General features: G+C 42.0%; 1 protein-coding gene across 1 annotated transcript; it reads left to right on the top strand.

The window, feature by feature from the left end:
• The first annotated feature begins 12,801 nt into the window (after window positions 1-12,801).
• On the top strand, window positions 12,802-41,607 carry LOC121277011 (stanniocalcin-like). Its single transcript, XM_041185905.1, has 4 exons — window positions 12,802-12,991; window positions 13,872-14,014; window positions 26,578-26,789; window positions 41,206-41,607. Exons 1-4 carry the CDS (start codon window positions 12,832-12,834, stop codon window positions 41,501-41,503), a joined length of 813 nt encoding a protein of 270 aa, XP_041041839.1. The 5' UTR covers window positions 12,802-12,831; the 3' UTR covers window positions 41,504-41,607.
• The last annotated feature ends 30,482 nt before the right edge of the window (window positions 41,608-72,089 follow it).

Raw genomic sequence — 72,089 nt, 5'->3', positions numbered from 1 at the left:
CTGCCACCAAGCAGCCAATACCAGGACCTCCAGGAGCTACCCCTGACATTGGAGGACTACCATGCTCCAGAAGCACCTGTGTCACACCCACTCTCTGAACCAGAACCAGCGCAGATACCAGCGCATTGGTGGGCATTAGAGTGGCAGTTAGTATCTCAGTGCACATTAGTGAGGGCTCTTCACACTCACTTGAGGGGCAGGCAGAGGCGGAGAGTGCTCAGGGCGCCTGCAATTGGAGGGCTGCTAGAGACCAGGACGATGCTGAGTTGAAGGCAGATGATGAGCCTCTGGAGTTGTCCCTTTGGCAGCAGATGCTGGATGTTCAGCGGGGTGTGCGGGAGGATCTGACAGAGTTCCATGAGCGTATGCGTGCCAAGGTCTCTCTTGTGGAGAAGTCCCTGTGGAGTGTGAGCACTGCATTGACCCTCACGGCCGAGCCCACTGCCTCCTCCATGGAGAGAGTGGCGACTCTCATGGAGATGCTGCTCCAGGAACAGAATCAGGGGTTCCTGGTGTTGTGCTCGGACCTGCAAACCCTCATACAAGCATTGACCTCAGGTGGTTGGTGCCAGTGTGCGAAATGGATGAGGCACCCAGTATCCCACTTAAGTGTCCATCCATCAATGGTGAGCAGGGAGATCCACAGTGACCTCACGTTGGCGCAGGAGCTGTCTGACATCTCTGTGGGCTCTTCTCAGGGTGCTCTGGATGAAGGCAGTAGCTCCTCCGCCTCTCTGCCAGTGACTGTGGCATCTGATGAGGCTGTGGCAACTCGGGAGATGCCAACTGTGGCACTGGCCACTCCCTCCCAGGGGGCCAGCACAGACTTCACTGGCCAGAAGATGACCACCAAGGTCATCAAGGCCAACAAGATAGCAGAGTGAGCAGACTGTCTCCAATGTCGGTGCCAGAGAGGGGGGAGCACCTAGACATAGCACCCGCAAACTTAAGTTTAAAGCACCTTAAGCACAAGAGGGACTGGTCACAGGTGATCCTTTGTTCCCCCATTTTTTTCCTTTTTTTAATGGTTTGACCATCAACACCTGATATTAAAACAAAAAATGCTGGAAAAACTCAGCAGATCTGACAGCATCTGTGGAGAGAAAGACAGAGTTAATGTTTCGGGTCCATACGGACTCTGTCTTTCTCTCTACAAATGCTGTCAGACCTGCTGAGTTTTTCAAGCATTTTTTGTTTTTGTTTCAGATTTCCAGCATCTGCAGCATTTAGCCTTTAACACCTGATATTGTTCTTTTCATAATCTGTGAGTGCCAACATTATATTACATTTGCTTTTGTGTTATTGACCTGAGTGCGCTTCATTTATTTTGTAGGTGCAGGATAGGCTATTATGTAATGCTGGACGTGGGTGACTCCAAACTTTATTGCACAGGCACTTAGTATACCTTGGGGACAAAGGAAAGGATAATTTCTGAGATCAAGGATGGAGGAGGCAGCCCTGGCATGAAGTGGTAACGCTTATTTGGCAGCTTAGCTGAAGGGGCGTTGGATCAAGGTGCCCCTGCCTCCCTGGTTGTTACCGAGGTCTGGCTCCATGCCCTCAGCATTCTCCTCACCGCGCTCCTCTTCTGACTCACTACTGGGTTCATCATCTGGGGCCTGTGCAGCTGCATCAAGATCTTCTTTCTCCAGTGGATCCCTCCTTGCCAGTGCCAGATTGTGGACAGTGCAACATGCAACCACTATCAGAAAGACACAGTCCGTACGGACCCGAAACATTAACTCTGTCTTTCTCTCCACAGATGCTGTCAGACCTGCTGAGTTTTTCCAGCATTTTTTGTTTTAATATCAGGTGTTGATGGTCAAACCATTAAAAAAAGGAAAAAAATGGGGGAACAAAGGATCACCTGTGACCAGTCCCTCTTATGCTTAAGGGGGGTACTGGAGTACGCCCCCTGAGCAGTCCAGGCATCTGAAGCGCATCTTGAGAAGGCCTATGGCTCTCTCTATCATCGCCCTTGTGGAGGTGTGGCTCCTATTGTACCACTGCTCAGCTTCTGTTCTTGGATGGCGGAGAGGCGCCATGAGCCATCTTTTTAGTCCTTGTCACCCAGCAGCCAATTGGGCTGGAGCACTGAAGAGCCCCGGCACCTGGGAGTGTCTGAGGATGTAGGCATTGTGGGAGCTGCCTGGTTACCTTGCACAGACTCTGCATCTGCATCCTGTGGTCACACACTATCTGCACGTTCACAGAGTGGAAGCCCTTCCTGTTGATGAAGGCACCGGGCTCACCTGCTTGTGACTTGATGGCCACATGTGTACAGCCTATTGCACCCTGGACGCGGGGGAAGCCAGCAATGGCTGCAAAGCCTCTGGCTCGCTCCGCCTGACTGGCCTCATCCGTATATAAATGAAGGAAAGTCAATACCCGCCTGAACAGAGCTTCTGTCACCAGCTTGATGCACTGTGGACAGCTGATTGGGAGGCTCCACATAGATCCCTCACTGGCCCCTGGAAAGAGCTGGAGACATAGAAGGTGAGGGCGACTGTGACCTTCAAAGCCACTGGCATGGGGTGTCTACCCACACAGTCGAAGCTGATCTCAGGCCCAATCATCTGGCAAATGGAAGTCACTGTCTCCCTGGAGAGGCGGAGCCTCGTTTGGTATTGCACGTCAGACATATTCAGGTAGCTGCATCGCCACCTGTAAACCCTGAGAGCAGGTTAGTGGCGTCTCCTGTGGCCCCTTCAGCCTTGGACTACTGTTGGCCCTGCGCCCCTTGTGCCTGCACCTGTCTTCCCACAGATCCTTCCCCTGAAATCTGCACAGAGACACCTGGCCTCCTCTCCCTTCTGCTCCTTTTCTTCCTCAGAGGAGGTGCCTCCAGTGGAGACCACAATCCCCATTACCAGGGTAAGGGAATGCTGTCTGATTCCTGGAAAGGTCCACACAGTCCGAGTCCTCAGGGGGCCTTGGAAACACCAATGAGTCCTGAAATGACGCAAGGAAATACTAAGAATGAAGCTCAGAACAGAGATGAATCTGCCAAGTACCAAGAAGCAACCAGCAGCAAACTATTGCCAAAACTCATCACTACTCACACTGGCAATGCTGCTGACCCTATTTATCCTGCCCATGGATTGACGTTTTACAAATTGTGGGCTGCCTGCCTGCCCATTTTGCCCATGTGATGAGCAAAAAATCGTACGGACAACGTTAAATCGCCATCAATTGGGGTGTCAAGGGCCTTAACTGGCCTCTTAATTAATGGTGGGCACAGCTCCGACTCCCACGCATGCCCCTCAACCGAAATATCGCACGAGTGCAGGATGACGTTGGAACGCTCGCCCGACGTCATCGCGCGTCATTTTACACTCATCTGGGTCGAGCACGCACCCGCCCAACGAGCGGAAAATTCTGCATCTTGATGTAGCAGAGAAATGGCAGATGGTGTGCTACACAGCACCACCAATGGTGGGAAGGCTGTAACTACATGCTGAACAGAAGTATTGTGGTTTGTGACATGAGAAGCAGTTAATTGACTGGTGCCAGGAGAAAGGATATCTTGATGCAGTTGGAAAGGATTTGGAAAGAGAGGGAGAAGATCCAGTTGTTGTGGTTCATATCAGGACCAATGACACAGGGAAGAAATGGGAGGAGGTTCTGCTGACAGAGTACCAGGAGTTAGGAGCTAAATTAAAATTCAGGGTCTCAATGTTAGTAGTTTCAGGATTATTACCTGAGCCACATGTTAATTAGCGTTGGAACTTCAAATCAGAAAGATAAACATGTGACCAAAAGGAGTGGCGTGAGAATGAGGGTTTCCATTTTATGGATAGGTGGGAGCTGTACCATTGGGACATGCTGCATGTGCACTGGGCTGGGACCAAGGTTCTAACAGAAAGGATAAATAAGAGTGACAAATAAAAGGTTAAACTAAGAAATCAGAGAGGGCTTGGTTGGAAACAACAGTAAAAATTATAGTTTGAGGATTTGAAAAAATGGACAAAAACAGAGTTCAGATCACAAACAATAATATAGATGTTCCAGGTGAAGCGAATACTAAAATAACTAAGATATTTACAGCAGGAGTGACAAATAAGTTACATGTTAAGTTAAATGATATGAGCAAGACAACATCAGTACAGAAGGATAGATGAGAGTTTCTGACCCAAATAAAGGTTTCTACACACTAACACATGGAGTATAAGAAATAATTTGAGTAAATAAGAGGCTCAAATTCAGCTTAGAGGGTATCTCATGATGTCATAACAAAGACATGACTGCAAACTGGTCATGATTGGGTGTTAGATATTCCATGTTATAAAATCTTACAAAAAAAATTAAGGAAACTGGAAGAGGAGGAAGGGAACCTGAGTGAGGAAAGGTGCCATTACAAAATGAGTAAAGGAACACAGAGCATGGAAAGTAATCAGCAGAGAGCCCACAGATAGAATTGAGGAATAAGAGAAAATAAAGCAGTAATACAGTTATCTACGGGCCTCCTGATAGCAGCAATGATGTGGCTGCATGTATTAATTTAAAGATTAGAGAGACCTGTAGCAAAAGAAAAGCTGCTTTAATGGGAGATGTTAATTTTGATAAAGATTCAGAAGAGCAGAATATCTCTATTCAGAAAGGTAGTGAATTGCTTGAGCGGAATCAAGGTCATTTTCTGCAGCAATATGTTTTAGAAAGGGGGCTGATAGGCTCATTTGGCTAGATGACTAGCACACGGTTCCAAACAATGCCAACAACACGGGTTTGATTCCCATTCTGGCTGAGGTAGATTTTAGGTTTGCCTCCTGCCCCTTCCCTGAGAGTGGAAGGCAATGGCAAACCACCACTAACCAAAATCTGCCAAGAAAACGGCTCAGGACGAAGCATCAGCAGACAATGAGTCAACAACCTGCCTTTGGGCAGAGCACATATAACTTGCTCTGGAACCAACCAGAGAACAGGCCAAAATAAAGGCAAAATACTGCGGATGCTGGAAATCTGAAACAAAAACAAAAAATCCTGGAAAAACTCAACAGGTCTGACAGCATCTGTGGAGAGAAAGACAGAATTAATATTTCAAATCCATATGACTCTTCTTCAACAACAATCATAATATGGTTAAATTCAATGTTAGATTTGAAAAGGGGGAACTTAACAGTTACTTAGCTTCCATATTTTAGTAAGATTACTTTGATAGAATGGAAGAGAGGCTGGCAGCAGTAAACTGGTCAAAATAATTATCAGATAAATGACAGATGAACAATAGGAGATTTAAAAAATGACCTGAAACTAATAAATTACCAAACAAAACACTCAAGTTCAACAAAGAAGGTGAGATTTAAAAAACCTAAAGGAAAGAGGATCTCAAAGTGCAAAGGATTAGATCCAGGGGACTGGGGGAGGTACGAAGAACAGCCAATGAAGATAAAAATTATACAGTTGTAAAAGGAAGATGAAAAGAAACTTCAAGGGATATCACAGTTAGCAGTAGGAATTTTTAAAATATATTCAAAGGAAAGAGTAGTCAAAGATAATGTGGGCCCTTCAAAAAATGAGTAATATTGCACTTAAAAATAAAGAAAAGGCATGCATTGTTGAATAATTACTTTGTGTCATTTTTCACATTAGAGGAAGAAGATAATAAACCTGACATCCCAGGGAAACTAATTATAAAGCAAGAATTGGAACTCACTAAAATTAATGTAATCAAGGAAATGGTATTAGAAAAATAATAATGACTGATAAATCCCCAGCACCTGATGATTTCCACCCCAGGGTTTTAAAAGAAGTAGGTGAGGAAACTGCAGATGCTGTAGCCATAATCTTTCAAAGTTCTCTCCATTCCAGGATTATCTCTTTAGAGTGGAGAATTGCAAATATAACTCTATTCTTTAAAAATGTGAGATAGAGAAAGCAGGAATTAAAGACCTTTTAGTCTAACATCTGCTGTGGGAAATAATTGGAGTCTATAATCAAGGTCAGAATGACTGAGCATTTAGAGAGTTTAAGCTGATTATAGAGAACCAACATGGATTTATAAAGGGAAGGTCATGTTGAACAAAATTAATTGAGTTTTTGAGGAAGTAATTAAAGTAGTAGGTGGGGAATGGATGGAGATTATATGAACTTCCAGAAAACATTCAATAAGGTTACAATTAAAGCTCATGAAATTAAATGCAAATTATTGACCTATTTAGGAGATTGGTTAGGTGATAGAAGACAGAGAATAGGAATAATTGGTATGATGTCAAACTGTAAGGAAGTAACTAGTTGTGTCCCACGATGATCTATGCTGAAGCCTAAAATGTTCACTATTTTTATTCATGACACTGATAGTACAATAGAAAGCCATATATCCAAGTTTGCCAATGACACAAAGTTTAATGGTTTTTCAGGTAGTATAGAGGGGGCATAAAATTACAGAGACGTTGTTAGATTAAGTGAATAGGTAAAATTTGTGCAGACGGATTTCAAGCAGGTGATTGTGAGACCATCTATTTTGATCAGGCTATTATTTAAGTGTTAAAAAGCTATGAACAATGGTGGTCCAAAATGATTTAGGAGTCCATATATGCAGGTCACAAAATTTACAAACATCCATACAAACATATGAATTAGGAGCAGAGGTAGGCCATTCAGTCCTTCAAGCCTGCTCCACCATTCAATAAGATCATGGCTGATATGATTATAACCTGCCTACCCCCAATAAACTTTCATCCCCTTATTAATCAAGAATCTATCTACCTCTGCCTTAAAAATATTCAAAGACTCTGCCTCCACCATCTTTTGAAGAAGAGAATTCCAAAGACCCCCGACCCTCAGGGAAATATTTTTTCCTTGTTTCTGTCTTAAATGGGCAACACCTTATTTTAAATACTGACCCCTAGTTCTAGATTCTACCACAAGAGGAAACACCCTTTGCACGTCCACCCTGTCAATTCCCCTTAGGATCTTATATGTTTCAATCAAGTCGTCTCTTACTCTTTGAAATTCCAGCAGATACAAGGCTAATCTATCCAACCTTTCCTCGTAAGACAAGCCACCCCTTCCAGGTATTAGTCTAGTAAACCAACCAGCTTCAGCTGCTTCATCAATGGCTTTCTTTCCATTATAGTCAGAAGTGGGGATGTTCACTGATGATTGTACAATGTTCAGCACCATTCACAATTCCTCAGATACTGAAGCAGTCCATGTCCAAATGCAGCAAGACCTGGACACTATCTAGGCTTGGGTTGATAAGTGGCAAGCAACATTCGATTCCACATAAGTGTCAGGCAATGACTATCTCCAAGAAGTACGAATCTAACCATCACACCTTGGCATTCAATGGCATCGCCATCACTGAATTCCCCCACTATCAACATCCTGGGGGTTACCATTTACCAAAAACTGAACTGGACTAGCCATACTGTGGTAAAAGAGCAGGTCAGAGGCTAGGAATCGTGCAGCAAGTAACTCACCTCCTGACTCCCTAGAACCTGTCCACCATCTACAAGGCACAAGTCAGGAGTATGATGGAATACTCCCCACTTGCCTGGATGAGTGCAGCTCCAACAACACCCAAGACAACGATATCCAGGACAAAGCAGCCCACTTGATTGGCACCCCACCCACAAACATTCACTCCCTCCACCACTGATGCACAGTGGCAGCAGTCTATACCACCTACAAGATGCACTGCAGGAGCTCACCAAGCCCCCTTAGGCAGCACCTACCAAACACACGACCACTACCATCTAGAAGGACAAAGGCAGCAGGTAGATGGGAACACCACCACCTGGAAGTTCCTCTCTAAGTCACTCAACATCCTGACTTGGAAATATATCACCATTCCTTCACTGTTGCTGGGTCAAAATCCTGGAACTTCCTCCCTGACAGCACTGTGGTTGTAACTACACCATATGGACTACAGCAGTTCAAGAAGGCAGCTCACCATCACCTTCTCAAGGGCAGTTAAGGATGGGGAATAAATGCTGGCCTAGCCAGTGACACCCACATCTTAAGCATGAATGAAAAAGAAACCTCTGAACTGCTTCTAACATATTTACATCCTTCCTTAAATAAGGAGACCAAGACCGTACATAGTACTCCAGATTTTGTCTCACATGTGCCCTGTACACTTGATGTATAACTCCCTACTCTTGTATTCAATTCTCCTTGCAATAAATAATAACATTCTATTTGCTTTGCTAATTATTTTGCTGTACTTGCATGCTAACCTTTTGTGATTCATGCACTAGGACTCCCAGGTCCCTCTGCCTCTCAGAGCTCTGCAATCTCTCACCATTTAGATAATATACTTCTTTTTATTCTTCCTGCCAAAGATGTGTTATTCAACAAAAAAAATCAGAAAGTTTATTGAGATGCTAGTCTTTTTAACTAGATGGATGAACTATAAAGGGGAGGAGGTTTTCTCTGCAGCTATACAAAGCCATGGAACACAGTTTACTGTTTTGCCACTGCAAAAGGAGAAATTAGTCTTGGAAGAAAAGCTGTGCACATTAGCCAGAATAATACCAGGGCTCCAAGATCTAGGTTATGAGGGGAGATTGCATTAACTAGGCTTGTTCTCTCTGGAATATGGAAGGCTAAGGGGTGACTTGATTGTGACGTTTAGGATTTTGAAAGGAATGAATAAGGTAGACAGCGAAAAACTTCTTCAGCTCATGTGAGAGTCTAGGACAAGGGGGCATGATCTTGAATTCAGAGCCAAGTCATTCAGGAGAGAAGTTAGGAAATATTTCTTCATGGAAAGGGTGACAGCAGTGGGGAACTCTCCCCCACAAATATCAATTGATGCCGACTTAATTAATAATTTAAAATCTAAGAGAAATTGATTTTCTTCTCAACAAGGATATAAAACTATGTTTAGCTAAGCAGATGGATGAAGCTAAGATACAGATCAGCCATGATATTACTGAATGGAGAAACAGGCTTGATGGGCTAAATGACTTACTCCTGTTACTATGTTCCAATACAGGCCAACGTTCAGAAATTCTGTTAAACCAACATCTACTGGTGATACAAGGAACATCAGGGAAAGCATCATCACTACCTCCAGAAATTTTTACATGGAAAGCACTACAGGAATGTTTACACAGCATTTTTCACTAGGGTACACAATATTTGCACCAATTTTAATATTTTATAATCTCTATAAATTTTATCAGAATATAAATGTTTTGAAATGTGCCCTGTGTCTTCTGTTCAAATATGTAATTTTAAAAACCAGCCAAACAGATTTTGTTCGAGACTGAGAGACAAGTATTCTATCATTTAGCTAGGCTAAAATTCTACTAATGTATCCTGGGAAATTGTGCACACTGCACATGCTCAAGACAGCAGAAGCTGCCTTGAGCTCACAAGCAAAAATATCAAATTCAAGCTGTGCTTTGGGGAGAGGCAGAAGCCTTCAAATAGAAACTTTAATGAAGGTAGTAAGCGAGACAAAAATAAGTTAAATGATGTTGTGAATAAGTATTTTTGTTTGTAACCTTAACACCGAATATTAAAAATGTCAATTGATGAAAAAATACAGTTGAAAACTTTGATTCCATTGATTCAACACATCATGATGGCAACAGATTCACATATTGTTTCCCAATTATAAAGTCTTTGCATAAACATTCCATTGTAATTATTTATATTTTAAGTTTGTATAATAAATCTTAAAGTGTGACAAAGTGCCACTTGTGGACATGAAATGCATGCGCTGGACAAGATTATTCAAGATTATTAGTGGTACAGTTTCATTTTCAGTATTTATTTTTTAAAAAATCAATTTCTATAGCACCTTAGACCATTCTCAGAACATCCTAACGTGTTTCACAACCACGGCATTCTATCAAAATAGTGCATACAACCGAACACCATGTTGGTTGCTGGTCTGCCCTCAAATTATTGTAACTCTTTTAGGAGTCAACCAATTAAACAAAATGAACAAAATGAGGTATAAAATAAACACAGCCCCTAAGTCAGGTCAGCTGTAAAACCAAGGACAAAGTTTAAAGGAAACTTACCAACTTTAGATCAAAATGTGATGTCAATAAAACACCCCAGTCTCCGCGGCGCCCACCGAGCACGGAAGGCCTTGAGATTGCCGGCAGACACCATGTGCTCCCTCTCCAGGGACACCCGGCCGCGAACGTAGTCATGGAAGAGGGACAAACAATCAGGCGAGACTCCCCCCTCGATCTCCCCCCCGCTGCCTGGACCTGTTAATGGCCAACTTGGCCAAGCCCAGGAGCAGGTTCACGAGGAGGTCCTCCTCCTTCCCGACCCCCTTCCGCACCGGGTGCCCGTAGATCAGGAGCGTGGGACTGAAGTGCAAACAAAACATTAATAAAAGATTTTTTAAATAACTGAAAAGGGAGTGCAGCCAATCACACCCTATATAAGCATGGTCCACGGACTCCACAAGACCACAAAAAGGGCAGGTGACCTGGGAGTCTGTGAACCTGTGCATTCTACGATTATAAGGGACTGCTGCATGCAACACCCTCCAACCCAGGTCCCTGATAGAAAGGGGGAGGACACCTCCATAGAGGGCATCAAATTATTGTAACTCTTTTTTTTTGGAGTTAAAACAATTAAACTAAATTAACAAAATAAAGGATAAATCAAGCACAGCACCCAAGTCAGGTCAGCTGTAAAACCAAGGACAAAGTTTAAAGGAAACTTACAAACTTTAAATCAAAATGTGATTAAGAGGGTCAATAAAACACCCCAGTCCCCACGGTGCCCACCGAGCACGGAAGGCCTCAAGAGTGCCGGCAGACACCACGTGCTCCCCCTCCAGGGATACCCAGCCGCGAACGTAGCCGCGGAAGAGGGACAAACAATCGGGCGGGACTCCCCCCTCGATCGCCCGCTGCCTGGACCTGTTAATGGCCAACTTGGCCAGACCCAGGAGCAGGTTCACAAGGAGGTCCTCCTCCTTCCCGACCCCCTTCCGCACCGGGTGTCCATAGATCAGGAGCATGGGACTGAAGTGCAAACAAAACATTAATAAAAGATTTTTAAATAACTAAAAAGAGAGTGCAGCCAACCACACCCTATATAAGCATGGTCCACGGACTCCACAAGACCACAAAAAGGGCATGTGTCCTGGGAGTCTGTGAACCTGTGCATTCTACGATTAGAAGGGACTGCTGCATGCAACACCCTCCAACCCAGGTCCCCGATAAAAAGTGGGAGGGTGTCTCCGTAGATGGCCTCAAATTATTGTGCCTGAGCGCACTATTTTAAGGTTGGGATTTGTTATCAATTAGCTTAGCATGATAACTAGATTGTCCAGCTTGTAACTCTTATAGAGTTAAAACAATTAAACCAAATTAACAAAATTGGGATAAATCAGGCACAGCCCCTAATTCAGGTCAGCTGTAAAACCAATAACATAGTTTAAAGGAAACTTACAAACTTTAAATTAAAATGTGATTAAAGGGGTCGATAAAGCACCCCAGTCCCCGCGGTGCCCACCGAGCATGGAAGGCCTTGAGAGTGCCAACAGACACCGCGTGCTCCCTCTCCAGGGACATCCGGCCGCGAACGTAGCCGCGGAAGAGGGACAAACAATCGGGCGGGACTCCCCCGTTGATCGCCCGCTGCCTGGACCTGTTAATAGCCAACTTGGCCAGGCCCAGGAGCAGGTTCACGAGGAGGTCCTCCTCCTTCCCGACCCCCTTCCGCAATGGGTGTCCATAGATCAGGAGCATGGGACTGAAGTGCAAACAACATTAATAAAAGGTTTTTCAAATAACTAAAAAGGGAGTGCAGCCTACCACACCCTATATATATGCATGGTCTACGGACTCCAAGACCGCAAAAAGGGCAGGTGTCCTGGGAGGCCGTGAACCTATGCATTCTACGATTATACGGAACTGCTGCATGCAACACCCTCCAACCCAGGTCCCCGATAGAAAGTGGGAGCGTGTCTCCGTAGATGGCCTCAAATTATTGTGCCTGAGCGCGCTATTTTAAGGTTGGGATTTGTTATTAATTAGCTTAGCGTGATAACTAGACTGTCCATCTTGTATATTCAGACTTTTCCAAAGTGAGGGTAATAAGGTGAGAGTTGTCCACAATTTCATTAAGCTGGGGGGCGGGGGGAAATGTTCCAAAGCGTTACACAGAGGGGAGTGATCAAAAATATGGAATCGGCTGGGGATCTGGGGATTTTAACCCCTAAGTCTGTACCAAAATCTTCATTTTTGCAGTTTTATTCAAATTGTGTCGGTAAAGTATGCGCTGGATGTACATTGACAGACAGGCTGTTTAGTCATATGCAGTAAAGCTAAAATATCTGAACTAAATGTGAGAACAGGCCAAAGTTGGGCGGGGGAAAACACACCACATCGTTGTTACACCCCACAAAATTCCTGAGTGAGCAGCGGGGGGACTGGAGTGCACAGTCGACCGAGAAAAGAACATTAATATGATAAGTTTATATTTTATGTTGATTTGGTTGGGAACTAGTTCTGCCCTCTGCCAATGGGCCACTGTTTTTGCTGATGACACTATCAACCCAGTGTCTCCTTCAATTAAAAGAGGCATAACATTCCTGAAACGGCATGCAAGCCTTAAGGATCACTTTTTAAAAAGATGTAAAATTGCTGGGGAGCACGTGCAAATGTATTTTTTTTTTCTCTTGATGACACGGGTATTTTTAAGATATAAAATACCTCACCTTGTCAGTCTGAGCTTCAGCAGTTCCTGTGTGAGATTTGGTGCAAGTGTCTCTAGCGGTGATTCTCTTCCTCGCTCTATTTCAAGTCCCCCTCCCACCTTTCCCCACGTGATTTAAAAAAAAAATCCCAATCTTAACCTGCTGCCGCTTCAAGGAATTCAGAGGTTGCTAGTCTCGCCGTGGGGATGGAGGGTTATCTGTCGATGTTGCTCTTACTTCTCCGATTTCAGGTCGCTGCCGGGCAGCGCTTAGATGTGAGTGAGCTGCTCGGCGAGAAGCAGTCCAGCGGCGGCAGCGGCGGCGCTGCAGCACAAGAGAAGGTGCGAGGGTACGCGCAGCGTGCAGGTGAGCTCCTGGAGAGGCACAGCTGGAGGGTCGGGGAGGGGGTTGGGGCACTAGAAGGTGGGAGAAAGCTGAAGATGTTGGAGAAGTGGGCAAGGAGGGTGAGAGGACTGTGGGTGAGTTAGATAATCTGCTGTACCACTTTTGCGTTAACGTTTCTGTGTTTCTGCAGGTTTAGGGGAAAGCCTAGATGACTTCTCGTCCTGTCTCGCCTTCTGTCCTTTGTATCTCTGCCCGCCCTTCGTTTTACTATTCAGCTTTAATTATCATGTGGCTATTACTGTATTTATTGCGCGTTTCCTTAACTTTAAATAAACTGCTTTACATTCCATTTTAAAAGAAATTTATGAACACAGACTTGTTGCATACAATGGCGTGGTAATCACATTCCTATACCCGCATGATGGGTGTTATCTGATTTGAGGTTAAATCGACCTGATCGGTATCACTCGTTTATGGCAAAAATAGCTTTCTATGTTCAATTCCTATGTTTACTTGTTTCTATATGCGCCACTTCTATTGCTGATTCTAAAGTCCCTATGCTTCCTATTTGTATGACCCAACAAAATGACAGTCTAGATATATATAACTACATATCTTGGACTGTGTATCTCCCTCTCCTCTTCCACCATATTATAGAATGAATTCAAGTATTTGGGAGATGATGGAAAAGACTCTAAGAAAAGACAACATAACAATAACATCTCTATAGTTCAAGCCATTGTATAAGTTGCTTGAGCTTCCCTTTGTATCATAGTGCCAATCTAAGTAATGCATCTTTTTGTCATCCTGCCATTGAGAATTGTCCTTAGGCTATTTTTGCTGCTCAAACATAGTGTAATAATTAGGAAACTTATTGTATGTTACTTTCTATTTCCAACAGTTGAAATCAATAACTGTTTGCAAAATGCTCCAGATGTGGGATGTGATGTTTTTGAATGTTTGGAAGACAGCACCTGTGAGCTAGATAATCTGTATGATATCTGCAGACTTCTTCTCCAGAATGCAGGAAGTTTTAATATACAGGTAATAGCTATTTTTTTAAATTCAAGTTTTAAAGCTTGTGGACATTTTCTTAAAGTACCCAGCAGATAGCATGATTAAAATTTCCCATTGTGCTTTCTCTAACTGTTAGGACAGGGTCAAGTGGAATGAAGTTATTCCTGGTTGTTTTGATTTGGGTGTTTAGGAGAAATGCTACAGCCAGCTGATTCTTGAAGTACTTGCTCCTGTATTTAGATTTATGGAGCAAAAACAACTACTTTAGTGGGCTTAATGTAATAAAATGCCCCAAGGTGCTTTACATGAACATTATAAAAACAAAGTCACACTGAGCTGCATAGGTAAGTATGAGGTCAGATGACCAAAATCTTGGCCAAAGGGGTAGGTTTTAAGGAGGAAAGATGGATAGAGGGGTAGGGAAGGATTTCCAGAATCTAGGGCTGAGGGCACAGCCACCAATGGTAGAGCGATTAAAATCGAGGATGTTCAAGAGGCCAGAATTAGATGAGTGCAGATATCTTGGTGGATTGTGAGGATGAAGGAGGTTAGAAAAGGGAGGGCTGAGGCCATGGAGAGATTTGAGAACCAAGATGAGAATTTTAAAATCTAGGCATTGATTGACCAGAAGCCACTGTAGGTCAGAGCACATGGATAGTAGATGAATGAGACTTATTGCAAGTTAAGACATGAACAGCAGAATTTTGGATAACCTCATTGAGGGTAGGATGTATGAGGCCAATAGGAATGTATTGGAATAGTGTTATGATCCTGGATCAGACCCTCAATGTTTAGTATGATCCAGTAAGGGACCAATAACATTTTGTTTAAAGTAGACAGTTTGATGTTCAAGACACTTGCAAAGTGAATAAAGCCACCAGATTCTACAGGTTTTGAACAAGCAAAAAAAAAACAACTTACAATATCTATCTTGGGTAGCCTAACATTCAGGCTTAATGAAGTACATGTGAATTAACAGGTAAACGTGTGGTCGAATACACAGTACTGCCCATGGGAGATGCAACAAAGACAGATTCCACAGATTTCTCACAACCCACCCTGACATCAGGAGCACTGAGTCAACTAATCTTGTTGGAACTCTGTCTCTCATGAGGGATTCCAGTCTCCACCATTGAAGATATAACCTTGGAGTGACTTTTGGAGAGAATTCCAACTAATTCAGCATCAGTAACAGCCCACCTTTCAGGGTTTCAACTTTGTCTCCTGAGACTCCATTCCCCTGAATTCCTAAGTGTACACTCAAGCACCAACTTGCTTCAGCTCTTCAGCTGTGCCAGGCAGAACACTTCTGCTCCAAAGGGGTACCAACAGCCCACAGCATGCAGTCACCAACCTTTTACTGCCGCCTTAGATCTTCAGTGCTTCTTCTGAGCCGCCTTTTGATGGTGAGGCCTTCTCCTGAGCCCTCAGCACTTAAAGTTTGCCAGCTTCAGCCCTTCTGCTTGGAGCCTCTTTCTCAGTTCCTTTCTTCTTAACTGGGTCTTCTCCATGTCCCCAGCCAGGGACTCTTCTCTGCAATGGCACTCTGCTCCCAGTCTCCCAGTCACATGACCTGGGTTTTTGCACCCTTTTTCCTTTTATGCAGGTGCACTGGTGTCAGGATGGCTAAGTCTTTTAACAGCCAGAGGGGAAACCCAGAACACAGCATACATGGCCGGGCACACTGCTGCCCACTGCGGATGTGATGAAACTCATGGCCTGCTGGGGATCATAGTCCTCTGTTCAAAGTACTTAATCTTGAATTGCTCATATGTGGAAACTCCAAGGTCTGTTGGGACTTTGAGTTCCCGATCTCTGCTCTCAACGAGGAAGGTAAGTTGGCTTTCAGAACAATAGCTAGTCTAGAGGTAACAAAGACAAATGAGGGTTTCAGCAGCAGATGAACAGAGATGAGGTGGAAATAGATAGGTTTGATTTAATGGTGTGAATTTGTGGTCAGGAGCTCATCTCAGGGCCACATATAACACTGAGGATGCAAACAAACAGGCTTAGTTTTAGACTGTTACCAAGGAGAGGGATGGAGTTGGTAGCTAGGGAACAGAATTTGGAGTGGGAACTGAAGACAATGGTTTCAGTCTTCAAAGCATTTAATTGGAGAAAATTTCTGCTCATCTAGTGCTGAATATTGGATAAGTAGTCTGATAATTTAGTGGTTATTCTGGAGTTGAGAGAGGCTGGGTGTCATCAGGTTACATTTGAAAACTAATGCAGTGTTTATGGATGATATCACTGAGGGGCAGCATGCTAATGAGAAATAGGAAGGGGCTGAGGATAGATCTTTGGGGCACATCAGAGGTGATGGTGTGGGAGCAGGGAAGAAGAGCACAAACAGCAGTAGTTTCAATGCTCATGCTAATTTCAAATTTCAGATATTGAGTCTGGCGAATTTAATGGAAAATAAGGAAATGACTGATGATTTGAACAGATAGTTAGTGTCTGTCTTCACTGTAGAGGACACAAATAACATTCCAGAAATAATTATAAATTGAGGTGAAAGGGAGAGAGGAACTTAAAACAATTACAATCACAAGGAAAAGGGTAATGAGAAAAAATTATTAAAACTGAAAACTGGCAAGTTCCTGATCCTAAAGGACTTCATCCTATGGTCCTAAAATCAGTGGCTGCTGAGATAGATGCATTGGTTTTAATTTTCCAAAATTCCCTAGATTCTGGAAAGATCCCATTAGATTGGAAAATAGCAAATGTAGCTCCTCTATTCAAGAAAGGAGGGAGACAGGAATCTAGAAACCACAAGCCCATTAGCTTAACGTGTATATGGAAAATGTTGGAATCTATTATTGAGGAGGTTCTAGCAGGTCACCTTAGAAAATGCTAATGCAATCAGGCAGAGTCAACATGGTTTTGTGAAATGGAAATTGTTTGACTAATTCACTGAAGTTCTTTTGAGGAAGTAATGAGCAATGTGGATAAAGCTGATGTGGTGTACTTGGATTTCCAGAAGGCATTTGACAATGTAAAACATCAAAGGTTCTTACACAAAATAAGAGCTTGTGGTGTAGAGGGTAACATATTAGTATGGGTAGAGAATTAGTTGGCTAACAGACAAAAGAGAATAGGCATAAATGGGTCATTTTTGGGATGGCAGGATGTAATAAGTGGAATGTCACAGGGATGAATGCTGGGGCCTCAGCTATTATCTATATCAAAGACTTGGATGATGGGACTGAAAGGTAGGAATGTAAGTTGAGGGGCACATAGTCTGCAAAAGAATATAGATAGGTTAAGTGAGTGCAAAAAAAAAAAAAAATGGCAAGAGGAGTATAATGTGGGGAAAATGCAAACTCTTCCATTTTGGCAGGAAGAATAGAAAAGCAGCATATTTATTTAAGTGGGGAGAGATTGACTGACAAAAGGAATATTATGAGAAGGGATGGAGCATAGGTTGGGAAATATGCCCCTTGTGTGTGTTGAGCCCTCCCCAGAAGGGGCTGAGGATGGAGTGTGAGCAACATGATAGATGGAACGGTGGTGATGTGAAAGTTTCTGACAATCCGTGGTGGTGTCCCCTACTAATGGAGATCATTCATCATCTTCCTGCACTGGATGGTGTTTCAGATGTGGTTGCCAGCTGTGATGTGCTGACCTCCTTTGCATTGGCCTCCCAGGCTAGGGAGGTGAGGTTGGTATGCTTGGGATAAAGAACATCCCTAAGCTGCTACACTCCTCAGATCAAGACCTTGAGGGCATTGGGACAGAAGTGGGGTGCTGCTGTCTTACGGCTTGCAGCCTTCAAGTTCCCAGACATTTGTGGGTCTCTTGGCACCCGGACCTTTGACCCCGCCAGATAACGGCAGGGCGGATGAATCGGCTCCCAACTTGCCAGGTGATTCGGAGAGATACTTGCCTCTATGTAGTTAATGAGCTTCCAAGTGTGGAATCGGGCACAAATACCTGCCATTCCCACCAGCAGGAAATGCAGCATGGAACCAGCCCACTATAACATGAAGCTATACTAAGCTGGTGGTTGCATAAACATAATGCTGTTTGTGGGAAATACTTCAAACTCCCTCATGAGTATTCGTGCAAATACTGGTTCAGCTTAAGACAATACATTGGCCATTTGAAAGAGGGTCTAGCAGGTGACCCTAATCGCCTTTCCCAAAATCTGAATTTTTCACAAGATATTGCCAGATAACTTTGGGAAAGTTTCTCCATGGAGTGGAGATTGAAGTTCCATCTTCTCTGACTTAGCCAGGTGGTGGATTTGCCTCCTGGAGCATTGGAGAGCATATCTTTGAAAGATATATTAGGCAAGTAAGTGGAATTAAAACTACAATCAGATCAGCCATGATATTATTGAATGACAGCAGGCCTGAAGGGCCTACTCCTCTTATTTATGTTCGAATATTAAGAAGTGCAAATAGTTGATTTAAAAATCTATTGCATCTATGCATTAGAGAGCCAAGCTACATGAAGACCAACAACTGTTCATGCTGGGTTGGGTATTTTACAATTCTGTGCACAATGCAGCAAACAATATGTTAATGTCAAAAAAGGTTGATTCTTTGACTGAGATTTAATTCAAGATGCAGATTATTACTTTCATTTTTAGTTAGTTTATATAATTGCCATTTTTTAAAATTCCTTGCTAGTAGGGACCAAGATTAGAATAATGTTTCCACCTAAAGAGGCCTTTAATTTATTCCTACACCTTTTTTTCTACAGATTACTTTCAGAGACAGATCTTTTCCCCCTTTCCACATGACAGAAGAAACAGGGCCTTGTATATAAAATCGCAGCGATCCACCAAACAGACTTGATTTTGATGCATTAGCAAAATATTGTGGACTCTAGTAATCAAAATTAAAAATAGAAAATGCTGGAAACACTTAGTAGGTCAGGCAGAATCTGTAAAGAGAGTTAATGGCAGGAATTTTCTGCCACTCCTGCAGCAGGTTCCCTTGTGGTGGGATCGGCGAGCCATTGAAATCTCCATTCTCACTGGTGGGACCAGATGATCCCACTGGCATGAATGGCTGGAAAATTCCAGCCAAGGTTTCTGGTTGACAGCTTTCATTAGAACTTGACTTGAATTTGACTTGGTTTTGAGTCTTGGGACTTCACCACTACGTGGCATAGGTTAGTTCGGCCAGTCATTTTCTGGTGTTTCAATCCAGCATCATGTCAACAGATGGATGAACTTTAATACAGTTTAAGTACTTCGTAGCACCTCAGAAATCTCACAACTCTTGCATATGAAGGTAGATCAAATAGCAGGTCTATTTTTTCTGTTTTCTGTGCAAATTTGTTTCTTCAACCCTTCTCCAATAACTGAAAAGCAGTGAAGTTTCCCACTGTCTTGTAAAATTTTATGATCCCTCTCCAGCTTGTCCTCTTTGGATTATTGTAACTCTGTTTCTGAAGTAAATCACTATGCTACATAAACTTTGGCTAATAACTGCCTCTTGAAGCTTGTTTATATGGATTTGTCTTTGCTCCCACAGGAATGAGGTCCAGCTGCAATATTTGACACTATCATCACAGTCAATGTTTTAGTATTGAAATTTTTAGATTGATAATATAAACTAAAGCAATAATCCACACCTTGAATTAAATTTCAAGAATCCAGCTTGTTAGATATAAACATATGTAATTTGCTGCGTTGTGCACAGAATTGTAATCTACCTGTTCCCAGCATGAGCTGCGGCTAGTCTTCATGTAGGGCATCTCTTCAATATACAGACCCAGTAGATTTATTTTTTAAATTATTCAAATATTTGCACTTCCTTTTATCTGCACATAACATATAGGAACAGGAGTAAGACATTTGGCCTCTTGAGCCTGTTCCACCATTCAGTAATATCATGACTGATCTGATTGTAGCTTTAATTCTACTTTCCACCCCGCTCCACATAACTCTTCTATCCTTTGTAGATCAAGAATCTGCCTAACTCTGCCTTGAATATATTCAATGATCCTACCTCCACTACTTTTATGGGGTAGGGAATTCAAAAAATTAATAACCCACTGAGGGAAGAAATTCTTTCTCATCGCCATCTTAAATGGGAGACCCTTTATTTGAAACTGACCCCTAATTCTAGATTCCCCATGAGGGGAAATATCTTCTCAGCATCTATCCTTATCAAGCCCCCCTTAGAATCTTATCTTTCAATAAGATCACATCTCATTCTTCCAAGCTCCAATGAGTTTAGGCCCAACCTGCTCAACCTTTCCTCATAAAACAACCCCCTTCATCCCAGGAATCAACCTAGTGAATCTCCTCTGAACTGCCTCCAATGCAAGTACATCTTTCCTTAAATAAGGAGACAAAATGTACACAGTACTCCAGGTGTGGTCTCGCCAATGCCTTGTACAGTTAGGAACATAGGAAATAGGAGCAGCTGTAGGCCATTCAGCCCTTCAAGCTTGTTCCACTGTAACAGGACATCACTACTTCCATGCTCCATCACTGCTTCCATGCTCCATCCCCCTTGTAATGAAAGCCGCAGTCCATTTGCGTTCCTAATTACTTGATGTACCTGCAAGCTGACTTTTTGTCGTTTACATACGAGGACACCCAGAACCTGCTGCACCACAGCATCTCTCCAGCTAAAGGATACTCTGCTTTCCTATTCTTCACGACAAATATAAGTAGGCTCACATTTTTCCACGTTTTACTCCACCTGCCAAATTTTTGGCCACTCATTTAACCTGTCTATATCCCTTTGTAGATTCTGTGTCCTCCTCAAAACTTGCTTTCCTAGCTGTCTTTATATTGTCAGCAAATGTGACTATAATACACTCCATCCCTTCACCCAAGTCATTTGAGTATAGATTTAGAATCAAGGCTGGTTCGGTTAATTCTTTAGGTTTTTGTGTAACTCTTTACCAGGTTTTCATCAGTTCTGAAAACCTTATATTCTGTATTTATAAAGCACTCACTGGAACATCTTTACATAGAGCAAAGTTGGACAGTGAGTCAGCAAAAATTTGGGCTGGGGAAAGAGGAGGTTAATGCTGTAATTAAGTTAGGAGGGTGGGAGTGAAGTGAGGGTGGGAGTGAAGTGAATGTTTGGATACAGGAAATGTGCCTCTGGGTAGAGTAAATTAGGGCATGGGAGGATTAGTCACTGCTTGACATTCAGTACTGGATGAACAGGAATTGCCTTGAACTTAATGATTAGGAAGATTGAAGCAATTGCCTTTTGTCCCTGCCTCAGATTTCAATGGCTACAGTATGAGGCTGAGCCAGGCAGTTTGCAACCTTGGTGTTATGGTGGGCCAAGATGTGCTGCCAACCACATCCCTACTTTGATCTCCATAATATTGCCCAATTCCACTGCTACCTCAGATTATCTGCTGATGAGGCCACTTTCATGTCTTTGTTTCCTCTAGACTTGACTATTGCAATGCTCTCTTGGCTCGCCTCCATCTAATCTAACCGATATAAACTTGAGCTCATCCAAAACTCTGCTGCCCAAATCCTAACTTAAACCAAGTAAACCTCACCCGTCATTGACCTACATTGCCTCCCACTCCAGCAACATCTGCATTTTAAAATTCATGTTTTCAAATCCCAGGGCAGAATTTCCATGCCCACTGCCATCGAGCATGTTCAGTGGCGTGAGCAAACAATACAGCAAGAAGACCAGAAACCACAACATCATGAAAACAGTTTCTAATTGTGCACTCAGTCACTCGATGGCAGCCACGTTCCCCATTACTGGATGTCAGAAACCTCATTCTAATGCATTTGCATGTCTAAGGTCTGATGCCTTGGAGAAGGGGTTACTGGAGTGAGGTTGGGTTGCCCCACTTCCCTCACATAAACACTATTGGAGGCCAACTATGGCATTGGCAATGGAGTTCAGCTCATGCAGCAGTGCAGGAGTGACATCCTGGGCCAAGGTCTCCATGGCGGCCACCATCTTACTAGTGTTAATCTCAGTGCATTGCCATGCCCATGCTGTCACCTCCGCCTAAAGGCAGATGGACTCCTCCATCATGCCTTGCAATCTGAGGAGTGCAGCAGACATCCCTTCCTGATGTTCCCGAGCTTGCCTTTGCAGCTCCAGCGACTGTGATATGACAGAGTCCAGAAGCTCGTCAACCGACCCAGACTCAGAAAATCTCTGAGAACAGTCCTGAGTGCCAGACACCTGGGAAGTCCCTGCCCCCACCTGCTGTGGATCAGTGCAATGTGATCACCAAATTGTGATCCTGAGTCTATTCCTAAAGGTAGGTCCCACCAAGGTGTGTCTCTCTGTGCTGGTGGAGGGGTGTGGGTGAACGCTGTGATGGGTCTTCAGGGAGAGTTTCTATGGATTCCTCTTCTGAGTTTCCCTTGGGGCTTGATTGGAGGCCCTGGGTAATGCATTTTCTTGGCTATTTGGCAGATGTGCCTGTGAAAGCAAGGAGAGATAATTAGCACATGGCAGTGGCCTGTGAAACAGGACACATCACTCACAGCATGGTTATCTGATGGATGTTGCATTGCTGGATCGTCACTTGGTAGAGCACTGCTGACCTCACCATCAGCACAGGAACGGTCCAGATCCTCACTGGCCAGCTGGATGGTTGTATTTTTGAAGCCTGTGAGGACCTTGATTTTAGACATTCCTCCACCAGTCTGTGACCTCTCCTGTTTTTGCGCCAGCTTTCCTGCAAGAATAGAGATGGAGAGGGTGTAAGCAGGAGCCTGCCAGGTCAGATAAGTATGCCTGGCACATATGGGTGGTCCCATGGATGGGATGAGGACCATGGAAGTGAGACAGTGAATGGTGATGTCCCTTGAACTGGCAGTGAGTGAGATCCCTGTGGGCATGTGATGGGTTTGAGTGTGAGTTGAGTGATGAGAAGAGTGACTTACCTGGGTGGAATGGAGATCATTCAACCTTCTGTGGCACTGGGTGGCTGTCCTCTTTTTTGCAGGGTGTTGGTACTGGCCACTGCTGCCTCCCAAGCTGGATTGGTGAGGTTGCTGCCCCTCCTGTGGCCAGAGTGTGGGAAGAGGACATCACAGTGGACCTCCATGGCATCTAAAAGGCACTCTAGGGACGTGTCACTGAACTGAGGGGCGACAGTCTTTTTGCCTTATGGGGCCATACTGTTTTTTTTGTGCAGCAGTCATGGGCTGGGAGCACAGGTGTGTGTGCAGCTGCACTTTAAATATGGTGCCCAGTGTGATGGAGCAGTGAGATGATGGCTTGGCAGGTAAATTGGAGGCTGCCTGCCATGGAAACGGCACATTTCCCAGGAATGCATAATTAATGCAGCAAGTCTGGAACGATGTGGTGTGAGAGGCCTCCATTGCAGATGAAGGGTAAAAAGTCACTTTCCTTGCCCACTACTGCGTTTTGTGTAAATCTGGGACAATTCCACCCCTGTGTGCTTTCCCTCACCCCAAATCTTACCACCACCCCCCAATAGTTTTCATTGTTCCACCATTGGCAGCTGTGCCTTCAGTTGCCTGGGCCCTAAACAGAAATTCTAATCCTAATTTTTTTACCCTCCTCTTTCAGACTCTCCTTTAGAACCTAACTCTATGACCAAACATTCAGTCATTTGTCCCAATACCTCCTTGTGTGGCTCATTGTTGAATTTTGTTAATGTCCCTTTGAAATGTGTTGGGACCTTTCTACTATGGTAAAGGTGCTATATCAATGGTTCATATGGAAGGTCACAGACTTGAAATATTAACTGTTTCTCTCCACACATGCTGCCGGACCTGCTGTGTATTTCCTGCACTTTGTGCTTTTTTTCATACTGCAGATGCTGGAAATCTGAAATATTTGCTTTTCTACATAAATGGTGTTGACTCTAAATGAGTTGATCTCAGATCCAGCACAGACACCAATGGGCTAAATGGCCTCCTTCTGTCCTGCAACCATTCTATGATTTTAGCAACAATGAGTAGCTTGTTACTAGGAGCTGTGTAGCTGGGTGTAATCAAGGTTGATTGTGTGAAAGAAGACTTTCTCCAGAATACAGGAGAGCTGGGAACACCTACAGGAGATTGTCTGTCAAATGAATTCTGTTTGAAATGTGACTGAAGCAGTGGGATAACCCTCAAGGAGATTTTTGCATTTCCTGCCTTTTCACCTGTCTCCAGCCTAGGAATATTAGGCAGAGGAACCTAGCCAGAGTTGCAGGAACATAACAAAAACAGAATTACCTGGAAAAACTCAGCAGGTCTGGCAGCATCGGCGGAGAAGAAAAGAGTTGACGTTTCGAGTCCTCATGATCCTTGGTGTCATGTTTCAAATTCTTTCTTTTCCCCCATATGGGAAAGTGATTAGGGCCTGAGGGCCTGCTCATCTATGGTGAGGTGATTGGAATCATCAACATGCTGCCTGGAGACTCATGGGTGAGTTTCTCATTCTTAATTTTTCTTCATCTCTCCTACATTACAAATTAAAATACACTTCCTTTTTCCTCCTCTTCCCCTATTTAGCAAGACAACTGGCCCTCAAAAATATAAGATTTGTTTTTCTGTAGGGGGAATGTAATTATTTTTAAATGGGGCCAGTGTTTATTTTCTATCTCGTGCCGGTTGTCTCAAAGTTTAGACTTAATTTGGCAAATTTAGTTTCAAGAATTTACACTCTAGATTCTGTTCAAACGCACTTGTATATCAACAACACACTCATGAAACACAGCGCAATCAGGCAGTGCTTTAGAACTCCCTTTTTAAGCAAGATTTGATCAAATAACCTGTTTGCAATTATTAATACAGCTGAAAATGGGTTTCACAAAATAAGCATTTTGAATCAGTGTCTTCTCCAAGGCCTCTCCACTGTTGGCTAGCTGGGTGGGACTGTCACCTGCTTCCATTTTTATCTTTCTCATTTTAGCCGGAATCCATTGCAATGGCTTCTCTTCCTGCTCCCACACGCTTCCTTCTGTCTACCAGGGATCTATCCTTGGCCCCCTCCTATTTCCCATTTACATGCTTCCCACCAATGACATTATCCCAAAAATCACTGCATAAGTATTCACATGTATGTTGACAGCACCCAGCTGGACCTCTCCACCATACCTCTCGACAATTCTACCTGTTGCTAAGCTATCAGACTGCTTATCTGACATCCAATACTGGAGCTGCAGAACTTTCCTCCAGTTAATTATTGGGAAGTCTGTTAAGCTATTGTTGCCAGTCCTGGCTCCAAATTCAGCTCCCAATCTACCGACTCCATCCCCCTCCCAAAATAAAAGCAAAATGCTGTGGATGTTGGAGGTCTGAAATGAAAAGATGGTGCTGGAAAAACTCAGCAGGTCTGGTATCATGTGTAGAGAGAAACAGTTCACGTTTTGAGTTCAGTATGATGGCTCTTTCGATTCTGAAAATGAGTCATATTAGACTTGAAACTTGAACATTGTTTCTCTCTCCACAGATGCTGCCAGACCGATTTGAGATTAAGCTAGTCTGTTTGGAACCTTGGTATCACATTTATCCTGCGATGAGCTTCCAACCTCATGTTCACACCATCATTAAGACTCTTTTCATCGCTGTAACACTTCCTGACTTTGTTGCTGTCTCAGCCCATCTGCTAAAACTCTTATTCGCATCTTTGTTCCCTCTGGCCTTGATTATTCCAACAGACTCCTGGCTGGTGCCTCATATTCTACCATCTGTAAACTTGGTCATCCAAAACTCTGCCCATGTCTTAATCCATAGCAAGTCTCATCCCCTTATTAACCCTTTGCTCAATGACCTACATTGGCTTCTAGTCAAGCAACATCTTGATTTTAAAAATTCTCATCCTTGTTTTCAAATCTCTTCCCCACCCACCCCCCATGGCCTTTCCCCTCTCTATCTCCATCTCCTCCGGCCATAACTTTTCTATGGATCTATGGTGTTATGATGTAGAAAGAGGCCATTCAGCCCATCGTGTCTACCCAACAACCCTCCAAGTTATCTGCGCTTTGGTCATCTGATCTATACCTCATGAGGCTGAGTGTCATACTTTGTGTACAATACTCCTGTGAAGCTCATTGGGATGTTTCATTACAATGAAGGTGCTATATAAACAAAAGTTGTTTAGTTCACCAACTGAATAGCCTGATTTGAATAACTAAAATTGGATTGATAAACTATAGAATCATTTGCTAGTTAGTGATGTACAATAGTCAGTTTTTTTAATTTTTAAAAGGTGCCTATTGATGTTCTTGAGCCAAAGGAATTCCCTCAGGAAATTGAGGGATATGGGCATCGAATGGGGAAATGGAGTTGAAGCCCAAGACTGCCATGGGCTGTGAGGCCTCTGCCTGCTCTTAAGCTGAGTTTTTTTTAACATTAGAATTAATTAAGAAGCAAATTTGTAATGGTGGCTAATTCAATCTGTGGTGTGGTTTCTTTTTTGTGGGTGAGACCAACTTCCAGCATTGTTTTTAAACTAGTGCAAATATTGCAGAAATGCAATTTGCACCTGAAATTCCCCTCTTGTGCTGGTTTAGCTGATCCCTGGTGAATTGCACTGAAGAAATAGCACAACCTAACAGAAACTCCTGCTTATGAAATGGTGACTCTCAAAACAGTGAAAAGTGCATTAGTTTCTTTTGATATGATCTGGTACACTTGTTTTATCTGTATTTCTGTCCCCTTCCAGGGAAAACAATTTATCAAAGATTTCCTGAAGTGTAATGCTATTGGGATTAAGTCCAGATTCAGCTGTAGTATTCGAAGATGTCCTGCAATACAGGAGATCCTTTCTGAACTGCAGGTGGTTTGTTACCAGAAGTATGACATCTGTGCTGTGGCAAATGATAATGCTGATGCTTTTGCAGAAATGATTGATCTACACACTATGCTATTAAATGGGTAAGTGTATACTGGGTTGTCTGGCTTGGATTTTTAAATTTTTGTTCCATGTAGTATGGATAAGATAGGCAATAAAGCTGTAAACATTACCAGGACACAGGAACCTACTTTGGCTTGTTGGATTATGTAAGATTATTTATTTATTCATGGGATGTGGGCTTTACTGGCTGGACCAGCATTTATTGCCCATCCCTTGTTGCACTTGAAGGTGGTGGTGAGCTGCCTTCTTGAACCACTGCAGTCCATGTGGTGTAGGTACACCCACAGTGCTGTTAGGGAGTTCCAGGATTTTGACCCAGTGACACTGAAGGAATGGCAGTATATTTCCAAGTCAGGATAGTGAGTGACTTGGAGGAGAAATTCCAGGTGCTAGTGTTCCCATTTATCTGCTGCCCCTGTCCTTCTAGATGGTAGTGGTCATGGGACAAGGGCAGCAGATAGATGGGAATACTGCCAGCTGAAAGTTATATTGATTATCTTGCAGTTACTTTTTCATCTGGCATTGTTCGAGCAGCTCGCACTTCAAGTCTTTTTGTTGTTGATAGTAATGCTTGTTTTTCTTTGTCCAGTACTTTTCACCATTGATTTTAACAGGTTTATTTTGTATTTGCAAGAAACATTTTACTGGTCAGGCATACTGTCTGAAGGCATTGACAAGAGTAGAAAATGGATAAGTGTAAAGTCCGCTGCTCTCATTCCATTTGAAATTTCAGATATCGGAAAAGGAAGCCTTCATTAAAAGGATTCACCACTGATTCCACCCTCTGCCCCACCAGCCCCCAACAAGTCAGTTCTGTAAAGTGGTCTACACTGATTACCAGGGGCATAGTGCCAAATTTTGAGGTGCAGGAGCTCTTAAGAAAATGTGTTGACGATATTTCTAAATCTACAATTATGTTGTTTTCCTATGTATTAATCATTTGAGTCACCAAGCATCAGTAAAACTATGGTTATTAAGTGAAAAATATTGGTGCCAGTAGACATTTTATTTCAAACCATATGATATTTTGATTCATTAGCATAGTTAGAATTTCACTATGCAGCTGTTTAATTATTTAATTCAAGCCTATTTAAAAACATGAATTACAGAACTTTATTTAATTGACTGGGGAATGGTATATAGAGGGACCATTGCTTTTCTTGATTTATATTAATAACTAGACCTGGGAGTACAGGGAATAATTTCAAAATTTGCAGATGATGGAAGACTTGGAAGTATTGTGAACTGAGGAGAATAGTGATAGACTTAAAGAGGATATAGACAGGCTGATGGAAAGGGCAGACATGTGACAGATTAAATTTTAATGTAGAGAAGTGTGACATGATGCATTTTGGTCAGAAGAATGAGGAGAGGTGGCATAAAATAAAGGATACAATTCTAAAGAGAACGCAGGAGCTGAGGAACCTGGGACTATATGTGCATAATTATTGAAGGTGACAGGGCAGGTTGAGAAAGTTAATAAATTATACTGAATCCTGGGTTTTATGAATAGGGGCAGAGTACAAAAGCAAGCAAGTTATGAACTTTTGTAAGACACTGGTTCAGCCTCAATAGGAAGGATGTGAAGGTTTTAGTAAGTGTGCAGAAAAGATTTACAATAATGGTGCCAAGAATGAGAGATTTCAGTTATGTGGATGGATTGGCTGGGGCTCTTTTTGGAGAAGAGAAGGTTGAGAGGAGATTTGTAAGATGTGCTCAAAATCGTAAGGGACCTGGAGACCATGAATTGGGAGAAATTGCTCCTATCAGCAGAAGGTCGAGAACCTTAAGGTGATTAACAAAAGAACCAGAGGCAACATGAGGAAAAACTTATTTATGCAACAAGTAGTTTGGATCTGGAATGCACTGCCTAGGCATGTGATGGTGACAGATTCAATTGTGGTTTTCAAAGGGGGACTGGATAATTATCTAAAGACAGAAGATTTTACAGGGAAAAGGCAGAGGAGTGGGACCTGCTGAGTTGCTGTTGCTGAGAACTGACAATGTGCTGAATGGCCACCTGTGATCTAAACATTCTGATTCTATTATAGATACATTCAAGGAACTTGCTAAACATGTGGGGTGAGATTCTCCAGCTCTGCTGTGGCAGAACCTGCTGTGGGTTAAAGTTCAGTAGGCAAACACAAGGTGTTTAAGGATATTGCTGCTGCTTAAGATCCCGGGAACCTTGAGCTTCAAAGACCCTGAAATGCCTGTTTATGGGAGAGCTGTGTGAAGGGAGCTGTAAGGTCTGTTTTTCTTCAGTCTGAGCTGTACAAGAGGATTACTGCTGTTGCTGCTGCTGCTGCTTCACATTGACTCAGACATGCAGCAGCAGCATGAGGCTCAGGGCCCTGGGCCCAGCCTTCCCTCCTTAACCTTTCCACACTCCAGATTCACAGCCACACTGAGCTCCAGGCATTCCAGTCAACTCTTACCACCCAGCCTGAAATCAAACTCCAGGAACTTGTGGCCAAACTTGCCATTATGCCCCATACAATACCACAGGTAGAATTCACTCAGCCTGCACTGGCCAACTCTGCGTCACACATCACACAGTCCCACGTGGTTGCAAGAGGATTTCCCTCCAGTTCTGATACCATCAATAAGCCAAATCCCCCTGCATGTGTTACTTCCAGAAACAAGTAATTTCAATATTGGAGGCAGCGAGGATTAAAATCCAGTTAGATAGTTAATGGAGTGGATTCCACTTAGATCAGTGGAAAGAAAAATGAGGTGGGGCATTTAACGGATGGCCAATCAACAAAGGACTTTGCCATCCAGCAGTGAATATTAAATAGAAGGTGCCAGACTGGTGCTCTGATGCACTCCAGTATCACTACATGCCTGGTTACTCTCATCTTGTTTGAGATGCAACAGGAGTAGGCCATTTAGCCTTTCAAGCCTGTTCTGCCCCTCGATGAGATTGTGGCTGATGTGTGTAGACCAGTCAGTTTAATCTCAGTGGTGGGGAAACTTATAGAAACAATAATTCAGATCAAAATTAATAGCCATGAGGACAACTGAGTTAATTTAGAAATTCATCATGGATTCCTTTAAGGGAAAATCATGGCCAACTAACTTACTGGATTTTTTTTTTTTTTTGAAGAGGTAATGGGGAGGTTGCTGAGGGCAATGCTGTTGATGTGGGTACATTGACTTCTTAAAGGCATTTGATACAGTGCTGCACAACAGATCTGAGAGCAAAGTTATAGCTCATGTAGTGAAAGGGGCAGTAGCAATGTGGATATGAAATTAGCTGAGTGTCAGGGAATAGAAGCAGTTAATGGATGTTTTTCAGGCTGGAGGAAGCCTTGTAGTTCAGTTCCTCAGGGGTCAGTGTCCCTTGATTTTCTTGATATGCATTAATGTCCTAGATCTTGGTGTACAGGACACATTTTTAAAATTGGTACAAAACTTGGAAGAATTGTGAACTGAAGGATAGTATAGAACTTCTAAAGGAAAGACAATTGGATGGAATGGGCGGACAAGTGGCAGGTAAAATTCAATGAGGTGAAGTGATTCATTTTGGTAGGAAGGACATGGAGATACAATATAAGATAAAGGGTACAGCTTTAAAGAGGTGCAGAAGGACCTGAAGTGTAATGTACATAACTTTGAAGGTGGCAGGGCATGTTGAGTGTGGTTAATAAAATATACAGCATCCTACACTTTATTTATTTTTAGGGAATGGAGTACAAAGAGCAAGGAGGTTATGTTGAATTTGTATTAGACACTAGTTCAGCCTCAGCAGGAGTATTGTGTCCAGTTCTGGGCACTGCAGCTTAGGAAAGATGTGAATGCATAAGAGTGCAGAAAAGATTCACAAGAATGGATCCAGGGATGTGGAACTTCAGTTCTGAAGATAGGTTGGAGAAATTGGAACTGTTTTCCTTGGAGAAAAAGCTGAAAGAAGATTCGATAGAGGAATTCAAAATCATGAGGGGTCTGGACAGTGTAGATAGGGAGAGGAGCTGTTCTCACTCATGAAAGGATCAAGAACAAGAGAACACAGATGAAAAGTAATTGGCAAAAGGAGCAAAAGTGACATGAGAGAATGTCTTCATTCAGTGGTTAAGGTCTGGAGTGCACTGCCTGGGTGGCAGCGGTAGGTTCAATCAAAGCATTCAAAAGGGAATTAGAGCAAAATCTGAAAAGGATGAATGTGCAGCATTATATGGGGAAGAAGGAATAATGGTACTAAGGAAATTGTTCATTCAGAGAGCCTGTGCAGAGACAATGGGCTGAATGGCCTGTTGTAACAAGTCTGTGATCCTGTGATCTAACTCTATCCACCTTTGCTCCATACCCATTAATACCTTTGGATAAGTTAAAATTGACAATTGACCCAGCACCAGCTGTCACTATTGGGACTTCTACCTGTGCATGTAGTTGTTTCTAACTCCACTCCTGAAAGATTTCCCTTTAATTTTTATACTATGTGCCCAGTACTACATTCTGACTTGTCAGAAATAGTGTCACTCTTTCTACCCTCAGTTCCCTGGGAATACAGCCCTAGATGTTGTGAAGTTCTTGGGAAGAAACAAGATATTCATTAAGAAGCATTCAGAATCGGAACTGCACATGCTGTTAAAACATGGGTCGAAATTTTACAGCCCCTCCTGCTGGTGGGATTTTCCAGTCCTGCTGAAGTCAATGGGCTTTTGAATGGCTTGTTGCATTTTACAACCCCGCCCCACCATGACAGGGCTGTAAATGTCTTCCATGGATTCCTTTTTATTTCTCCTAGACTCTACTGGTATAATTGTGTATGGTGGCCTTAAGTGGGGAAAAATGCACAATACAATTGCCAATACACTACATTTGGGTAATTTCTCCTTGTAATTCAAGCATTTGAGCCCAGAAATCATTTTGGTAAACCTCCAAGGCCAATATATCCTTCCTAAGGTGGAATCTAACCAGAGTTTGTATAGCTGTATTGTGACCTCTAGTTCTCCTAGACAGACATAAAGGCCAGCATTCCACTGGCTTTTACAATTATTTCTCTGTGCCTGTCCATGACATTTTAATCTATAGGAATGGGGAAATCCTCACAAACATTTGCTTGTTAAGTCAGTGCAGATAGTTTTTTTTAATTAACTTTGTCAAAATTGTGATCAAGACCACTTTACCCCTCTTGTGAAGATCAAATCCAGCTAAACTATATCAATGCTGAAAGACAAAGAATGCTGTATACAAATGATTGGATTATTACTCATGGTTGACATTAGTATCCAGTCTGATTTGGAAGAAATTTGACGTAATGTTATTCTAATGGTGCCATTCATGAATTGGTAACCTCAATGTTGCTGATGCAAATAAAGCAACTTTTAAATATAAATCATTTAACTTTGCAACTATAACACTTTTTTTCTTCTCTAACCAGTTCACACAAATATAAACTAAATGCTGGAAATGCCCAGCAAGTCAAAGCATCTGGAGAAAAAGTTAACTTTGCATGTCTGACTTTTTCAGAACAGAAATATTAGATGTAACATGCTGTGGGGAAGGGAAGATTGGATAGTGTGGTTCAATTGAGGGATGAAAGTGAAAGGCAGAAGGAGATTAGTAGAACAAGTAAATAAATAAAAGATGGGAGGTGTAAATGAAACAGCAAAATTATTACCTGCATGTAGTTTCAAAAAACAATGGTTATGATCTGAAATTGTCAAACCCCAATCCAGAAGGCGCAACAGCAATTTTAGTTTTATTTTCAATTTAATACCCTGTACTCACTGTGCAGTCCCCCACATTGGAGAGACCAAACACAGATTGGGTGTTCACTTTGCTGAACATCTCCATTTAGTCAGCAAGCATGACCCTAAGCTTGCAGACGCTTGTCATTGTAATTCTTTGCCCCACTCTGACCTTTCTATCCTCAGCTGACTGTTCCAGTGAAGCTTAGAATGTCAGCTAATATTTCAGTTCAGCACTTAAAAGCTTCCTGGACATCAGCTCATACCACTGTTCTCTTATACAAAAGGTGCTGGGATTGATTCTGCTGCTACCATTTACAGCTCCTCTAGACCTATCTTTTTCCCAGTTACAACCCTGTTTTGCCTTGAACATTGATCCCTTTTGTTATTAAGTCACTGCTGCCTTCCCTTTTTGTTCTTTCCTTTCCTCATTGCTGCTTACTTAAAACTGTTACAAAGTAATTTCCAGTTCTGACAAAGACACAGACCTGAGATCTTAACTGTTTCTCTCCACAGATTATGCCTGACCTGAGAATTTCTAGCATTTTCTGTTTACTTCAGATTTCCAGTATCTGCAGTGTTTTACCTTTCCTACAAGGCTGTTTTTGTGCCACAACACTAGGAGTACATTTTGCACATGCGCAGATGGTGTCATGGCCAACAACATCCCAGGCAGTTACCTGCATCAAACAGTGGGCTGAGTCTGCCTCTAGGTTTGGAGAAAACCCAAACTGGGCACTTCTGTGGCTTACAAGCTGTATGCCCAACCCATGACTTCACATGACATTTTTGTCTTTTCACACTGGGGTCAGGTTCACAGTGCAATTGGCAAGCCGTGAGCTGGTGCAGGAGTGTGGGTGCAAAGGCAGATACTTAGAAAGCCTGTCTCAGTTCTCCAAGTATCCCAGCTCCTAACAGTGTTTAAGAGCTCCCTAAACCTCACCCCTCACCCCCCACCTGCCTCCATGCCTCCCATCTATCCTCCATAGCCACTACCTATTATACACTACATGCACTCCTGAGATTCCATGTAATGTCAATAGAAAATATTTTACATTCCTTTGGGGGGAATAAACCTCACCATCTAATAAAAGCCTCCGTATCATTAATTCTGAAGAAAAAAATTGTTCTGCAATATGAAAAATTATAATATTTGTAATTCTATTAATTGTCAACAAACCAGAAATCACATCAAAGGGATAATCTGCTTCTTGAAGCTGTCATTCATTCTCAGATGAATGGAGCACCTACTGACCTGAAACCCATTAGGACCTGAAACTCAGCCAAGCATTGATAATGGCCACAGCTGTCCAAACAATAGACTGCCCTCTAGGAAGAAAAAAACAGAAGGTGCTCATTTCTGTTTCAAAACAGAGTTCCTGTTATGCAGGAACTTTCCAAGTTACGCAGCACTTTGTTATATTTTTTCAAATATCAAAATCAGTTTTTTTAGCCAACCCTATTTAAATCACAGGCTAACAGGGCTTTTTGTAACCTTTTTCACTGCATTATGGTGCTTTCTCCATTGGAAAAGCACAGTAATGCAAGTGAACAAACACTAGGCTTGTCAGTGGTAAGGGTCAACTTACCTTTAAAGGACAGATCCCTATGATGAATCATTGCATTTACAACATGCCTACATTGTAATACAGTTCCTAATAATGACATTTCAAGGTTTGAAAATACTTTTACACTTTTTTCTTTCAGAATCTTCTCGACTCCTCAGCAGGTTTTGCATTTTCTTCACAAACTGTCAGAAATGGTGTGCTTTTAATGGGCTTCCAAAATACCGCAGTAAAAGACAAAAATGGTGTGTATGGGGGAATCCAGTTGTCATTCCCAATTTAAAATGGGGAAACTTACTGCAGTGGGTGTGCATCTTTCACATAAGCATTCACAACTCACTAAAGGCCATAGGAAAATGGTGAGGGGGGATGGAGGTGGGTAGGAATGCAGAGGAAAATTGGATGTCCTCAAAGAAAACTAATTGGTGGCCATTTGCACCCAGATAAATTTGTCTGTAGTTCCAAATTAACTTGGATAATCCTTAGGGAGTTTTGCATGCTGGCATTGTCCCAGCTCAATGCTGTCTTAAGAACTGACAATTGGCATACAATTGAAAACAAGAGTTTCATTAGCTTTTTAAGTGATTTAGTGATCATGACTGCCACTCACTTCCTCTTGCTTTCCCCCATAGCCACCCACTGCTGTCTGTTCTGAAAGTGAGCCATGTGGGGGAACAGGAGAGAGTGGTGAAATGCGAGGAGAGCAATGGGGTTATGGAGCAGAGGAAGCATAGTGTTGGGAATGTTAGCAGCTGAGGTTTCAGGCTGCACAGTCATGACATAAGCAGTTGAAGAAACTGCGCATGCGCTGGCAACAAGTGCAAACTGATGTGCTGATTTCTGTTTCCTGGTCATTGACGACAGGACTTGGTGTTCCTACAAAAATGGAAGAGGCAGTTTGAATATAACTTTTCACGTTGTCAAAACTCACATGGTACATTATACACCATTGAAAGTATAATAAATGAGATACTAGGTTTTGTTTCTACAAACAGTGGGTGATAAGAGACCTTGGGAGAAGCTCCAAAGGAGAACCAATAGGTTGATGCATTGGCACCTTGCCAGATAGACTAGGCAGGGCTAGAAAATTTACATAAACTAGTTTAGATGCTGGAGGGTACTTCTGTTTAGCCTCTAGAGCAAGTTAACCAACACAACCTCTGAATGTGGGCTTCCATTCAAAAGGGAGTTGGATAAGTTTGTCAGTGGCCAATACATCTGCAGCAGGTGGTTTATTAGGGTTGTTATCCACTTGCTGGTCTCCTAGAATTTGGTCAAGTCTTGGAGCCCAAGAGGATTTGGCTAGATTTTATTTTCCTAAATTGGCTGACATTTTGTTTATTTCAGTTGATAGCATGGGTTAAAGGGGGTAGATGAGGATGATCTATTGAATTAGATAATACCTGTATAGGACAGTCATAACCTGTTAGTATCCTCTACAGCAGCAAACTACAGAGCAACACCTAGCACTCCTTCAGCATTTTTAAAAAGAAGACATTCTAATAATCTATGTGCAAGAGTTGGGAGCTCCTCAATGCCTCCTGATGAATAAAAGCACAAAAATAGGAGTTGGGGAAACTTGATTTCTGGAAGAGAAGAACTATCAGGATTAAGCTGTCTGGAATTTAAGAAAAAAAGGTTAATCCTGAGACTTGCCTCAATTTGAAGATGAACAGTTGATTTTAGTTTTCCAGATAGGCTGAGGGATAAATATTTGAAAACGGTGCTGACTGCAAAAAAGGAAACTGCTCAGACTTGAAATTACAGTACAATTTGAGTTTTTTATGAGCTAATGAATTCAGCTGAATTTCAGACTTAAGTTGGCAGTACTGCAGTATAATCAACTGTTGACATGTGAAAAGCTAGTGTACATTCTATATCAACCTGAAGAAGAAAATTCTCGTTGTTCTAGGGTTAGCATTCCAGTTTTTTGAAGAATGCTTTGGCATCTTGAGCTTTCAATTTTAGCATATTCTTGGTCATTTGAAATTCTGTTCACTTTGAACTTTTGAACAAAAACCTTCAAGTGCTGCTATTCACACTGTTTATTTCTGCCTATTGTATGATTTACTTTTTAATCAAAGTGACTTTGTTTTCAACAGGATTAAACAGTACAACTGGGCCCTGTCTGCAATGTTAATAGTGCTCCTTAAATGATGACCCTTTTTTCTGCAGTGAATCTTGATAAATGGTTTGAATTTTGACTAGATAAGTGGTTAAACTTCAAATGTGGAATAGTTTTAAGTAATGCATGTTCCATTTGTCATGACTGTATTGGCTCTGCTCTAGGAGGTGAATAACTAATGTCAATTTCCTAAAGGGTTCTCAGCCCATAGTATAATTTTCTATAAAATGCCATACTCTGCTCAGTTACTGCAATGCTCATGGCACACTAGCTTATTTTGGGACAGCAAACTTGCATTTCAGCTATAATCCATTATTTTATTCAAATTATTTTGCCAATAACTTCAAGCAATAAGTTATAAACTGCAGTTAGGAATTCTATTAATTATATTGATAGTCAATTAGAATTCTTTTCTATAGTAAATGGAGGAAAGAAAATCTGTTCAAATTTTGTATAACATTTTGGTTGTAAAGATGTTGCAGAATTAAGTGTGGTGTGTAGTTAATATTCGCAAATGTGAATTCTTGTACTGATCAACAGGGAAGAATGCAGGCACTCACTTTTATCCCCCTACTCCCATTTATCACCCAATGCCATTGTTGAGGTACCAGTTCAAGTATAGTGTGATTCAAAGCAGTTTATTGGTTCAATCTTGGGAGCAATCCTTGAAGCAGTGTGGATATTTGTATATCCTGTACCTGTAAAATGACCGGCACCCATGGGTAGTTTGGGCTGAAATTAAAGTAATCCCAGAAGTGAGCAGTATATTGTGGTTCTCTTTATGCATTAACTTTGGGCTTCAGTCTCTACTACCTTCAAAGTAAACTGAACAAAAACTAAATGGACAAAAACAAATTGTCCTTTCGCTTCAAATTAGCCCAAAATGATTGCTTAAAAACTAAATTGGGATGTCAAGCTTCCATGTTAAAATTAAATTTGTGTGGTGTTGACTGGCTCCTGGATTTTGAATGAGGGAGAAGAAATTCTGCATGGCAAAACTGTTCATAAAGTAGTGGAAATTAGCAACTTTAATCAAGTAAGGATGGCTGGTACAGAAATCCACCACCTCAAGGTCACTCTCTTCCAAGATTGGAGTAAAGCACAATGATGCACACTAGAAGGAACTTTGCAAAAATTAACTAGACTGAATTAATTAACTGAACATACTTGCTAACACTATCAGTAGTAAATGAGATTCGATTGCAGACGTTTTTACACTTAGCCAACTCAAATGGTGAGGGGCATACCTTGCCAATGGTATGTGGAGTATGTTGTAATTTCACCAAATTGTGGCTTTAAATTTTCCTAAAATAAGCTTGCAATTTCTTACATAATTGTGCTCCTGTACTTTGCAGTTCAACTGCAGTACAATAAGCTTATCATAGTCAAAATTACAGCGCAAAAGCTTGTGATGGTCTTTATAATTAGACTTTCTGTGTGGATACTGCAACTAAAGCTTGCTGGATTCTTGAATGTTTGTGGTTTTCTTAGTGCACTAGTAAAATATTTTGGCCTGCTTTATAATCTTTGGTTTGGATCATTGGCCCAGGAACAACCAATCTTTAAACTGGTATGTGTAGGAAAGACCACTTTGGCTTTAAATTCTAGTTCCTTAAGGGGGAAGAGAAAGCTAGGCTGTCTTGCTTTCAGTGTGTTCAAAAGTGCAGGAATGAGTTACTAGTTTACACTTAATGGTTTTCAAGTCGATGATGGCCAAAGTATACAAAACTAATAGATTAGTCCCCCTTTAGATCAGATGTTCTGACAATGAACAGCACTGTAACTTCTGACCTATAGAATGGAAAGTAATTGATTTTTAATGACCTAATCTGCATAGGTGGATTTTGCTGTTGGATCAAAGCCTGTAGTATTGAGTTGGGGCCATTGTCAATAATCAAAAAGAAATTGGATTTAAATTGATATGTTGTCTCAGATTGTTATCTTAAATGCTATTGCCCATAACTCTTCAATTTAGAAAATTTGTATTTGCTAAAGTTATCAAACTGCAAATTAATTTTCATTTCAATGGGTAGGCATGTCCCAATGCTGAACTGCAAGTTTTCTCCAACCAGCTGAAAAGATTAGGAAAAGCTTGCATGTGCAGGATGCAAATAATTTTGGGTTCATTCGTTTCATCCTATCTGGATGAAGTGGAGAGAAATTATGTTCAAGTATTACAGCTCAGGTTGATTTTCAGGCACTCCTCCTTCAGGTGTCAAGCCCTAAGGGGCATTGGCAACCAGGGACTTCCATTGGATTGGTCCATGATTATGCTTGGCAAAGTACTGCAGTGGTTTGCTGTTGCCTTCTGCAGAATGGCTGACCAGGAAAATCTCTTCTGCTCTTAGCACCTGCCATCAGGTATATTAGGATTTCCAGTCTGCTGATCAGACTGTTTGGCCACGTTATTAACGCACCTTCCATGGCCTTCAAATCCTGAAGTGGCACTTGAACCAGGGGCTTCTGGCCCACTACACCCTAAGCCCTCTGGCCAGGCACTCATAATGTATAACAAGGGCACAAAAGGCATATTTTTGTGTTCGCACTGTCTCCTTCCTGTCATCTGTGGGGCTCTTTTTGGAGAGTTACAGATGGTGGCATATGATATTGAACTCTGAAGAAAGTGAGAAAAATTAGGATTTTGTGGGAGTGATTTCAGATATAAATGGGTGAATGTGATCTGCTTAGGAAGAACTGGTGACTTTAAAACTATGGTTTCAAAAGCTCCCAATTGATGGGATTTTCCTTGTCCCAACTGAGTGTTGTGGGCTAATTGATAGCTATGATTAATCAATTTCAAACATTGTATTATGCAATTGCCAGGATGGTAGATGACAAACTAGATGGACCTTGGTCTTTTGTCATCCGGTAGTTTTTAAGTTCCCGTATTTTCAATCAGAAAAAATATGTTGGCTGGTGAGATGATGTAAGGGCCAGAGGAGGTTCTTGTGGGCCTAAAATACACCTATTGGGGAAAATAACCTGTGTTTATGACTTGGAAGTGAAATTGGTGATGGTGCTTCCATAACATTGCTACACTCACATATCATGGCAATGATGGAAGGGGTGGATATTGAGCTCAATGGCCTCACTATTGTTCTGGATGGTGTTAAGTTGCTTATGTTATGACAGCATCCATCTAGGTGAGATGTGTGCATTTCATCACACTAACCTTGCAAATGTTGGAGAGACTAGAACCACCCATATCAAAGCAACTGAATTCTTACATGTTCTTGCAACCATGACATGGTTGATCCAGTTCACTTTCTGGTCAATGGTGACACCTGTCCTAAGGATATTGATGATGGTGATTCAGTGATAACACTGCTGTTGGAGTTCAGGGAAGGTGGTTGGCTTTCTTCCTGTTTCTTCATTGCCCTTTTATACATGGTACAAATATTATCTTTGTCAGCCCAAGCCTAGATGTTATCTAGGTCCTAGTGGTGGCTGGTATGAGCACTTTATTAGTAGAGTTGTAAGTGGAGCCAAACACTAAAATCAATAAGCAGCTCCACTGCTGACCTTATGACTGAGGGAAGATAATGATGAAGCAACTAAAGATGGTTGAGCCAAAGAACCAGCAAGTGGAAATCCTAGTGATTTTGGACTGCTGGCCTCTAGCAACTGCTACCATCTTTATGACTGCCACCTGAAGATTTTCCCATTGACCTCAATTTTGCTAGGGCATCATTTTATATTCCATATAAATGCTGCCACAATGTTGAAGGCAGCTGTTCGTCTGCTTACGTTCTGAATAAAATTTGGGTGCAGGCTTTCTCAAGAACCCTATGGGTTATATTTGAAATTTAATGAGCAAAAAGATTTTGATTAAACTAATTAGACTCTGATGCAATTCAAAGGCTGACACATCTTTTAAAATGTTGTTCAAGGCATTTTATTTTAATTTTTAAATGTTAAGAGGGGAGTCTATCCATTGAATTGAAGGATCCCTAACATAGATATGTAATTTTCCTTATACATCTTTCATTATTTGAACATATGATATGCTGGAATATATTGTTGAAAACAGTTGGGTAGCCCAAATAAGTCAAGTTGTGGTGATGATGCCATTCTAGAAGCTTCTGAGCATTTTCTCAGATTGTCATCCCATAATGGCAGAACTGGTAGAAAGGAAGATGCACCCCCTTCAGACACATTGGGTGGAATTTAATGCCCTGCCCCATGGTGAGTTTGACAGCAGGGGGGCATTTAATAGGGCAGGAGGGTGATAGGTGGGGACCACACTGCCTTCCCACCTTTGCCCTGGTTAAGTCTGTGGTGGGAAGGCCCAAGGATGGCCTTCCTGACTTGCCACCAATTGAGACCCTTAAGTGACAATGCCCACTTAAGAGCCTCACTCCATCGCCTCTATTTGCCCAGCGGCAGCACGAGATGTAAACCCTGTCGGGGTTCCTTGCAGGCTTCTTGTGGTTGGCAATGCCCCTTGTTCAAAGGCACTGAGTGCCTGATTCTGGAACCCAGAAACAGGAAAGGGATGGGGGGTGCTGCTGAGAGCCACCTCTTTGTGCTTGTTGCTGACCCTCTGCTCTGTGTCCCCACCTGTCACCCCACCCTATTAATTGCCCTCTCCCTCTTTCCCACCATCACTTCACCTGGGCCTTGGGTGATTGTAGTACTGGCAGCAGCCACCACCTCCCCAGTGGCACTGCTGAACAATGAAAAGTTGCAGTCCTCTGGGCTTCTGTCCCTTGGGCCCTTAACCCTGGGGAAGGGCCACCACTGCCCAGTTAAGTGCCTGATCAGCACTTAAATGGCTGGCCTTCCCAAAAAAGAGGCAATGCAGGGCTCTTGCTGGCACTCCAGCCAGTGGGCAAGACCCTCCATTTAAATACTATTATATCCCATTATATCTTTGCAAAAGAATGAATATTTTGGCAGTGCCAAGTTCAAATTAAAACCATAACATCCTACCTTCCAAAAGATAGCTGTGTTTTGTGAACATACAATTAAATGCAGTGTGAAGAAATTAACATTTTTCTTCAATGAAATAGGATTAATGTAAAACTGTGGATGTCCTTTTTTTAAACAGGGCATACTTTGAATTTGTAAAGATATTATTTGACTGTGATACTGGTATTGCTGATGCCATAAGGAGAAGTATACAATCTCGAATTGGTTCAAAGCTTGGTATTTTGAGGAGGATGGTACAAGATGATTCCTGCAGAATAGCTGAGCAAGCAACATTGGTCAGTGAAAAACGAACACCAGGATCTGTGAAACCCAAGAAGGTCAATAGAAAAGGAAGAAGCACTGGATTAGACAACATTACATCTAGAGATGAATATTGGAACCAGAAAACTGAAAAGCCTATATATAGACTTCCATAATTATGCACAGATTTCTGTATTTAGCAGCTAAATGTACAGTTTTTGGTGATTACTAGTAGCTTGATAAAACACTGGGGTATTACAGCACCTTTACCTATTTTCCCCAAATCAGGCATTAACTTTTGCTGTTGTATACAATAGTTCTAATACTAGTGAAAATTCTGTCTTTTAAAAAAGATAAAATATAGAGTACTTCAAAGGCAATTTCATAACTGGATGATCAAAATACTCCTGTGTAGTTAATAATAGTGTAAAGTATCAAACTTCTATGAATGGGAGGGAAATTAAAACTGAAGTCTCAATCACTGTGCTGTCAAATTCATTTGCTTACTGTAAAAGATCTATCTGTAAACATCTAATGGCTTTGATTGTTCCAGTACCAATTCTATTGTGTAAATAGAGCTGGAAAAGATGTAAATATCTGTACAATGATTTTTTGCTGCTGCACCTTTTTACTAATTAAACCTACTTAATTGTATTTGGATTTTTTGCATTGTTACAGCCCAGTTTCATATTGCAATCTAGTTAAATGATTTACAGATTTATGGCTGCCTTTGAGTTCATTTACCAGTTTATTGCTTCCTATTACTTAATTGTGGCCGAATGAACCCCTAAACGCTATTTGCATCACTTTTTTTTATTCGTGGTATAAAAATGAGGGACATTTGCATGAGCATCCATATATTTGCTAAGATTTTGCCAAGTTAATTGTACTATGATTCAGGGCTGTTCTTTCAGCCAGTTCAGAGGCTGGTAATCAATTTGGTTCCCTCTTAGTATAAACAGAATTTCCATAGGTTTCACATGAATAGATGTTTCCTCTTTGATAGTCTAGTCCATCACTTGATGCTGTTCTTTCCTTGACCACTAGGAGATATGAAAAAATAGCCTGATGTGCACTTCAGTGCTTGGTCTCAGTTTGACATGTTCCTGGTAACATACCAAGGTTAAGTTTTGCATTCTTCCACACTTGTAGCCTATCATCCACATGTACCTGTGTAGTATGATGTTTGCCCCTAATTATTTCCTCTACAAGTCATTACTTTTTGGAGGGTGTAGCTAAAATAGTGTGCCTGCTTGCATGTAGTAAGCATGAATTGTGGCTAGTTATAGTGGCTCATCAGTTTTGTTAATATGGTCAGAACAATTGGAATTGAATGTGTCTCCCAGCTCAGTTGTATATAAAACTTGATGTCACTTCAATAGCTAAAATGTAATAGTCTAGCTCCTGCATGGAGATCTGTACCATTCCCTACAAGAAGCCATTTTAATTGTTGAATTGATATACAACTAATTAATCTTAATTAGTGAAATAATATTGTACCTTTTTAGTTAGTTGTAATTGTGCTGGTCTTAATCTACCAGCTATTGAATCACTTAATCTTAGTTGAGTGACTTTGAAATTCTGGTCATTGGCCTTGTATTTTTTTGTTAAAGAATTATTTCATTAATTTATTTACACATTTCAACAAATACTAGCTAATTTGGGCACACTAATTGGTTTTTATGTATCTGTGTTGGCAAGCCATTGGGCTGTGGATAGGAGTGAGCAGTGTGAACTTAATGTCCACAAATGTACTTTTCAGCAAGCATCATTACATAATGAGCAATGGGAGGTCTGGCATTTTTAAATCCCTGCCTTTTCCTGGTCTAGGGTTATGGATGCCAATTAATTTCCTGACTGACAACAGATAAATGGATAAAACAAGTGATTTTACTGGTCTGTTTTACTTTGACTTTGGTGCTATTAGAGGATCAGATGATTCTGTTGTCTGACTTAACTCTGCCAAGTGAAGAAATTATTTTCATAATGCATTTTTAATTGTGCATATTTTCCATGTACCTTTTTCCATCTGATATCTTCCAATGAAGAGCTGCTGCTGTTATAAGCTCCCACTAGTCATCAGTTTAGGATTCCAAGCAACTTGGCATCTTTCTTGATCCTTGATGCCAATTAACATTTGTCTGGGACAGGAACGTTCAGTACCCAGCTGGCATTAAATGCTTGAGTCTCGCATGCCTCAATTTGAGATGAAGGCCTAGGAGCTATGCCAAGTGTTTATTGATGGAACTTAGCTATCCAGAGTGTGTCTATTGTGTTGGATGCACATAACAGCATTTCTCCAGGAGGTTTTCCCCAGAAGGTTGTAAGAAGTTGCAACTTCTCAAAGTAGAAGCAGCATTATTTACCAAACATGAAGCTTGCAGAATTCCCTAGAGCCATTTTATGTAAATGCTGGTGGCATGCTAAATATGGGAAATGTTGAGCTGGCGTGTTTGATTGCATTGCTTTAAGCCAGCTATTTAATGTTTCTTGCTTGAAAGTAAAAACAGATCTTGTATACAAAATATTCCAACATATTTCAGGAGTTGTTCCAAGTGCTTTTAAACCTGATTGTCCCTAATATTAAACATATTTACCCCTTGCATTTGACACCTCTATTTTAACTGTTCTGAAATATAAAGGGTGTGAAGTGGTTTAGCCATAGAATCTGTAAGGTAGCCAAACTGAAATCTAAATGGTTCCAATTTAAAGTACTGGTAGCCAAATCCAGTAACCTGAGGACAGTTTTTGGTGATAAAATGTGCCAACTATGCTATGCTGTAATTAAGCATATGGGATTGCATTAGTGGGTTCATAAACCCTTTTCACTGCTTAGATTTATGCCCCTTCACAAACCTGAATTAAAATTCAGCTGTAGCATTGAAGACCTGTGTTCCAGACACCACCATGCCTCTAACTAAACAGTTCCACTATGTTGTAAGATGTGTGTAGTTTGGTAGACCTCATGAAGAGACTGAATCTTGTATAGTTTAACAGTGTGTTTATTAACTATGTGTAACTGTATACATATATACAATATAAGGTCAAAGCTAAGAGCTGTCTCCATGCTTGCCTTTCTGCACATGTATGTCCAGTACAGGAATGCCCCCTAGACTTGGGTCATATGCTCCTTAACATCACACTGTAGGTGGTACTGTACCCACATTAATCCTTTCTATGTCAGACCCTTATACTACACCCCCGCCCCCAAAGCCATTATCCAGTGTATTTAAAATGCATTCCTGTTTTACCCAACATATTTACTTTAGTCATTTGGTAGTACAGAACTTGAATATAACTGGCAAGTGGACTCTAATAGGGGTGTTGCCATGAAGAATGCACCAGTGATGATGACTAAGTTAATTGCCAAGCATGGTTTGGAATTTAAAACAGGTGGCTTGATCTTAATTGGTCAAGGCATTGCCCTGAGGAATGAGTCAGTGAATGGCTGTCATTTATTTAGCTGAAACAACACTTGCCAACCAATCAGTTCCCTCTTCTCATACAGTATAAGTTGCTGTTTTCCCCCTTATATTGGCATTCCTGTGAAGTGTCCTAATGAGTGCAAGATGAAAAGCTTTGTCTTTTTTTTTTCCAGAATTATTTACATTACTTCTACTATCCCTTCTCCCCACCATCCCCCATTTCTTTGTTTGCAGGTTCAGGTGGCCTGGAGGCTTTATAATTATTCCAGCTCTTGTCTTTACAACAGTTGGAGGAATGGTAGGCTCTGTACTGGATAAACCTTAATGTATAGGAGGTTGCTTTGAATGTGGTCATTCTGGCATTTAGTTGATTTTGAATCTCATTTTTCATTCTTTGGAGGTAAGCCACTCCTTGATTTCCCATCTGCTGTAATCAATCATTGGTTTATCCCATTCCTTATGCGAAGGACAAACTCGCAGCTCATTTATAGTGCTCATTCTGTTTTTCTTCCTACGTACAGTTTGCTATGATACACATTGGGATGGAAGATGTCTGCTCCTATTGTGTGGATTGTGACCTATCAATGGGGCTAATTTTCAGTTTAGCTTTCTGTGCAATGATGTTCTCATTAGTTTGCTCCCTTGCCTCAGGTGTGCTGCAGTTGATTGATGGCTGTTTCTCTGTTCCAGCGTTTAGCTAACAGTTGTTCTGGCCGGAGGTTGCAGCATCTGTGCCATGGTGTCTTGAGGCATCTTACCAGTAGATGTCGGAGCCGGAGGTTGAGGCTCCTCTTGCTGCTGGTTCATCTCTTGGCTGCTTTCCCCTCAAGGCATCATGATAACCACCTGAGTGGTTGGCTGGTCTGTCCAACAAGAAGCTACTGGCACCTACAAAGAAAATGGACAAACTGGCTCTGCAAAGAGTGAAGACAATTCAGAGCTCAAGTCGCGGTCGAGAGTATCTTTTCTGTTGAGCTCTCGGGACTTGCTGTTCTGTGTAATTGATGACAGGTTATTTTGACATCTGCCATTTTAAGAAGGTCCAGGGCAACACCATCTCTGCTTAGAAGGGAAAAAGACTGGTTACAGATGATGCACTCAACTTCAAAGATTTATTTTCCACCATATCTTAATGATTCCAGAATCATGCCTATAACCAAAAGTGTTATTCCTCCAGGTAACATGTCTGTCATTCACAGAGGGGTCTCAGCCATGTTTCCTTGTCCGAGAAGATCACAACACTGATTCCCGTGTCAAATTTAGTTTGAGATGACCATTAACCAAGATGTCCACATTCCAGAATGAAAACCCCTGATCTTTGACATTACCTAAGAAGCATAGTTGTGTTTCCTCTTGGTGTGGAACCTCGACCTCATGGATTATCTTGGGATCATCTGTATCTCTGGTTGTTAGCTTTGTATAGCTTTCTGAAGTGTCCTATGCAGTTGCAATTGAAACACAATGCTGAGACTGCCAGGCATTGATCACACTTGTGAGGTCGCTTGGCTCCATAGCAGTGGCATAGTTGCCTGCCCTCTCATGGTCACTTAGGGTATTGCTTTCCTTGGCCTGAAGTATCTCTGCTCCTCTGCTGTTTTACTAGCTGGACAGTGGGGTGTTGCCCTGTACCATGGCTTGCTTTCAATCCTTAAGATGGACCTGTGCTCTAAACAGACTTCCAATTACCTCGCAATCTGAATGGCCTTTTCAAGAGTGAAATCTTCTTCAGCTTGAAGCCTGTCTGAAAGTGCATCGTCTACCACTCAAACAATTCTGTCCCTGATTAGCTTTGATTTCAGGTCACCGTAGTCACCCTCAACCGTCCTACACTGCTCATTAATCAAGGAATCAACCAGTTCTTGCTGTTGGACACATTTGTTAAACTTTGCTCTTTCAAGGTGCTTGTTACTACACAAATTAAAATGTGTCAAATAGTTTTCAAACTTGGCAAATTTTCCTGAGGATTAATTCATTCCTCATCTAGCTATTATATCATTGGCTATTGAACCTACTTCAGCTTCTGTCTTTCTTTCCAGGCCTGCAACCATGCATCTAAGGAATCTTTCGTCAACATCCCCAATGTTTTGATTGACCTGGGCCTTGGATGAGTCCAAATTGGTCCGGTAAGGTAGATTCTTAATCCATACCCATTTAAGATTAAAAGTGTGTATAGCTTTTAAATGCTGTTAGGGAATCCAAGATGGTGCTGCTGTGCACTACTTAATGAGTTTTGGTGGGCTCCTGCAGTAATGGCAGTCCAACTTGTGTCCTGAATTTTCAGCAGAGACTCCCTGGATTGACTTTTTTTTGTCTTTCCTACAGTATCTTAAGTTCTTTTTTTCAGGTCATGAAACCATCAATTCCCAGCTTTTGCTGGGTTCTTTAACTGCTGATCTTTTTTCTTGATTTGGAGAGAGCTTGGCCACCATGTGTTTCCAGATGGACTTCACCTCTTTTAAGACGCTGGGGTGGCTAATAAGGTAGAGTATGCATTGGTGTTAATTTTCCAACATTCCCTGGATCCTGGAAAGGTTCCATCAGACTGGAAAGTAGCAAATGTAACTCCTCTATTCGAGAAGGGAGGGAGGCAGAAAACAGGAAACTATAGGCTAGTTAGCTTGACATCTGTAATGGGGAGGGTGTTAGAATTGATCATTAAGGAGGTTATAGCTGGACGCTTAGAAAAATACAAGGTAATCAGGCAGAGTCAGCATGGTTTTGTGAAAGGAAAATCCTGTTTAAACAATTTATTGGAGTTCTTTTGAAGGAGTAACAGGCTGTAGGTAAAGGGGAACCTGTAGACACACTGTACCACTGTACTTAATTTCCTGAAGGTGTTTGATAAGGCGCTTCATCAAAGGTTATTGCAGAAAATAAAAGATATTAGCATGGATAGAAGATTGGCTGGCAGAAAACAATAAGCATAAATGAGTCTTTGCCTGATTGGCAGGATATGATGAGCGGAGGACTGTAGGGGTCAGTGCTGGGGCCTCAACTTTTTACAATTTACATCAAGACTTGGATGAAGGGAATAAAGGATTGGTAGCTAAATTTGCAGATGAACAATAGATAGGTAAGAAGTGGGAAAATGTGAAGTTGTTCACTTTGGCAGGAAAAATAAAAAAGCAGAGTATTACTTAAATGGTGAATGACTACAGAATTCTGAGGTGCAGAGGGATCTAGTGCATGTCACAAAAACTTAGTATGCAGGTACAGCATGTAATCGAGAAGGCTAATGGAATGTTATCCTTTATTACAAGAGGAGTTGAACATTAACATCCTGATTATGCTTCAGTTATACAAGGCATTGGTGAGGCCACATCTCAAACACTGTTTAATTCTGGTCTCCTTATTTAAGGAAGGATGTAAATGTGTTGGAGGCAGTTCAGAGGAGGTTTCCTAGATTGATAACTAGAATGAGCAGGTTGTCTTCTGAGGAACTGTTGGACAGGCTGGGTTTGTTTTCATTGGAGTTTAGAAGAATGAGGAGTGACTTAATTGCAGTATATAAGATCCTGAATGGTCTTAACAAAGTGGACATGGAAAATATGTTTCTTCCTGTGGGTGAGTCCTTTAAGAACAGATGAGAAATTTTGAGGTTTGTGTGTCAAGAGGCACTGGAAGCAGGGTCACTGAATATTTTTAAGGCAGATAGATTCTTGTTAGGCAAGGGAATCAAATGTTATTGGGGGTAGATGGGAATGTGGAACTCATCACAAACAAGTCAGCCATGACCTTAATGACTGGTAGAGCAGGCTCGAGGGGCCAAATGGCCTTTGACTGCTGCTTGCTTAAAAGCTTTTTAAAGCTCATCCTGGCAAAGAAATTATGCTTTTTAGCTCAGCCCTGCTAGGTCTTCTGACTCTGCACTCTGGGCATTGAAGCTGGACTTCCATGGGATTCAGTGGAATCCTCTGTTGCAGTGTGGAGTTTTATTTTTGCCTCCTGCTTTGGAGCTTTTCTCTGATGACCTCTTTCTGCACCTTTGTTTTTGGTGCTTCTCGTCAGATCAGAATGCTTCTGTTTTTTTCAATCTTCCAGGTTTTAAATTTTTTCAGCTGCCACCATGCTGTGAGATGTGTGGAGTTTCATAGGTCTCATGAAGAGGTTCTGGGTATCATAAATTTTAACAATAAGCGTTTATTAACTACTTGTGACTTTATACATTAAAAGGTCCATGCTCGGAGCTGTCTCCATGCTTGCCTCTACACATGTCTCTGCACAGTACAAAACTGCCCTCTAGACTCAGGTCATATGTTCCTTTACATCACATTGAGTGGTACTGTACCCAGTCCCATGTTTACGCTTTCTATGCCAGAACCTTATACCATTTTTGTAGCTGTACTGTGTAGTATGAAACCATAAGATGTGGGAGCAGAAGTAGGCGATTTGACCCATCGAGTCTGCTCCACCATTCAATGAGATCATGGCTGATCTGATAATCCTCAACTCCACTTTCCTGCCATTTTCCCCATAACCCTTGATTCTCTTATTGATTAAAAATCTGTCTATCTCAGCCTTAAATATACTTCATGACCCAGCCTTTACAGCCCTCTGCAGTAAAGAATTCCAGACTGACTAGCCTCAGAAGAAATTCCTTCTCATCCCTGGTTTAAATGGGTGACCCCTTACTCTAAGATTATGCCCTCTGGTCCTAGACGATCCCAGAAGGGGAAACAACCTCTCAGCATCTACCTTGTCAAGCCCCCTAAGGATCTTATGTCACCTCTCATTCTTCTAAACTCCAGTGAGTACAGGCTCAACTTCTACTCATAAGAAAATCCCCCCATCCTGGCATCAACCTAGTGAACCTTCTCTAGACTGCCTCCAATGCCAGTATATCTACTTGACAAAGTGGAAAAACATCCTTTTTTGCAAAGCCAACCAATTCCCACCTAGTTTGGCTCCTGTGTAGACTATTCTACTCCAGACTTCATTACAGCATTTATTCCAACATAGACAAGAGCAGAATTTCAGAGCTGCACAATTGCCCTTGACCTCAAGACAGTATTTGACTGTGTAGCATCATGAAACCCAAGTAAAATTGAAGTCAGCGAGGGCGGAGAGAAGCTTTCTACTGGCTAGACTCATACCTAACAAAGGAAGATGATTGTGGCAGTTGGAGGCCAATCATCTCAGCCTCAGGCCATTGCTGTAGAAGTTGCTCAGGGCAGTGTCTTAAGGTCAACAATCTTCATCAGTGACTTTTTGTCCACCAAAAGGTTAGGAGTGGGATTTTTCCTGATGATTGCGGTATTCCCACCCATTCACAGCTCCTCAGATAATGAAGCAGTCTATGTCCACAAGCAGCAAAACCTGGAAAACATTCAAACTTGGACTGATAAGTGGCAGATAACATTTTGTGCCAGACATGTTAGGCAATGGTCTTCTCAATCTAACCATCTCCACCTGACAGTCAATATTAAATTGCCCACACTCAACCTCCCCACTCAACCCCCATCTTGGGAGTTACCATTGAGCAGAAACTTATCTGGACCAGCCACATTAATACTGTAGTTGCACCAGCAAGGCAGAGGCTGGGTATTCCACAGAAAATGACTCCTTGAAACCTTTCCATCAACCACAAGGCACAAGTCAGGAGTGTGATGGAATACTTTCCCCTAGCCTGCATTAGTACAGCTCCAACAATACTCAGGAAGCTTAGCACCATACAGGACAAAGCAGCCCGCTTAATTGGCATCCCATCCACCACAATAAACAGCATTCCTTACCAACACCCCATGTCTGGAATGTGCACCATGAACAAGATATACTGTTGTAACTTGCCAGTGCAATCAAGACTGTCTCCGAAATCACAATCTCTACCACCTAGAAGGAAAAATGCAGCAGGCACATGGGAACAGCACCAGCTGCAAGTTCTTCTCCAAATCACATACAATCCTGACTTGGAAATATACCCGCTGGGTCAGAACCCTGGAAATCGCTACCAAACAGCACTGTATGAATGCCTACACCACATGGCCTGCAAAAATTTTAAGATGTCTTACCACCACTACCACCTCGAGCAGTTAAAGAAGGGCAAGAAACACCAGCCCCCACCCGCGCCCAATGAATGATTTGTTTTTTCAAGTGATTGCTCCGTCCAAAAGTAATTTTTATGAGCTATAGCACTTTAAATGATGCTGAGAGGAATTTAGAAACTAATTCTTAGGAACAGGCTATCATTCCCAAAAGCTCAGTATCATCGACCTTTTTCAATATCCCATTCACTTTCAGAAACTTTTTTCATTTGACTCTTGAATCCATTTTGCAGTCCACATCAGTAATCTACGTTAGAAGCTTTTCCACCCTTGATTTTTTTTTTTGCCTGAATTCCCTTAACCCCTAAATGTCTTAATTTAACTTGTCTCCTGATACCTGATATTTATGAACATACACGTGAATTTTAGGATCAAGAATAGACCATTCAGCCCCTCAAGTCAGCCTTGTCATTCAATAAGATCATGGCTGATCTGATTGTGGCCTCAACTCCACGTTCTGCCTACCCCAAATAACCTTTTACTCCCATTTTAGCCAAGAATCTATCTACCTCTGCCTTAAAATATTCAATGATCCTGCCTCCACCGCTCTCTGGAGAAGGGAGTTCCAAAGATTCATGACCTCTGAGAGCAAAAATTCTTCTCATCTCTCTCTAAAACGGGAGACCGATTATATTTTTAAACTGGGTCCCCTGGTCCTAATCTCTCCCACAAGGAGAAACATCCTTTCAAAATCCATCCTGTCAAGTCCCCTCAGGATCTTGTGTTTTACTAAGATCACCTCTCAATTTTCTAAACTTCAGGTGCCGATGCAGCCTGTCCAATCTTTCCTCAGAAGATAAACCCCCATCCCAGGTATCAGTTGGGTGAACCTTCACTGAACTGTTCCCAACACATTTATATCCTTAAATAAAGAGACCAAAACTGTACACATGACTCTTAGCGTAGTCTCACCAAAGCCTTGTGCAACTGTAGTAAAACATACCTACTCTTAAATTCCATTCCTCTTGCAATAAGGCAAATGGAATGTTATTGTTTCTTAATCACTTGCTGTACTTACTTGCATACTAACTTTTCCTAATTCGTATCATACAGCCCTGTTCCCTCACTGACGCTGGGTCAAAATCATGGAACTCCCTTCCTAACAGCACTGTGGGTGTACCTATACCACAAGGACTGCAGCGGTTCAAGAAGGCAGTGCACCACTACCTTCTCGAGGGCAATTAGGGATGGGCAATAAATAAAAACCAAAAAACTGCGGATGCTGCAAATCCAAAACAAAAACAAAAACAGAATTACCTGGAAAAACTCAGCAGGTCCGGCAGCATCAGCGGAGAAGAAAAGAGTTGACGTTTCGAGTCCTCATGACCCTTCGACTCTCTGTCGAAGGGTCATGAGGACTCGAAACGTCAACTCTTTTCTTCTCCGCCGATGCTGCCGGACCTGCTGAGTTTTTCCAGGTAATTCTGTTTTTGTTTTTGTCATGGGCAATAAATGCTGGCTTAGCCAGCGAAGCCCACATCCCGTAAATGAATTTCTAAGAAGTACCAGATGCCCAGATCCCTCTATTCTGCAATCTCCCTCCAGTTAAATAATATGCTGCTTTTCTAATAGAACCATAGGAAAGTTACAATGCAGAAAGAGGCCATTCAGCCCATCTTGTCTGTTCCAGCCAAAAAGAGAAAAAGAAACTAGCTGCTCTTTTAATCCCACTTTCTAGCACCTGGTCTGTAGCCTTGCAGGTTACTGCACTTCAGGTGCAGACCCAGATACCCTGAGTCTTTCAGCTCAACCACCAATTTAGCAAATGAATTCCGGATGCTCACTACCCTCCGTTTTCCCTCATGTCCCCTCTAATCCTTCTACCAATCACCTTAAATCTATGCGCCCTGCTATTTGACCCCTTTCCTGTCTACCCTATCTAGGCCCCTCCTAATTTTGTACACCACAATTAGGTCACCCCTCAGCTTCCTCTGTTCTAAGGAAAACAAAACTAGCCTATTCAATCTTCCCACATAGCTGCAATTTTCAAGCCCTGGAAACATTCTTGTAAATCTCCTCTAGACTCTCACCAGAGCAATTATGTCCTTCCTGTAATGTGGTGACCAGACTGTACACAAGATTCCAGATGTGGCCTAACCAGCATTTTATGTAGTTCTAGCAATACATCCTTGCTTTTGTATTCGATACCTCACCAAATAAAGGAAAACATTCCAAAAGCTTTCTTTACCACCTTATTCACCTATCCTGCACCTTCTGGGACATGTGGACATGCACTCCAAGGTCTCTCATTTCCTCAACCCCTCTCAATATCTTTCCTTTATTGAGTATTCCCTTGCTTTGTTTGCCCTCCTCAAATGCATTACCTTACACTTTTCTAAATTGAATTCCATTTGCCACTTTTCCGCCCACTCAACCAATCCATTGATATCATTTTGAAGACAACAGCTATCCTCCTCACTATCACTTACACGACCAATTTTTTGTGTCATCTGCAAATTTCCCAATCATACCTCCCACATTTAAGTCCAAATCATTAATGTATATGACAAACAGCAACACTGAGCATTGTGGAACGCCACTGGAAACCGCTTTCCACTCAAAAAAAAAAAGCATCCATTGTCTATACCGGTTGTTTCCCGTCACTGAAACAATTTTGGAACCAACTTGCCACCTTCCCCTGTATCCCATGAGATGTCACTTTTCTAACCAGTCTGCCACATGGGATCTTGCCAAATGCCTTACTAAAATCCATGTAGACAACATCCATTGTATTACCTTCATCAATCCCCCTTATTACTTCCTCAAAAAATTCTATTTAGTAAGACACGATCTTCCCCTAACAAAACCATGCTGACTCTCCCTGATCAATCTGTGCCTTCCTAAGTGACAGTTTATCCCATCTCTCAGAATTGCTTCCAATAATTTGCCCACCACTGAAGTCAGACTGACCAGCCTATAATTTTCTGGCCTATCCCTTGCACCCTTTTTAAATATTGGTACAATGTTCACAGACCTCCAGTTCTCTGGTACCTAGGCAGTGAGGATTGGAAAATGACCCTCAGGGCATCTGCTATTTCTGCCCTGGCTTCTTGCCAAAGTGGACAAGTTCACATTTTCCCATATTATACTCCATCTGGCAAAGTTTTGCCCACTCACTATCTATATCCCTATACTCCTTATGTCCTCTTCACAACTTACTTTCTTACCTATCTTTGTATCATCAGCAAATTTAGCAACCATACATTCAGTCCTTTCATCCAAGTCATTTATATAAATTGTAAACAGTCGAGTCCCCAGTACTGATCCCTGCGGTACTCTCCTCACATCTTGCCAACCTGAAAATGATCCATTAATTCCTAATTTGTTTCCTCTTAGCTAAACAATCCTCAATCCATGCTAATATATTACCCCTTACACTAGGGGCTCTTATTTTGCATAGTCAAAGCACCTTGTCAAATGCCTTCTGGAAATCTAAGTACAGCAGATCCACAGATTCCCTTTTACCTACATAGAACCATAGAAAAGTTACAGCACAGGAGGCCATTCGGCCCATCTTGTCCATGTCAGCCCGTGGACACCCAGGTGTCCACCTTCCTGCTGCAGCCCATAGCCCTGCAGCTTACAGCAGTTTAGGTGCAGATCCAGGTACTTTTTAACAGAGTTTAAATTTTCTGCCTCTACCACCAACTTGGGCAGCGAATCCCAGACACCCGCTACCCTCTGCGTAAAAAAGTTCTTCCTCATGTCCCCCCTACACCTTCTGCCACTTATCTTAAATCCATGTCCCCTGGTTCTAGAATTCTCCATCAAGGGAAAAAATTTTATCCTGTCCACTCTGTCTATTCCTCTCATAACTGTGTACACCTCAATCAAGTCACCTCTCAGCCTTCTTTGTTCTAAGGACAATAACCCCAACCTAACTAATCTCCCCTCGTAGCTACACTTTTCTAACCCTGGCAACATTCTTGTAAACCTCTTCTGCACTCTCTCCAGAGCTATTACGTCCTTCCTGTAATGTGGCAACCAAAACTGTGCACCATACTCCAGTTGTGGCCTCACCAGTGTTTTATACAATTCCAACATTATATCCTTACTTTTATATTCTGTACCTCTGCCAATGAAGGAGAGAATTCCATATGCCTTCTTTACAACCTTGTCTACTTGAACTGCTGCCTTCAGGGACCTGTGAACTTGTGCACCAAGATCTCTCACTTCATCTACCCCTCTTAGTATATTCCCATTTATTTGTAATCCCTGTAACTGTTTGACCTCCCTAAATGTATGACCTCACGCTTCTCTATGTTAAGATCCATCTGCCACTTTACCGCTCACTCCACCAACCCACCTATATAATTTTGGAGATTATGGCTATCCTCTACACTATCCACTACTCGGCCAATCTTTGTGTCGTCTGCAAATTTCCCATTCGTGCCCCCCATATTCACGTCCAAATTGTTAATACATAACACAAACAGCAAGGGTCCCAACACCGAGCCCTATGGAACACCACTTGAGACAACTTTCCATTCGCAAGGGCATCCATTGACCATTACCTTTTGTTTTCTGTTACAAATCCAATCTTTTATCCAGTTTGCCACATTACCCTGAATCCCATGGGCTTTTACTTTCCTGACCAATCTGCCATATGGGACCTTGTCAAATGCCTTGCTAAAATCCATGTACACAACATCCACTGCACTACCTTCATCAACCCTTCTTGTCACTTCCTCAAAGAATTCAATCAAGTTTGTGAGGCAAGACCTTCCTTTAACAAATCCATGCTGACCATCCCTGACTAGTCCACGCCTTTCAACATGACAGTTAATCCTATCTCTCAGGATTGATTCTACTAATTTGCTCACCACTGATGTAAGACTAACTGGCCTATAATTGTTTGGCATTTCCTTTGATCCCTTTTTAAATAATAGAACTACATTTACATTTCTCCAATCCTCCGGTACCTCCCCTGTATCTAGAGAAGATTGGAAAATCATTCTCAGAGCATCTGCTATCTCCTCCCTGACTTCCTTCAGCATCCTCGGAAACAATCCATCTGGCCCTGACAACTTATCAACTTTCAAGGATTTCAACCCTTCGGGTACTTGCTCTCTCTTTATGACTATCCCATCCAATATCTCGCAGTGTTCCTCTTGGACTACTATATCTACATCCTCCCTTTCCTTTGTAAACAAGGAGACAAAATATTCATTCAAAACCCTTCCCACAGCCTCTGCATCTACACACAAGTTTCCATCTTCATCTCTGATAGGTCCCACTTTTTCCTTAACTAACCTTTTAGCATTAATGTATTGGTAAAACATCTTTGGGTTATCTTTAACTTTACTTGCTAATCTTTTCTCATGCCCTCTCTTTGATTTCCTTATTTCCTTTTTTACTTTGTCCCTGCACTTCCTATATTTGTCTAGGCTATCTGCAGTGCTTAGTTCTTTGTGCCTATCGTACGCTTTCTTTTTCTGTTTGATCTTCCCCTGTATTCCTCAAGACAACCAGGGAGGTCTAGATTTGGCAGTACCACTCTTATTTTTGTAGGGGACATGTCTACTTTGTACAATTAGGATCCCGCTTTTTAGTGCTTCCCACTGGTTTTCCACTGTTTTATCCTCCAGCAGTGCTGTCCAATCCACCTCAGCCAAGTCCCTTCTCATTTCTGCAAGATTTGCCTTCCCCCAGTTCAAGACTTTTACTCCTGCCTTATCTCTGTCCTTTTCCATGGTAATGCCAAATCTAACTGAATTGTGATCACTGTCCCCGATATGGTCGCCAACTGTCACTTCACCCACTTGCCCTTCTTCGTCCCCGAAGACTAGGTCTAGAATTGCATCTCCTCTTGTTGGGTTTGCCACTGATTGATTGAAAAAATTTTCCTTGACACACTGCATGAATTTTTCTCCCTCAGTGCCCCTTATATTGTTTGAATCCCAGTTGATATTAAGATAGTTGAAGTCTCCTACTATTATTGCCCTCTTGTTCTTACAAGCAGAAATTTGCCTACATATTTGTTCTTCTATCTCCCTTTCACTATTTGGGGCTCCATAGTATACTCCCAGTAGTGTGACTGCCCCTTTTTTATTTCTAAGCTCAATTCATAAAGCCTTGTTTGTTGACCCATTTAGTATATCATCCCTTCTCACAACTGGAATTGATTCTTTAACCATTAGTGCTTACCACCCCCCCCCCCTCCTTTTTTTATCTCCTACTCTTATCATGTCTGAAGACTGTATAACCAGGGATATTTAGCTACCAGCTTTGTCCCTCCTTTAGCCAGGTCTCCATTATAGCAATGACATCCTGCTGTCTTGAGTCTACCTGTGCCCTTAACTCATCTAACTTGTTTGTAATACTCCTTGCATTGAAGTATAAACAATTTAAACTTGGCAATTTCCCTTGCTGGACACTTTTTAAACTTTGCTTCTCCTGTAACTCCATGTCTATCACAACGTCCCAAGCTAATGTTCTACCTCCATTTTTCTGATCTGAATCTGACCTATCTGATCCTACTCCTGGGATCCCATCCCCCTGCCAGACCAGTTTAAATGCTCCCCAACAGAACTAGCAAAAGCCCCCGCAAGGACACTGGTCCCAGAGTGCAGCCCATCTGGTTTGTACAGGTCCCACCTTCCCCAGAACTGGTCCCAGTGCCTCAAGAATCTGAATCCCGCCCAGCTACACCATCTCTCCAGCCACATGTTCATTTGGTCTTTGGTCTATCCTCTTATTCCTGCTCTCGCTAGCACGTGGAACTGGGAGTAATCCTGAGATTACTACATTTGAGGTCCTGCATTTTAATTTATCTGCTAACTCCCCATACTGAGCTTGCAGGTCCTCATCCCTTAGTTTACCTATGTTGTTAGTATCAATGCGTACCACGACCAATGGCTGTTTACCTTCCCTCCCCAGAATGTCCTGCAGCCGCTCCATGAATTCCCGGACCCTGGCACCAGGGAGGCAACATACCATCCTTGATTCATATTTGCGGCCACAGAAGCATCTGTCTATGCCCCTAACTATTGAATCTCCTATCAGTATAGCCCTGCCACTTGTTTTCCTCCCGCTCCACTGAGCAGCAGAGCCACCCACAGTGCCATGAACTTGGCTATTGCTGCTTTCCCCTGAGAGGCCATCCCCCCCAACAGTATCCAAAGCGGTATATCTGTTAGAGAGGGGGATGACCACAGGGGACTCCTGCACTACCTTCCTGAGTCTTTTACTGTTCCTGATGGTCACCCATTCCCTTTCTGCCAATGTAATCTTCAAATGCAATGTGGCCACCTCGCTAAACGTGTTATCCACGACTTGCTCAGCATTGCAGATGCTCCACAATGAGTCCACCCGCAGCTCCAGTTCTGAAATTCGGTTAGCTAGAAGCTGCATTTGGACATACCTTCTGCACACATTGTCAACAGAGACACAGGAAGCGTCCCTCGTTTCTCACATCCTGCAGGAAGAGCATATCACGGGTCTGAGTTCTCCTGCCATGACATCCCTCTTGATTAAGCTAGTTACTCCCTTAAAAAATATGCTAGCTCGGGGCCTTATTTATGTTAGCAAGGAACCTTGTTTCTTGACTAATTATACTTGTACAGTAATACGCTATACTTTTTTTTAGCTCCTATCTCAGTATTAAGCAATGAATAACTAATAGATTGAAAAGTGCTTTTTTTTAAAATCCACTTTCAGAAGAGTATCCCTCGCAGGTCTGGTGCACTCCTGAAGGTACTGCCTCTCCCTCTCTTTTTTTAGTTTGAGGAGGAGGGAGAGATGGGAACATTACAGCAATGTAATGTTTGGGGCTATTCCATTCTTTGACAGTGGGTCCTCCCTGATCCCCTTCTGAGTCACGGTGTCTGTGGTGACTTCTCCCAGAATGCTTCAGTCACTTCTCACTACTGCCCTCTGTTGGATTGGTTGCTTGTTACTCCCTTAAAGAAGTCTAATGAACTAGTCAAACCTGATTTCCCTTTCACAAAAACATGTTGGTTTTGCCTGATTGCATTGAGGTTAACTGGCCTGTAGCTTCCTGCTTTCCCTCTCCCTCCTTTCTTGAATAGATGAGTCACATTCACCATTTTCTAATTTGATGGGACCTTTCCAGAATCTAGGGAGTTTTGGAAAATTAAAACCAATGCATCTACTATCTCAGCATCCACTTCTTTTAAGACCCTAGGATTAAGTCCATCAGGACCTGAGGATTTGTCAGCTTTTAGTTCTAATAATTTTCTCAGTATCCTTTCCCTGCTGATTGTATGGTGAAGTCCCACCATTCACAGGGGTTACATTCCCACAAAGCCTTGCAAATTGTGAAATTGCAAAGGAGAAACATGCGTTTGAAGGGGACTCATTTGGATAGGTTCCAGCCATGCAAGGGCAGCATTGGTTTGGGAAGTTACAGTATTCTATAAAAAGCTGTGTTCCTCTTCACTGAAGCTATTAGATTTGTGTATACTCCACATTTTTACTTTTTGTTTCCGATTTCCAGCACTGGAAGTTTTATTCCCAACCCATTTAAAATTCGCGGTCAATGAAAAAAAGAAAAATCCAGGGCCATATATCCTGCAAAATACCTCTCCGATCCCCACCTCAAGTCACTGAAAGCAGCCAAGGTGGTCACATGAGCCAAGGATTACAAAGGATTATAAAGACACTTGCATTTTGTTTTATGTGATTTCTGTCTTCGGCAGTAACTAGTCCAGTTCCCTCTGAAGGCATTCGGAAATTCAGCAACTGCCACACCAGCCTGTATTATAGTCCAGAGCCTCACCGCTCTCTAAGAAAAGATATATCACCTAATATCCAATCTATTCCTACTCTCTCATAGTAAATTAACCAATCCCACACTCAAGCTGTGCTCATGTGATGGGCGATGCAGTGTACAAAGCACAAAGTGGGAACGTAACCCATAAACAAGGAAGTCGTGAAAAGCAGGACTTTACTGTAATCGTTTTAAGTTCTTCACTCCCTTTCACCTCCTGATTCACAATTATTTCTGGGATCTTATTTATATCCTGTACAATGAAGCCAGATGCAAAGTATCTACTATTTCCTTATTTTCCCTTATTAATCCCTCAGAATCTCACTCTAGAGGACCAATGCTCACTTTCCTTTTTAACTTTTTAAATACCTGTAGAAACTCTTACTATCTGTTTTTATATTTCTTGCTAGCTTTTTCTCATACTCTAATTTCTCCTTCCTTATTAATCTTTTTAGCCATTCTTTGCTGTTCTTTATATTCTGTCCAATCTTCTGACCTGCCACTCATCTTTGCGGAATTATACACTTTTTTTTCAGTTTGATACTGTTTTTAACTTCTTTAGTTAGCCACGGATGGTGTGTTCTTCCCTTGGAGTCCTTTCCACGGCAATGTAACTATTCTAACTATTCTGAGTATTCTAAAATATCTCCATAAATGCCTGCCACTGCATTTCTACTGACCTATCCCTTAACCTAATTTTCCATTTCATTTTAGCCAGCTCTGTCTTCATGCCTTCAAAATTGCTCTCATTTAAGTTTAAAACAGTAGCCCTAGGTCCACTTGCCTCTCCCTCAAACTGAATGTGAAATTCAGTCACATTATGATCAGTGCTACCTAGGGGCACCTTTACCATGCGGTCATGAATTATTCCTGTCTCATCGAACATTACCTAATATAGCCTGCTCTCTGGCTGGTGCTAAAACATGCTGCTCTATGAATGAACTCTAAAACACTCTATGAACTCATCATCCAGGCTACCATTGCCAACCTAATTTGTCCAATCTGTATGTATGATCACCCATGATTATCACTGTACCTTTCTCACAAGCCCCTGTTATTTCTTCCTGTATAGTCTGTCCTACAGTGTGGTTATTGTTAGGGAATCTATAAACTACTCCAACAAGTGACTTCCTACTTTTACTATTTCTCATCTATACTCAAACTGATTCTATATTTTGATCTCCAGAACTAAGATCATCTCTTTTTATTGTACCAATGTCATCTTTAATTAACAGAGCTACCCCTCCACCTTCTCCTAGCTCCTATCCTTCCTAAATGTCATGCACCCTGAATATTCAGGTCCCAGTCTTTGTCATCCTGTAGCCATCTCTCTGTAACTGATAGCATAAATATTTATTTCTATTTGTGCTGTCAATTCATCTGTTTTGTTATGAATGATATGTGCATTCAGATACAGAGCTTTTAGTTCTGCCTTTTTACTATTTTCATAACCTCTGGCCTTATCTGCTGGTGCGTTCTTAGGTTTGTACACTGTCCCTTCCTACCATGCTCTGATCATCATTTCCCTTACTCCTACTTGCTTTCTTGCCTTGTCTTCTCTATATAATTTATCACACATTCCCAAACTTGATTCCTTTCCCCCACTATTTAATTTAAAGCCCTCCCTATTGCCCTAGGTATACGACTCAGTAGAACACTCTTCTCAGCACTGTTCAGGAGAAGACCGTCCCAATGCGACAGCGCCCACTATGCTCAGAACTGGTGCCAGGGCCCTATGAATTGAAATCCATTTCTCCCTCAGCAATATTTGAGTCATGCATTTAACACTCTCTAATCTGATTTACCCTACACCAATTGGCTCATAGCTCAGGTAATAATCCAAAGATTACTACCTTTGAGGTAATTACCCTAGGTATTACCCTAACTGCTCATACTCCCTCAGCAGAGCCTCTTTCTTAGTTCTACCTACATGGACCACAACCAATGGATCCTTCCCCTCCCACTGCAAGTTCCTCTCCAGTCCACAGCAGATGTCCCGAACCCTGGCAGCAGGCAAGCAACACAGTCATCTGGGCTCCTGCTCTCAGCTGCAGAGAACCCCGTCTATCCCCCTGACTACACTGTCCGCAATGATTCATTCCAATTAACTGCCATCCCCACCACAACATCCATTCCCCCCCGCCCCCATGCTTTAATGGCTTCCTGTACCATGGTGCCATGATCAGTTTTCTCTTCCACCCTACAGCCACTGCTTTCATCCAGACATGAACCTCAAACCTGTTGGACAATTGCAAAGGCTGAGGCTCTTCCACTTCTAACTTCCAGATCTCCATGCCTGCCTCATTCACACAACCTCCTGTCCCTGACTACTGACCAAATCAGTAGACCTTATCCTAAGGTGTGTGACTGCCACCTGGTACAAAGTGTTGAGGTAACTTTTTCCACTCCCTGATGCTTTGCAGTGTCTCCAGCTCAGTGACTCTGAGCTAAGCCTCTCAGGGCCTACGGCATTCAAGAAATCCCACATTCTGCAGTCGCAGCACATCACCTGCCCTGCCATTTTTATTATGTGTTATTTGATTTATTTTTAAGCAATTTAAAATTACTAAACACTGCTACTCCCAATAACCTTACTAATGCTAGTGACAAATGACGAGTAACATTTGTGCCACACAAGTGCCAGGCAATGACCATCTCCAACAAGAGAGAATCAAGCCATCACCCCTTGACGTTCAATGGCATTACCATCACTGAATCCCCCACTATCAACATCCTGGCGGTTACCATTGACCAGAAATTGAACTGGACTAGCCATATAAATACTGTGGCTACAAGGGCAGGTCAGAGGCTAGGAATCCTGTGACGAGTAACTCACCTGGCTCCCCAAAACCCATCCACCAACTACAAGGCACAAATCAGGAATATGATGGAATACTCTCCACTTGCCTGGATGGATGCAGCTCCCACAACACTCAAGAAGCTTGATACCACCCCAGGACAAAGCAGCCTACTTGATTGGCTCCACATCCACAAACATTCACTCCCTCCACCATTGATGCACAACAGACAGCAGTGTATATCATCTACAATGTGCACTGCATAAACTCAACAAGGCTCCCTAGGCAGCATCTTCCACACCCACAACCACTGCCATCTAGAAGCACAAGGGCAGCAGATACATGGAAAAACCATCACCTGGAAGTTCCCCTCCAAGTCATTCACCATCCTGATCTGGAAATATATCGCCGTTCCTTCACTGTCAATGGGTCAAAATCCTGGAACTCCTTTCCTAACAGCACTGTGGGTGTACCGATGCCACATGGACTGCAGTGGTTCAAGAAGGCAGCTCACCACCACCTTCTCAAGGGCAATTGGGGATGGACAATAAATGCTGGGCTAGCCTGAAATGCCCACATCCCATAAATGAATTTTAAAAAACATTACTGCAATTGATAAAAACTTACAATTACTAATAAATTACAAGAGTTTTGAAGATGAACGAGCAAAACGTTCAAAGACTTGTCACTTATCTGTTTTCCTGTGATGTCACGCTTTGATTTCTCTCAGAAGGCAGCTGCTTCGGTCTGGAGCCACAGACTGAACTGGATTGGATAGCTCTTCTAGGCGGTGGTTACTGCTTCCCAATCTGCTTTGCACCCACTCTTCTAGGTGTTGTTGACTGACTCCAGGTTCTTTGTTTCGTTTGCTCTTCAATCATTTTGAATAGTTCAGTCTATGGGCTTACTTAAGCAATTATCTACTTGGAGTTAAACCTTCTGTTTAACTTAGTAAATTTATTGCATTTACTTACGTTTTGAAATTTATATGCTCGAGGTGAGGGGAGTTGAGAACGTAAACCCTTTGAGCAGTCAATAGCCACATCAATAACTGCCCCTCTGGATTTACAGTGGTAAAGCTTCTAAGCTGCCTCAACAATGTGCCAAGGCCCCAAACTTGGAATAACACCAGGACTGCACTGGTATGATATTTTACAATTTTCCTTTCACAGCAATCCTGTGGTTTGAATGAGTGCCAATTTGTGCAACAAGTAATGAGTATACAGATTTCCATGCTGAAGTGCTGAGTGTCTGTAGGTCCCTTTGAGAATGTTGCAGAATTCATGAATATTTAACACATTGTATGTGAAGAAAATACTGAGATTAATTTACACAATCTTTCCCTTTTAAAGATGAATGGTAGGATATAAAATGCTGTGATCAGTATGATAGATTTGAATCATTTACTGAATTTCCAGTTGATGTGAAGATGTTATCGAGGTTAACAAAATAACTTGTCAAGAACACTTGGTTAGTTGGTTACAACAAAAGCTAGTCTTGTTGTTTTGCTTTGAATATAAGAAAGGAACTCTTTCTTTATTAGGTGCACTTCACAGATCACCATACCATGTAAAGGAGATGGATAAAACAATATTGTATGTTGACCAATTTTTTTTAAAAAAAGTGCAGGAACAGAATTATAATGGGTGACTACTTTTTAAGCATTCTATCCTGGATTGGTAATGTACATGAAGTTTCTATAATTCATTCAGGATTGTTGTTTAAATTGATGTATTTGTTTAGTTCAGCAAGGATATAGGCAGAAGTGACTCCAATTGTAGGGAATCGTGAAGCTGGTGAATAAAAGAGCAAAAATTATTATGCTTCAAAATCACTAAAATAGTCATTGTACCTAGATTACACTCCACTTCAAAAGTACTTTATCTAGAAAATACCTCAAGACATCCGGTAGTCATGCAAGCTTCTATGTAAATTTCAGGACTTCCTTCCTATAAGTATCGATGAACTGTTTGTTTCATTTCATTGCTGTTTGAGAGATATTGCTGTACTCAAAATGCTACTCCAAATCATTTCAAAGTAATGATATGTGAAAATCTTTGGCATGGATCTGTGTGACATGATAAGGCTTTGTATAAGTGCAAGTTGTTCCTTTTCTCTTTGTTTTGTATCTACTTCCTTCTTTGAGTCCAAGACCTCTGAAAGTTCTTCTGAAGGATTTTGAGATTGCTTTTTTTTAGGGATCTGTTTGCTGTAACAATACACTCTTCGAAATGTAGGTTGTCTTGATTTTCATTGAATACATTATATTACAAATTTATGATCATTGGGAGAATCTATAGTCCTAATGTTCTCTATATTTCTTCATTTTTTTCGTTTGCCCCCCCTGTGTAATTTAAGATTTTACCTAATGTTTTCCCTCCTGTTTCCTACTGAATTTTGAAAGACTAGTCAATATTCATTCCAGGCTATTTGCATCTGTGATAGCCTGTACACTCATGTCTAGTTCATTAGGGCTACTGTACTTCAATATATATTAATGTTGACCCTTTATGGACCCTTGCCTATGATAAATCAGGGTCTATTTATTACAGAAAAATCAAGTGGAAAATAAAAATTGAAGGGAAACAAGAAATTCTAAAGACTGAGAGAATATGAAGAAAAGCTTTTAGGTAACATTAAGGATTTTATAAACATAAAGCAAAAGGGTAGTGCTGATTTAGATCTGAAGAAGGAATGCTAGTGGTACAGTGACTACTTTGTCTTGTTTTTTGCACGATTGCAGTGGTAGGAATGAAAGGGTACAAGACAAGTTAGAGGAATTAGATGTGATGACATAGACTTGGTAATACAGAAAAAAATGGTTAAATTCTAGAAAAGCGTTAGACACTTAACATCATGCATCTTATACAATACAGGATAGAGCAAAGCTATGTGCCGCGCTGTGGTAATGAAGACTTTTACTCCAGAACTAGCCACACCCCTAGCCAAGCTGATCCAGTACAGTTGCAACACTGGCAGCTACCCAACAATGTGGAAAATTGCCCAGCTATGTCCTATCCACAACAAGCAGGACAAATCCAATCTGACCAATTAACACCCATCAGCCCACCCTGATGTGTCAGCAAAGTGATAAGTGTCAGTGACAGTCCCAGCAAGTGACATTTATGTAGCAATAACCTACTCAGCAGTGTTCGCTTTGGGTTCCATCAGGGCCACTCGCTCCTGATCTCATTACAGCCTTGGTCCAAACTTGGACGAAAGAGCTGAACTCAAGAGGTGAGGTGAGACTTCCCTTGATGTCAAGGCAGCATTTGACTGAGTGTGGCATCAAGTGGCACTAGCAATACTGAAGTCAATCAGAATTAGGGGCAAAGCTCTCCACTGGTTAGAGTCATACAAAGGAAGGTCATTGCGGAAAATGGTGAAGGTCAATCATCTTTGTCTCAGGCAATTGCTGCAGGAATTCCTCGGGGTGGTGTCCTGGGCCCAACCATCTTCAGTGCTTCATCAATACCCTTCCCTTCAGCATAAGGTCTGAAATGGACATGTTTGCTGATGATTGTATTGTGTCCAGCTCCATTTGCAACTCCTCAGATATTGAAGTAGTCCCTATTTACATGCAGCAAGATTGGACAACATTCAGGCTTGGGCTGATAAGCGGCAAGTAACATCCATGTCACACAAGTGACAGAAAATGACCATTCAGTCTAACCATTTTCCTTTGACGTTCAATGGCATTACCATTGCCAGTTCCCTAGGGGAAATGCCAGAAACCTAACTGCAGTAATGAATACTGTGGCTACATGAGCAGGTCAGAGGCTGGCAATTCTGTGGTGAGTAATTCACTTTCTGACTCCACAAAACCTTTCCACCATCTGGATGAGTGCAGCTCTAACAACCTCATAACAACCTCTAACAGCTCCATACCATTCAGGACAAAGTAATCCCCTTGATAGGTACTATACTGAGGCCCTGTTTGCTGTCTAATATAGCTGTAAAGAAAATCCCATGATACTATTTCAAAGAAAAGCAGGGAAATTATCCCTGTTGTCTTGGCCCATATTTATCTCTTGATCAACATTACAAAAACAGACTATCTGATCATTATGACATTGCTGTTTGTGGGAGCTTCCTGTGTTTTTATTTATTCTTTCATTGGATGCAGCATTGCTGGTTCAGCAGCGTTTGTTGCTCACCCCTAATTACCCTTGAGAAGGTGGTGGTGAACTGCCTTGAACTGCTGCAGTCCTTATGTTGTAGGAACACCCACAGTGCTGTTAGGAATGGAGTTCCAGGATTTTGACCCAGTGACACTGAAGGAACGGCTTCAACTCAGCATGGTGTGTGGTTTGGAGGGGAACTTGCAGGTGGTGGTGTTCCATGCATTTGGTGCCCTTCTAGCAGGTAGAAATCATGTGTTTAGAAGATGCTGTTGAAGGAGCCTTGGCAAGTTGCTACAGTGCATCTTGGAGATGGTACACACTGCTGCCACTGTGCATCTGTGGTGGAGGGAGTGAATGTTTATGGTGGATGGGGTGCCAAGCAAATTGGCTGCTTTATCCTGGATGGTGTTGAGCTTCTTGAGTGTTGTTGAACACATTCAGGCAAGTGGAGAGTATTCCATCACACTCCTGACTAGTGCCTTGTAGACAGGCTTTGGGGAGTCAGGAGGTGAGTTACTGGCTGCAGAATTCCCAGTCTCTGACCTGCTATTGTAGCCAGAGTATTTATGTGGCTAAGATAAAAGCAAAAAAACTGTAGATGCTGGAAATCCAAAACAAAAACAAAAATACCTGGAAAAACTCAGCAGGTCTGACAGCATCTGCGGAGAGGAATACAGTTAACGTTTCGAGTCTGAAACATTCTGATGAAGAGTCATTCGGACTCCAAACATTAACAGTATTCCTCTCCGCAGATGCTGTCAGGCCTGCTGAGTTTTTTCAGGTATTTTTGTTTTTGTTATTTATATGGCTAGTCCAGTTCAGCTTCTGGTCAATGGTAAGCCCCAGGATGTTGAGGGTGAGGAATTCAGCAATGTTAATGCCATTGAATGTCAAGGGGAGATGGTTGGATTCCCTCTTGTTGGTATGGTCATTGCCTGGCACTTGTGTGGCACGAATGTTACTTGCCATTTGTCAGCCCAAGCCTAGATATTGTCCAGGCCTTGTTGCATTTGGACATGGACTGCTTCAGTATCTGAGGAGTCACAAATGGTGCTGAACATTGTGCAATCATCAGGGAACATCCCCACTTCTGACCTTATGATGGAAGGAAGATCATTGATGAAGCAGCTGAAGGTGGTTGGGCCGAGGACACTACCCTGAGGAATTCCTGCAGTGATGTCCTGGAGCTGAGATGACTGACCTCCAACAACCACAACCATCTTCCTTTGTGCTAGGTATGGCTCCAACCAGTGGAGAGTTTTTCACCTGATTCCCATTGACTCCAGTTTTGCTAGGGCTCCTTGATGCCACACTCTGTCAAATGCTGCCTTGATGTCAAGGGCAGTCACTCTCACCTCACCTCTTGATTCAGCTGTTTTGTCCATGTTTGAACCAAGGCTGTAATGAGGTCAGGAGCTGAGTGGCCCTGACAGAACCCAAAATAAGTGTCAGTGAGCAGGTTATTGTTGAGCAAGTTCCTCTTGATAGCACTGTTGATGACCCCTTCGATCACTTTACTGATGATCAAGAGTAGTCTGGGGTTGTAATTGGCTAGGTGGATTTGCCTGCTTTTTGTAGACAGGTCATAGCTAGGCAGTTTTCCACCTTGCTGGGTAGATGCCAGTGTTGTAGCTGTACTGGAACAACTTGGCTAGGGGTGCGGCTAGTTCTGGAGAGCAAGTCTTCAGTAATATTGTTGGAATGTTGAGGACCCATAGGCTTTGCAGTATCGAGTGCCTTCAGCCATTTTTTGATGTCACATGGAGTGAATTGAATTGACTTTGGGGACCTCATGAAGAGACTAAGGTTGGTCATCCATTCAACATTTCTGGCTGACGATTGTTGCAAATGCTTTAGCCTTGTCTTTTGCACTGATGTGCTGGGCTCCCCCCATCATTGAGGATGGGCATATTTATAAGGCTACGTGTGCCTGTTAGTTGTTTAATTGCCTATCACCATTCACGGCTGGATGTAGCAGGACAGCAGAGATTAAATCTGAACTATTAGTTATGGGGTCACTTAGCTTTGTGTGCAAGTTGTCTGTTGTGTCTCCAATATTACCATAGGGAATACACTTCAAAATTATTTCATTAGCTGTAAAGCACAATGAGGCATCCAAGGTCAGGAAAGGTGCTATATAAATGCAAGTCTTTTATGTTTGTCGTAAATCTCATCTGGTTTACCAATCTCCTTTAGGAAAGGATATCTGCTATGCTTAACTGACCTGGCCTATATCTGATTCAGACTCTCAGCATTACAGTTGGCTCTTAGCTTCCCTCTGAACTTGCCTTACCAGCCACTTAGTTTTCAAGAAAGTGCCCACCACCACTTTCTCAATGGAAGTTAGGAATAGGCAATACATAGAGTGCAGATTACAAGCAGAGTGAGCTGATACAAGTTTGGGTTGCTTTATTTTTATATTTTTTTCTTACTTTGGTGCAGTGGAAGGTGCTGTTGGGTGAGCAACTGGTAAGCCAATTAGGAATTAAGAAATGTATAACTTTTAGTTGTAGGTGGTACTAGCATTTAATAAGCACAGTAAGTTTTAGTATGCATAGGAATTATTCTAAATTAATTATGAAAGTAATTAAATTACCACAAGTAACAATGGCAGGACAGGTATTGTGTTGCAGCTGTGGAATGTGGGAGCTCCTGACACCAACACAATCCAGGACAAACACATCTGCAGAAAATGTAAGCAGCTAGAGGATTTCCAGATCAGGATTACTGATCTGGACACCAAACTGCAGACAGTGCACAACATCAGGGAAGGGGAGAGATACCTAGACACTTAGTACCAGAAGATGGTCACACCTCTTAAAATAGGGTTGTCTGTTTTGGTCAGCGATGAGGGATAGGAGGGCATGACCATGTGTGAGACAGGTAAAGGGACTGAGCAGACAGTAGTGGAGGAATCTCAGTCTTTGCAATGGTCACACAGGTTTAAAGTGCTTGCAAACTGTGTGGATGGAAGCAAGGTCTGCAGGGTGGATGATCAGATTGGCCATGACACCACGGCACTGAAAGCCATTCAAGTGGGGGGAGCAAAAAGAAAAGTAGTGGTAGTAGGGGACAGTATAGTGAGGAGGACTGACACTATTCTCTATCGCAAAAAACGAGAGTCCAGAAGGCTGTGTTGCCTGCCCGGTGCCAGGATTCGGGACATCTGCTCTGAGCTGGAGAGGAACTTAAAGTGGGAGGGGGAGCATCCAGTTGTTGTGGTCCCTGTTGGTGCCAACAACATAGGCAGGACAAGAAAAAGGATTCTGCATAGTCAGTATGAAGAGCTAGGCACCAAATTAAGAAGCAGAACCGCAAAGGTAATAATCTCTGGATTATTACCTGAGCCATGTGCACGTTGATATAGGGAAAATAAGATTAGAGAAATGAATGTGTGGCTCAAAGACCAGTGTCGGATAAGTGGGTTCCAGTCCGTGGAGCACTGGCACCAGTACTGGAGAAAGTGGGGGCTGTACCAGTGGGATGGCCTACACCTGAACCATGCTGTGACCAATGTTCTAGTGAACTGCATAACTCGGAAAGTAGAGAGGGTTTCAAAATAAATAGTGGGGGCAAGGGATCAAATTTGGGAAGATGTGGTATATCAAAGAGTAGAGAGAAAGGTGTTAATATCGGAAATGATAAACAGACCATGACAGGAAGGGGTATAGGGCACAAATCTAAGAGTAGATCAGCAGATAAGGCTGGAGGTTGAAAAAATAATAAAAGGACAAAACTAAAGCTCTATATCTGAATGTACATGGCATTTGAAACAAAACAGATGAACTGATAATCATTTCTAATGGCACTAAGTGTGATCTCATAGTCATTACAGAGAGACAGACATGGCTGCAGGATGACAGATTGAGTCTGAATATTAAAAGGTACATGATATTTAGGAAGGACAGTAAGTTAGGAAATGGTTAGGAAATCTGTTAATTAATGATGGTATCCACAAAATAGGGAGGGATGACCTACGTTCAGTATACCAGGATGTAGAAGCGGCTTGGATAGAGATGAGAAATGATAAAAGCAAGAAGCCACTTATGGGAGTGGTGTACAGGCCCCCTAACAGTAATCACATTGTAGGATGGGGTACAAAAGAAGAAATAATGGGAGCTTGAAGGTATGACGATAATCATGGGGGATTTTAATCAACATATAGACTGGAAAAATCAGATGGGCAAAGATAGCCTAGCTGAGGAATTCGTAAAATATTTTTGGGATAGTTTCTTAGAACAGCATATTCAAGAACCAACCAGAGAGCAGGCTATAGTAGATCTGGTATGGTGCAATGAGATTGGATTAATTAATGATCTCATGGTGAAGGCGCCCCTAAGTAGCAGCAATCATAATATGATTGAATTTTACATTCATTTTGAGGGAGAGAAGAGTGGGTCTAAGACTAGAATTTTAAACTTTAATCAGGGCAATTATGAAGACATGAAAGCAGAGTTCACTAAGGCAGAGGTAGCTAGATTATCGATAAGCAAAGGGGGGAAATGTTATTGGGGTAGACAGGGATGTAGAGTTGAAGTTATAATCAGATCAGCCATGATCTTATTGATAGGCGGAGCAGGCTCAAGGGGCCGAATGGCCTACACCTCCTAATTTGTATGTTTGTATGTCCCGTGAATGAATAAAAGAAAAGAGTAAATTAGTTGATTAGTTGATTGCTCAAAGAATCACCAGAGGGCCCTTTGACTGAATGACCCCTTTCTAAGTTGTAAAATGCTATGATTCATCAGAATGATACTGGGACTTCGAGGTTTAAATTATGAAGAGAGTGCATAGATTTGACTTGTATTTACTTGGTTATAGAAGATTGAAAGGTGATCTGATCGAGGTGTTTAAAATAAAAACTATTCCTTCTGATGGGGGAATCAGGAATGAGGGGACACAACCTTAAAATTAAAACTAGGACATTTCAGATGTAACTCAGTTCTATTTCATACATAGGGTGGTAGAAATCTGGAATTCTTAATCATTCTTTTTCCTTCTCCATAGCCAATCTAAACCTTTTGATATAACTGCTGTCCTATAACTGATCTCCTACTAACTCTTGATCGACTTTGTCCACCTCATTCTCAAGAACTAGGTCTAGCGGTACCTCAATTATCCTTGGAGTGGAAATAAAATGCTGCAGAAAATTTTCCTGAACACAGTCTAGAAACTCCTGTCCCTCTCTGACCTTTACCCTACACTGATCCCCACTACTACTATATTTGGACAATTAAAGTCACCCATTATAACTAATTCTTGCACTTCTTTTTATTTTCCTTGCAGATTTGTTCCTCTTCATCTATTCCATTAGTTGATGGCCTATACTCTACACCAAGCAATGTAATTGCACCTTTTTTGTTCCTTAGCTCTAGCCAAATAGATTCTGTCCTTGAACCCAAAGATTGGCTGTCTGGCAGGAGGCAGAGAGTGGGGATAAGGGGATCCTTCTCAGGTTGGCAGTCGGTGACAAGTGGAGTTCCGCAGGGGTCAGTGTTGGGACCACAACTTTTCACTTTATACATTAATGATCTAGATGAAGGAACTGAGGGCATCCTGGCTAAGTTTGCAGATGATATAAAGATAGGTGGAGGGACAGGTAGTATTGAGGAGGCGGGGAGGCTGCAGAAGGATTTGTACAGG

Source organism: Carcharodon carcharias, chromosome 1 (genome assembly GCF_017639515.1).
Source record: "Carcharodon carcharias isolate sCarCar2 chromosome 1, sCarCar2.pri, whole genome shotgun sequence".
Taxonomy (NCBI): Eukaryota; Metazoa; Chordata; class Chondrichthyes; order Lamniformes; family Lamnidae; genus Carcharodon; species Carcharodon carcharias.
This window is presented reverse-complemented; position numbering and strand designations above follow the sequence as displayed.

Bases quoted from the DNA above. Each gene is read 5' to 3' on its own strand.
- LOC121277011 (XM_041185905.1), top strand. From the start codon at position 12,832: ATGGAGGGTTATCTGTCGATGTTGCTCTTACTTCTCCGATTTCAGGTC. The intron at 14,015-26,577 runs GTAATAGCTATT...GTCCCCTTCCAG, and splicing joins CAGGAAGTTTTAATATACAG to GGAAAACAATTTATCAAAGA. The intron at 26,790-41,205 runs GTAAGTGTATAC...TTTTTTAAACAG, and splicing joins CACACTATGCTATTAAATGG to GGCATACTTTGAATTTGTAA.